The sequence below is a fragment of the Zingiber officinale genome, chromosome 1A (assembly GCF_018446385.1).
Source record: "Zingiber officinale cultivar Zhangliang chromosome 1A, Zo_v1.1, whole genome shotgun sequence".
In the NCBI taxonomy this organism is placed as follows: Eukaryota; Viridiplantae; Streptophyta; class Magnoliopsida; order Zingiberales; family Zingiberaceae; genus Zingiber; species Zingiber officinale.
This window is the reverse complement of record NC_055987.1, coordinates 166899971-166972059: the sequence shown is the minus strand read 5'-3', so window position 1 is coordinate 166972059 and position 72089 is coordinate 166899971. Positions and strand designations below refer to the sequence as shown.

The following is a 72089-nucleotide window of genomic DNA, read 5'->3' as shown; positions in this document are numbered from 1 at the left end:
AATCAGTGATGGAAACACTAACTTAGTTTCAGTTTCAGCTATTTATCTCAGTGAAGTTTCATGATTTGAGTTCATGACCAGTTAGATGTTTATGCATTACCAGATCAGTATTCATGCTTAGTTTCAGATACAGTATGCTATGCTCAGCTTGTTTGTATGCCATGATCAGTTCAGTACATGTTTGTATGCCATGCCATGTTGCCATGCTCGATTCAGTTTTCAAACAACATGTTTTAAAAACATTATCGCATCGTTGCATGTTTTTGTGAGGTAGATGGTTTCTTACTAAGCTTATTAGCTTATAGGTACTACTTTTCTTATACTGCAGATACAGGTAAAAGAAAAGTGGACTAGCGGAGGTTGGAGGACAATGCTATGGAGGTGTGTGTGCAAGGGTTTGGAATAAAGATCCTAGGGTCTAAACAGCTTAATTCCAGCATTTACGTTGTTAGTTTACTTATGGTTTAGTCCTTAGCTTGTTAAATGTTTTAATCCAGTAGAACTATGCACTATTCAGTTTGTCCAGTTTGGGACGCATGTAGGTTAATGTTAGAATGTTTTTCATGTATCTAGAACCTATGTCTGTGAGTTGTGGCACGTTCCAGTGCCTGAAAGTTCTGAAATCAGGAACTCTGATTTCATATCAGAGTTGGATCGGTCTGCCGACCGATCCGTTGCAGTATCAGGGTCCTGGATCGGTCAGCCGACCGATCCAGAGGCATACAGTATGCTACTGTATGCTATCTGATCGGTCGTCCGACCGATCCAGCATCGAACAGAGGGCACCCAGCGTTTCCAGGTGCCTGGGTCGGTCTGCAGACCAATCCAGACACACCTGGATCGGTCTGCCGACCGATCCAGCCTCTGCTGGATCGATCCGCAGACCGATCCAGCGGGGTACAGAATCGCGGTAAGTTTGATCGATCCGTGGATCGAACAACAGCTAGTTGGGAAGTTAGATTCGAGTTCTAGCTCAGATGGGAGGTCAAGTATCCTCCTTAGCACATATACCCCAACCGGAAAGGTCTTGAACCCTTCCTTATAACAGCATGGGTGTACCAGTTGTCAGTTTAATAGAGTCAACTAGTGAAATTTTATTTTACCCAGTTTTCCGCACAGTACGGCACAGTAGCGTCAGTAGTTAATGTAGCGATCCGGCTCACAGCTTAGTACCCATGAGTCGGGTCGTTACAGCATCCACCCATCCATGTTAAGTTTTTGGTTTTTCTCCACTTCCTCCTAAGGCCGACGCCACCTTCTCTTTACCTAGGGCCGGCGCCACCTCCTCTCTTTTCCTAAGGGTCGGTGCTTCCTCCACCTTGCTAAGGGTCGGCGCCTCCTCCACCTTGCTAGGGGCCGGCGCCTCTTGCTTAGGTTCCTTGGTGGGCGGCGGCTTGGAGAAGAAGAAGAAGAAGAGAAGGAAGAAGAGAAGAAGGCGCCCCATCCTTGAGCCTCTCTTGGTGGCTGGCGGTTTGGGAGAAACGAAGGGAAGGGTATTTGTTGTCTTGGTAGATCGTCGCTCACACGACGTCCAAGAAGAGAAGAGGAATACAGCAGAAGATCAAGAGGTCTTTAGCTACAAAGAAAATGTACAACTAGTTCTTTAATTCCGCTACGTAATTAGTTTAGTTTTCTTTGTATCGATTTTGAATACCAACAAAGAGGCCAGCGATCTTATATTTCAATCAAGGTGTACTTTGATCCGTCAAGAACTTGCTTGATTGATCAAACACATGTCTGATTGAACATGCGGGTTGCTAGGAAAAGTTCTATTCTTGTACAATTTTTGTACAGGGAAATTTAAACAGAACGGAAGTCGAGATGTCATCAAGACCAGAGGAAGATACAGAGACCTGCGTTTGATGCAGTTTTCTTTAAACAAATTCGTCCCCCTCCTGTAGTGCTTTGAGGTTGCGATTAAAGTTTGTTTCCCAGTATATTAATGCTATCACGAATAGAGTTGTCAAGCAAGTGCACGATAGAGAAGAAAGATGGGGAACGAAGGTGGAATGACCTTTTCTTATAGGAGCTCCATACCTCAAGCCGCTCGGTGACCGTTTCAAATAAGCAATTACATATTCTCAATTAATCAATGATTAATTTACCTGCTATACATCAACAAACAATTATCCACGTGGCTAAATATTGGTTGTTTCACTCAGGTAAATTTGCACTGACTGGTCTAGCATTCGACGCATGCAGATTATGCTCGCACATGAATCAACTTGATTCAGTACAAATTCGGACCTTGGATTTGCACTCTCTTCGTATCTATGTATGAAAGAGAGTCTCTTCTTATGCATTTGTTCATAATTACAATGCTTGTGAAACAATATAAACCAACTAATATATCTTCAAATTCCCAATATGGGACTAAAGTCACATTCACAATAAAGCCTCTTTTCTCTCCACCTATTTTTCATTCACATATATCTAATAATCCCCCATATAAATGAAAACAGAGTATTTGACAACATTTAGCAGTTGAGTCTAAAATAGAATAGGTAGATTTTACCCTTTAAAATTTTCCTTATGAAATATGTTTACTTACTAATTGATACTAAACACAATATCCTTGAACTATTCTATCATTTGTATAAGTATTGACATATCTCACCAAGACTCTCCTTGATACAATTTAGTTCTTATGAGTGTGTTAGTTGTTGGCCATAAACATGTCTAATTCTGTGAGAAGTTATAAGAATTGTATCTTCAATTCTTCTCAAAGCAGTCCTACTTCTTTCTCACATAGGTGCTTTCTTAAGACTATTCCATATTACTCTACTGGATTAATAAGTTTTATGTTTAACCTCCATTCTTTACTGAACCATTCGATCGTTCCCCTATAGTAAGCAACTTTATCAGTGAAGTTAGGTTCTTTCTTTGAATCTAGTTCTTGGGATCTCTAGTTTGTATAGGCTAGGTTCCTTTTCATAAACATTTCTCATCAGCATCAAGCACATCTCTCGCGATAATCTTGCAACTAATTCTTGATTTAACCTTTTGGTTAGTAAATCTGCTAGGTTGTCCTTTGATTTTACATAGTCAATAGTGATAACTCCCATTAATATTGTAATTGTTTGATAGTATTGTGTCTATAATGTATATGTCTAAACTTATGATTTTATAGATAGCTCTATCCCCAACCAATTACTGACTATCGTAATGTATATAAATTGACAGTATAGGTTTCGACCATCTAGGAACATCTTTTAAAAATTTTTGCAACCATTCAATCTCTTTACCATATTTGTCAAAAGCTACAAACTCAAATTTCATTGTGGATCTGATTATTATGATTTGCTTAGAAGATTTCTATGAAATTACTACACCTCCCAAAGTGAATACATGGAAGATTTCGAGTCTTTCTTGTCAAATATTTATTTCGCATCGCTATATCCTTCGATCACAATAAGATGCCTCATATGATACAGTTCATATTCAGGAGTATATCTTAAGTACCTCAATACTCTTGTTATCCCTTTCTAATGCTCAACTCTAGGATTACTCATGTATCTACTTAGTTTACCTACTGCGTAAGCTAAGTCTAGTCGTGTACAACTCATTAGGTACATCAGACTTCTAATCATTCGAGAATACTTTATCTAAGAGACACTTTCTCCTCGATTTTATGTTGACTGATATCTATAGACATTAGTTTCAATATAGTATCACCCTTGGTAAATTTCTTAAGAATCTTGTCTACGTAATGAAACTGACTAAGAATAAATCCTTCTATTATTCTAAGATTTTTTTATTCTTAGAATCACATCAGCTAGGCTCATGTCCTTCATGTCAAATTTTGAGTTCAACATATTTTTAGTGGATTTGATTAACTTATTATTACTCCCAACGATAAGTATGTTATCTATATATACACACAAGATGACATAGTCATTCTCTGTGGCTTTCATTTAGATACATTATCACATTTATTGATTTTGAATCTTTATTCCTTCATGACATTATTAAATTTTATATATCACTATTTGGTGCTTATTTCAAGCCATATAACCACTTCACGAATCTACAATCTTTATTTTTCTGCCCTGGTATAGAAAACATTTTAGGTTGCTCCATATAGATTTTCTTTTTTAAAACTCAATTTAGAAATGTTGTATTTACATCCATCTAATGTATTTCCAAATTTCATAGAGCGACGATAGCCAACAATATTTAAATGGAAGTTATTCTTGATACTGAATAATATGTATCAAAATAATTAAGGTTTTCTCATTATCGATAACCTTTAATTACTGATTTAGTCTTGTACTTATCAATCGTGTCATTTAAAATTATTTTCTTCTTGAAGATTCACTTACAACCTAGTGGTTTACTTCTCAGGGAAGATTTATAAGTTTCTAAGTGTAATTTTGCAAGACAGAGTCTATCTTAGATGTAATTATTTCTTTCCAATGAGGTGCATCAGAGAGCTTACTATTTCTGAGTAAGTTTGGGGCTCACTTTATAACATGAAAGTGATAAAATTCGTTCTGTAGAATTTTTTCACCTGAGCTCTTTTACTTTATCTGAGCTCAACCTCAACCAGTTCATCATATTCTTCTTTCTCTTATGTTTTATATGCTCGTTTTAAGAAACTTGCTTCTTTTGGGTCTTATACAGAAACACATGCTTGAAAAATAAGGTATTTCTTGATTCTATTATTGAGTTCTTGTGTATAGCTGGTATTTATGACTCATACACAAAAAATTTATATACTAAAAAATATGTCAATAATTATAACTGTGTATAAATTCTATATATAACAGTGCATAAATTAAGCCCTAGGTTAATTTTATGAGTTATTAAATTGAGAACAACTTGTGTATCTATGCACTGTTGTTATGTACATATTTAATAAATATACAATCAACAGTTTTTGGTCCTATCTTAATCTTTTTCTGATCAAACATCAAGACTTTAGCAAAACACCCCTACATTCGTAAATATTTGTAGGATGGTTGTCTTCCATTTCACAACTCATAAGGGTTTTTATCCATTTTCTTCTTGGACACCTTATTTAAAAGGTAATTAGTTGTTAACACAACTTTCCCCATATGAACTCTGACAGTCCAGAGTTCAATAAAAAAGTATTCATCATCTTCTTTAGAGTGTAATTTTTTCATTCAACAACTCTATTTTGCTAAGAAGTATAAGGAATTATTGTTTCATATTTAATCTCATGTTCAATACACAACTCAGTGAATGATAATGCATATTCATCATCTCAGTCACTTCGAACCACCTTAATCTTTTTATTAAGTTGATTTTCAACCACATTCTTATAAAGAACAAATTTTTTATACATATAACAATATTTTGTGTTATCATCTATAAAAGTGATGAAGTAATTATTCCCACCATGTGTTGGTGTACCTTTTAGGTTGCACACGTCGATGTAAATTAGGTCGAATGGTTCGTTACTTCTTTCAATGTGTTGAAAGGATAACTTTGTCATTTTCTCTTCAACACAAATCTCACACTTATATTTCGGGTCAAGGTGGAATGTAGGTCATCTACATGGCACATCGTGATTAACATGTTCTAATCTACCATTCCATAAACATGAAAACTCAAGCATATAAATGGAAGAGTTTGTAATTTTATTAACCTTAGGCCTAATAACCTAATCTAAGCATGAATAGCCCATCAGTTACATAATCATTTCATAAAAATACTCCATTTTTAGATAAAACAATTCTGTTTGACTCGGAAATAATGCAGAAATCATGCTTGCTCAGAAGTGATCCGGATATTAGATTTTTCTAAATCTCTAAAATATACATCACATTATTGAGAGTTAACTCTTTGCCCGAGGTCATCTTCAGTGTCACTTTTCCTTAGTCCATAATGTCCGAGGTTGCCGAGTTTCCCATGAACAAAATTTTCCATCTTTGATTTCTTCAAAGTTGTGGAGTAGCTTCTTGTTACAGCATATATGTCTAATGACACTAGTATCAGCTCACTATTATCGCTAGTTTGAACCCATCAGATTCAGTTTAGAGACCACGACGTAGAGGTCATCCATTTATGGTCCCTTGTTCAGGTGGCATCTTGCTTCTTCTTCGACTTTCTACACTCAGAAGATTTGTGACCGATTCAGTCACAGTTGAAGCAATTTCCAGAGAACTTTTTTTTGCTTATGTCTCCTCTGGGTCCCATTGCTTGACCACGTTGCTTTTATAGTAGCCTGAGAGAATAATTTTCTCTCTAAACTCTTATTATTTTCTTCTATGCAAAGTCTAACAACAAATTCCTCCATATTCATCTCTTTTCGCTTGTGATTCAGATAGTTCATGAAGTCCTTGTCAAGAGGTAGCTTCTCAATGATTGCTGCCACCTGGAAGGTTTTACTCAGCATCATTCCTTCTGAGTTAATCTCGTGTAGAATCAAAGCTCCTAGACTTAGTTGATCGCAATCTTGTAATCAACCATCTTGTAGTCCATGAATTAACCCACAATGAATTTCTTGGCCCTCGCATCCTTCATCTTGTATTTCTTGTCCAAGAACTCCTACAGTTCCTTAGTCGTTCTCTTCGTACTATACACTGCGTATAATGAGCAGGTAAGACAATTGAGGATGTATTTTCGACAAAAGAACTCAAAATGAATCTATGTCTCCATTGCACTAATGGTCTAGACATTAGTACCATCCTCAGCATGCTTGGGAGGTCTTTGATCAAGAACCAAGCCAGGTTAAGGGTAGCTAAGTAGAAGAACATCTTCTGTTACCATTTCTTGAAGTTCAACCCAGTGAATTTTTCTGGCATTTCCCTATCAGAGTGAAAGGAGCTTTCACATGATGATATGTTGCACCTCAACATTTTATGTGATCATCTCAATAGAAACGAATCTATTTTAACACCATTGGACAAGCTTCCATAATGAAGATTGTTCGTTAGAGATTACAAAGATATATAGTTGTTGAATTGAAACATATTAAAAAAATCAATTTCGGACATGTTGAGATGACCTGAATTGATAATCTCAGATTGTCAAGTAGAAAGGAAGAGATGCTTCGAAAGTTGGGATGCCTCGAAGATTTGGTCGAGATGTTTGAGGTTGAGATCGAGATATCTGAGGCTGAGACCAAGATCTCCAAGGTCGAGACTGAGATGTCCACCGAGATCCGAGATCGAGATGTCGCCGACACATGAGATCGAGATGTTGAGACATGAGACCAAGATGTCGTCGAGACACGAGGGTGAGATGTCATCGAGACATGAGGGTGAGATGTTCAGACAATAGGAAGATACGATAAATGTTTGTTTTCTAAGATACAATAGAAAGATCACATTAATAACCAAGTATTAGTTATTTAGGATGAAGAAAGAGTACCCAAAAAAAAATAATTATTCATTGCTTCCGTCCACTTAGTCATTAATAGTGATGGTTTCAAATTGACAGTTAAAATAATTATTCATGTGATAAAATATTAATGGTTTGAAAGAGAATCAATAATCCCTAGCATACTTTGAAACTAAACTATGTTCACAATTAAATCTTTTTCCATGGGCATAATACATATATCCAACATTGCCCATGGTTGCGGCACCGCAAACCAGTACTCGCTGGTGGCTGCTGATCACCACCAGCCACGAAGCACAGGTTGCCGAAGGAGAAGGCAGTTAGCTTGCAGGCTTCGCCTCCAGATCGAAGTTGGAACAATTGAAGGAAGCAAGCGTCGGCAATCCATCACTCCCGTCGAATTCCATCCTTGCAGAATTCTTTCTTCGAGGAAGTGCCCTGCAATTAGTCCACGGAGAAATCGGAAAGCTCGAGCGCGGAAGGCACACGAGCTCTTCGATATCGAACCGCTCAATGAGCGGGTGGACCGGCTTGCTACACGAGGAATGGAGGATCAAATCCGAGTCGCGGGGCGGCAGACCCGGGCTCTGCGTGCCAATCTCGGCAGCGAGGGAAGCGGGCGACCGGCGATCCCACTTCTCTTCTTGCCCTCTTCAGACGCCGTGGCCATATAGTGTGTGAGAGTGAGATCCCACAAGCGAATCGACGATCGATCGATCGACCATTCCAGGCTACCCTGACTCGAACTCCATTTCAAATTAGGTGTTCATCTCGAAAACTTCATCGCGTTTCTCTGTCAGTCGTCCTAAATCGCTTCATCGTTTTCTGTTATTGAAGAATGATTTTAATTAATCTCAAGCTGGCTTTTTGTTTCCCGTCAGATATAGAAGATGGCAGAAGGTGAAGATATCCAGCCTCTTGTCTGTGACAATGGAACTGGAATGGTCAAGGTACAATTTCTTCGCTCGCCACATTTTATTTGCTCGATCATTGGCCTTTGATCCGTAAAGTACAAGCCTGAAACTTTCTGGCTGTATTTTCTTAGGCTGGATTTGCTGGAGATGATGCTCCGAGGGCTGTATTCCCCAGCATCGTAGGTCGGCCTCGTCACACTGGTGTGATGGTTGGGATGGGTCAGAAAGATGCATATGTAGGTGATGAAGCTCAATCAAAAAGAGGTATCTTGACATTGAAATATCCAATTGAACATGGAATCGTCAACAATTGGGATGACATGGAGAAGATTTGGCACCACACTTTCTACAATGAGCTCCGTGTGGCACCTGAAGAACATCCTATTCTTCTCACTGAAGCCCCACTGAATCCCAAGGCTAATCGCGAGAAGATGACTCAGATCATGTTTGAGACCTTCAATGCTCCGGCCATGTATGTGGCCATTCAGGCTGTTCTTTCTCTCTATGCCAGTGGTCGAACAACAGGTAAATTAAACATCTTAATTGTACTCCATGCGAATGCTTTAGCTAGTGTCTAATACTACAATATAATGTAATTGCAGGCATTGTGCTGGACTCGGGTGATGGTGTGAGCCACACCGTGCCCATCTATGAGGGCTATGCCCTTCCCCATGCCATCCTCCGCCTTGACCTTGCCGGCCGCGACCTCACCGACGCACTCATGAAGATCCTGACGGAGCGCGGCTACTCCTTCACCACCACTGCTGAGCGTGAAATTGTGCGTGACATCAAGGAGAAGCTCGCCTTTATTGCCCTTGACTTCCAGCAAGAGCTGGAGACTGCCAAGACCAGCTCCTCCATAGAGAAGAACTACGAGCTGCCCGATGGCCAGGTCATTACCATTGGCTCTGAGCGCTTCCGGTGCCCGGAGGTACTTTTCCAACCGTCAATGATAGGCATGGAAGCTGCCGGCATCCACGAGACCACCTACAATTCAATAATGAAGTGCGATGTGGACATAAGGAAGGATTTGTATGGAAATATTGTGCTCAGTGGCGGGACGACCATGTTCACTGGAATCGCTGATAGGATGAGCAAGGAGATCACGGCGTTGGCACCGAGCAGCATGAAGATTAAGGTGGTGGCGCCGCCGGAGAGGAAGTACAGTGTGTGGATTGGAGGCTCCATCTTAGCTTCCCTCAGTACCTTCCAACAGGTACGTACCTGCGTCATTCATTCAATACCTTCCAAAGTCACTATTTGCAATTGACTTCCATTGTGTTTATGAATATTTTGCAGATGTGGATCGCCAAGGCAGAGTATGATGAGTCTGGCCCATCCATTGTGCACAGGAAGTGTTTCTAGATCTTCTCAGAGCCAAATAATACGATCATCCACAGAAGAATTCATTGAAAACATTATTTCATTTTTCTTTTCTCTCATTGAGTTTTACTTCAAGATAATCAGGTGGTCCGTTCTGCCAACTGATCACCGTGCTGTTATTTTGCTTCAGTTATTTTTGTTTTTTATTCTTTTATTGAATCTGAATCCCAGTGGATGGATATTTAATAATTATGGCGAGATATGTTTAAACAAGATTTTGATGAACCGAGAACCTTGTTATTTGATACATGAATCTTGTAAATTTTTTAGTTTTGCTTTTGTGATCCTCCTGCAGGTAATTTTTTTTTCAACGATATATTTGTTTGCTTTCACGCAACTAATAGGAATGATCGATTATTGCATTACTAAATTGACCAACAGAGTTGAAGCTAGCGATTGCCACGCTGCCAAAATAGTTTGGCATCATTATCAATATTCCTGGACCATCTTAATTACGTTGGCCAGTTACCACAAAGATTGCTTCAAGAGTAATTAGCTCAGAATTATTTTCTACAGCCGCATGTTATTAAACCACGCACTCTAATATATCGTACCTTCATATTTACGTCTCATTCCTAAAATATTCCCTTTCATATTTATGTTCCTAGAATATTCCTCTGCCTATACACCACTTGTTACCTATCTTAAATCATCAAAGCACGTTTAAAATTTTAAATAACAAATGCGTTCTATAAGGGTTTAAAATTACAGTATCTCCTAAAAAATAATTTTTTAAAACTCAAATTAAATAGGGTGTGAGATTAAATTAAATTTGAGGCATAATTGCAATTAAGAAAATCTCAAAAATACATTGATTCTAATTTGGATTAAAGTTGACAAGTTAAACTCATGAGTTTTGATTAAAAGTCATTGAGTACTGTAACCAGGTTTGGATTTATAAACTCAACAAATTATATAGGGTCAAAAATTAAAGTTAGAAGGCATAGTATAGTTATTTAGTCTTAGTTTAGATTGAATACAATACCCTTATTCATTAGTAAGTTTTAGCTAGAAGTCACTAATAGTCGTACAATATTCAAAATTTTTAACATAGTCAAAGGAATGCATTGATATTATTGTTGAGTGAATATATATGATAGGCCTAAGGCATTAGTAAGTTTGTGCGAAATTACTAAAAGTTGTATAAATTTTAAAACTCACTTTAGCTTATCTAGAGTGTAAAATAAAGATTGGAGAGCATTTTTACACTCATAAGTCTCTTAGAAATGTGTTGGTAATCATTGATTGAATTTGATAAGTTTAAATTCATCAGTCAATTTTACTTAAAAATCAATAATGGTTATGTCACGTTCCAGAGGAGTCTCTGCCAAATCAAAATCTGACAGTATCTCTCCTATACCGGTGACAATCTGAATCCTCAAATACATAGCCTTCAGAGTCTCTCAATCCTTGACCAACACGACCAGAACATATATGATAAAATAAGTAAACATCCCACGTAGTTTAATATAAAACCTACTCCACTAATAAAGAGGTAAGCACAACCCACAACGAAAAATCATCGCAACGGAAAAACATGGGCAGCGTACCAAAAACTTTATATAAAATGCACGAGTGCAAGAACTACACATCACAAGTTTGTAGATCACATAACAAGGAACCAAAGTCAGAAAATAGAAAATCATCTCGACACGGAGTGGGGACTAGCAACTGGAACCTCCTGACGGCTTCAACTTGAAATAGGAATAAATCAACGGAGTGAGTTCAAGAACTCAGCAGGTATCGATCAGACATGCATAGTAAGATATAACTAACTATCAGTAAAAATCATGCAGTATAATCTTCTGAACAATAACAGATAATGCAAAACTGAACAACAGAAGAAATTGTACTCACCATGACCTCCTATCCGAACATAAGGGCGTGAACCATACCAACAGGTGCAGGGGCATCTGACCAAATACATAATGTCTCATGCATACATGTCAATCATATGCAACCACTAAAATGCAGCATCCAAAATGCAGCAATCACAAACAATAAATGTAATTCATGCATATGATACAAATGACATGGTTACCCCTGGCGCCAGTAAGCCACGTCACACGCGATGGTGAGGTCGAGTGGGTAGGGCTATGACAACTGTGCACTCTGCCATCACTACTCCTGAGTGACCGAGTGGACAGGATGCTGTCGGAATACACTTATCCTCCTACCCCAAACATAGTGGGGGAGCCTAAGCTTTTATCTCCCTGTGTCATAGTCAAGAGGAGGGATCATTGTCCGTTACCACGCTGCAGTTGTCACTACCCATGAGCGGACTAGCGGAGCCTTGACAGAGCAAACTGCACACACCCTGCCTGATATACCACAAACTCATGAGTGGTTGTGTGTGCAGACCACGTAACTGGCGATGTGCTCAACTATAAAGGAGTCGACAATCGCTCAACATGCAATCATGCAAAATGATGCATGACACTAAAATATGTAACTCCTGAAAATATCAGCCTCCATATAATATGTACCAAAAGAAAAACTGAGTCCATAACAATTACCTTGATATCATAAATCTATGTACACATGTCAGGTAATAAATCTAGGTACACATGCCAAGTAATAAAATCTAGATATACATGCCAGATAATAAATCTAGGTACACATGCCAAGTATATCTAGTAGTTAGACCTGTACCCGGTAATGCATTGTCTGTCACTATTTTTATGAACATAAGTAGACATGGCAAAAATCAAGAGACATAAACATAAATGCATAACAGATAACAATATGATCATACTACGGATATCAAGTAGTGACATATCAAGGCAGATATAAACATAACATTACTACTAGCTATAACCTATTACGCATATTAGAATGACAATATCAAAAGAGATAAGTCAAAGGTATCCGCCTCAAAACGAAGATCGTATCAGATAGATCCCACGTCGTGATGTCATCTCAACAGAGTCCTGTATTAAAGTATTTTATTTAGCTGAGTTCTTATGAATTAAATAACTAAACAAAATCCCCAAAACTAGTTAGGAAAAATCCTAATCGATATGATCATTAACCCTAACTATTGATTACCCCTCACTAATCTAATCTATCAATCAACTACCAAATAACCATCAAGAATCAACACTAAAACTTATCCATTTCCATTGCCCTCCATTGTTGATTCACTATCGGAGGAGATGGCTGTCGGAAATTGATTGCCAGAGCTAGGTGAAGTCGTCGATCCCTAAACTAAATCCTAAAACACAATCAACACATCCATATCTAAGCATCAACCCAAATCTTAATCCACACCTCTAATCCAAACAACTTACCAGCAATCGATGATTCACAGCTAGAGGGACTCACTGTCGAAATTGATAGTCAGGGCTAGATGAAGTTACTAACCCCCAAATCAAATCCCCTAGGAAACACTAAGTATCAATCAATTTTTTAAATTTATCGACTAAGTTAATCAATTACCTCAGGTGCCGAGCAATCCATAGTGTCAGCAAGGTGGATTGTGGTGTTCTACGACAAAGAAAGGAAGAAGAAGCGATGACTGACCAACTTGGTTAGGGCACCGTCAGAGCAAGAAGAAGGGCATACGGTGTCAGCCATAGGCTCGTCGTAATCGGCGGTGGTGCAGTGTCCGTGGTGCTCGCGTGAGGAACAAGGCGGCGATGGAGGATCGGGAGGACTCTCACTCGAAGAGAACACCTACACGATCGAGATTTGTGGCGTCAGGGTGCGCCTGTGCGGAGATGGCAGAGGAAGAAAGGGGAAACCAGCGGATCGAGAGTCAGCGTCATGATGGAAGCTAGGGCACGACTCGGAGGGGTAAACGACGACACCTATGCTTCGACGTCGGCCCATAGCAACCGATGGTGGTTCATAGCAGTGGATGGTGATGGATTCGCGCCAGTGATGAAGAGAGATCGAGTGAAGTGGGGGAAGTCAGGTGTCGGCGTAGAGAGGGGAGGAGATGGATCGGGAGAAGAATCATATGAGATTAGGTCTTTACAACTTGAAGTTAGGTTTAGGCATATCAAACCCTAAGTTTATTCTTCAATAAACTCTTATTTTTTAAGTATTTCAAATAGGTTTTTTCCTAAGCCTATAAATTCATCCCCTCAAAATATACCATACGAACTCCGAAAAATTCTCAAAATTTTTTAAAAATTTCTAAAAATTTCATTACAATTATTCGTCTATTAAATTTTATTATATTATTATTATTTTATTACGATATTATACAAGTTATTTATCATATAATGTTTAAAATTTAAAATTTTTAATATGGTTAAGTTAAGCAAGTTTAGTCAGGGGTCAACGTTGGTGAAAAGGAGATTTACATGAGGACAAAGGGGAAAAAAGTGAAGAAAAGATTAGCCAAAATGACTGTGTTGACATCCGCACTCTCGTGGCCTACAGCTCGGGTAGATTATCCGAATTGACTCCACCATCAACCATTGAGTTCCTCTTATCACATCATCAACTCTATTTGCCTGCTCGTCGGCATCTTCCACCTCCTATCCCATCTCCCCTGATCGCACGACCTTTTAATAGGACGTGTATTTATCTCCCTTCATATATATGGAACCGGCTCTAGGGGGTCGCTGATGTGACAATTCCACATTTTAATAGGACGTGTAATAATTATTTTACTTACAGCGGATCCCTCAAATTTAAAATTCTAAATCCGTCTTTGGCTGCGGCGAAGACGACGAAGGCCTGTATGCAAGTTGATTCGAGCGACAGAATCCCTCCCCCTCCGCATGCGAACTTTGACGACGACTTTGGGTGCGGAGGCGGCTCAGCTGGATCGGCTCGACAGCCGTGGCGGAGTGACGTGTTCCAACGGTCCAAACAGAGCAAGAGCACCATTTATTGATAATTTGACTCATTCTATTCCACGTCAACAAGTTTGGGTCCAAGTCAAAAAAATAATAAAAAAAAAATTAGCTGAGCGTACCTAAAATCTTATAATTTGACTGATTTTTTAAAATGAACTTGATAAATAGATTTTTTACAAAGATTTCATTTTATCACCCTCTAAAATTCAGCGGAGCCTTTATTTTCATTTACTTTTTATGAAAACAAGTATAATTATTATTCATTTTTAGATAAAAATTAAAAGAGAATTGTTATTATTATTTTTATAAAAAATTATTATTTTAAATTAAAATCAATTCAAATAATTAAGAGTGCCCTAGCAATTAAAATTGTTATAACAACTATAGGATGTTATATATTATATTAATTATATCCTAGTAGTTGTGCATAAGATATGCGCGAACTAAAAGAGGACTGTCTAATTTTAGAATTACTTGTGCAAAATTTAGATATATAAATTATTTAAAAAATTATATCATAGCTACTATAATAATATCGAAATAATAATATTTTTAACCTAAGAAATATGTTTTGTGTTGGCTTATTGTTTTTTTAAGGGGTTGCACTTTTTATCCTTTATTGTTTTTCTATTTTAATATTCTTAAAGCGGTTGAAATAAACTTTATAACCATTAAAATTAATCGCTGAACAGTAGGTGATAACGAGTACACCAAGATAAATGACTCCAAGTCGTCCTTGTCACAATTACTAGCGATGCTTATTATAATAAATTATAGTAAATTTTAAAATCAATCCTCAATGGATGCGAAAATATCATCGAGGGTTCTCCCTACAAAATTTTACCGTGGTTGTAAATTTTACCATGGTTGTCGCCTTGTCGGGCGTGACGGCTTTATTTGTTTGTTTATTATTATTATTATTATTATTATTATTTGTTTTTTTGCAATGACTCCAAGTCAGCCTTCAATTTCTTTTGGTCAAGAAGCTTCGTTATGAAGTTCCTACTCAACGCCTTTGTCTACCCGCCCACGGTGAGCTGATCGCGCCTACCGATCCTCAGCACGCCTTCCCTTGTCTATCGCATTGAACCCGAACTGGTCGGGGGACGGAGTTCCCGCTTCCTTCTTTGCTGCTCGCGGCCGAAGGTTGGTTTATAGGAAACGGCGGATTTAGCCTCTTCGTTTTTTTGGGGGTGTGTGTGTGTGTTTTCTTGCGTTTTCTGTTACTTGTTGGGTTCGAGAAGATGACTTTTGGTAGAAAGAATGGATTTTTAGGGCTGCTAGCGTGTTTAAGATGTGTTATGGGTGAATCGGACGAGGGCCCTTTCTGTGGATTTTAATTGGTTCAGCGAGCAAGGTGATTTGGGGATTCCGAACAAAAATTTAAAAAATATTTTATATTTTTTTATTTTGTCATGTTTATTGTGCTTTAGTTGATAGAATCATCACTAAATTTCGGTGGTGCTCATTCATATTGGAAACAACGGTTGATATTCTAAATGCATGAATAAAACGAATTAAAATGGTAAATGCTTACCACGATCTCCCGCAGATCTGCAATCGGCAACGGCAAAACTCGTTGTCAGAAGAACGATCACAAGATCGGAAAGCTCTTCGCAATTTCATGAACCAAATCCCACTGTCTCAAATGTTCTTCCCTCTCTCCTTTTGACCGTCGTGTGAAAAACTCTTCCTCTCTCCCCTTTTCACGAATGATCCTTGGACGCACCCCTTATAAAGGGAAATAACCCAGGAGTATAATGGACTTTTCCATTAAGAGTAGTGGGGAACATGTGCATGTTCCCACGTTCCCATTTCTTACATCTCCCACTCGTCTAAGGTAAGTCACTAAGACTAGTTCATTCAGGTAAGTCACAAAGACTAGTTAGTTACAAAGACCTAATAAGTCACATAGACTATTTGAGAGTTTGACCACAAAGACCTAATAAGTCACATAGACTATTTGAGAGTTTGGTCACAAAGACTATATTAGAGCATCCAATTCATACTTAGAGAAAATGATTCGTGCGACAGTAAGCACACTGAGCGATAGTTAATAAGAAGATTGTTACACCTTATATAGTCGCTCTCTGAGCGATCAATGCTAACAAAGTTGTTACACTTCACTTAGTCGCTCAAATAAATTAGAGACACTCTCTGTATAACACATAGCTTCTTTCCTGGTGGCACATAGCCTTTATCCAGGATTCATCCAATCTCCAAGTGGCACACAACCATTATCTTGGAGATATTCATGTCTTGCTATTTACCCAGATTAAATAATTTTCATTTACGTCAATATGAACATCTCTAATCCCTTATAATGACCATTATGTCAAGAGCATGTTCCATATCCAATATTCATTTTTATACATAACAGAAATGGATCGACCAGTGAATAACATCTAATGATATAAATATATTTAATCTTCATTTTTAGTTAGAATCTATTCATACTAATTAGTCGCTTTTCTAATTATGTTCCATAGACCGAATCATACATAGCTATAGGATACATGCTAAAGTAGCAGACACTGATTAAAACTTCAAGTAAATAGCTAAATAGTCACTAAGGTAAAATAACTGAGATTAACATATAGGGATGTAAATGAACCAAACGGTTCGCGAGCTATTCGGAGCTCGATTCGGTAAAAGGTTCGTTCGAGTTCGTTCGTTTATCTTATCGAGCCGAGCTCGAGCTCGATTTCAAGCTCGATAGTTTTATCGAGCCGAGCTCGAGCTTAAGGATATTCGGTTCGTGAGCTCGCGAACATATTCGTTTATAGGCTCACGAGGCAAAAAAACGAGCCTTAAAACGAGTCTTAAACCGAGCCAAAAAAATGAACTCTAAAACGAACCAAAAAAACGAGCTCTAAAACGAGCCTTAAAATGAGCTTTGAAATGAGCCAAAAAAAGGAGTTCTAAAACGAGCCAAAAACGAGCTCTAAAACGAGCCCGAGCTCGCTGAACGAGTTAGGCTCGTTAACTTTGATAATCGAGCTAATAACGAGCCGAGCTCGAACTGTTCGCGAGCTTGATAATTACAAAACGAGTCGAGCTCAAGTCTTGTGATAAAAGTTCGATTCGAGCTCGAGCCCGAATATAACTTAAACGAGCCGAGCTCGAGCCTAATACTGTTCGGCTCGCTTCGGCTCGTTTACATCCCTATTAACATATAATCTCAAAGATTTCACATAGTAGAGAAATAGGGATCCATTCTCCTACTACCTTTATTGTCGCAATAGCACATGTGGTATGAATAACATGTTACAATGTTATTCTTCTTACTAAAAAGAGCGCATGTTGTCTTCAAATTTAACATCATATAGATTTTACTCTAGACATACCTAATGTTAAACCCTGAATTCAACATATGAATTCTAATCTGACTTTCAACAGGTTCAGTAAATGGTGGGTTCATTTACTTCGATCATTATTAACATCTAAATGATCTCATCTTGACACAATTATTAAGGCGACCTCAACTTATGGATTTGTCTCTAATTTCAGCTACATAAGTTATTCCATAAGTAACAGTCTTACTTTTATTTGTACTTAACAAACAGAGATGATTGTCCATGTGAGTGGACCAATCTCAACCTGCCAACATGTTCACCGAGATCTTATATGAATGTAACAAATACAACATATACACTGAATAAATTATGATTGTTATTTCTATGTTGTTACATTCTACGAAGTCCCAAAGACTTTACATGTTCTTTAAATGACTCTTTAGTTACTTAGTAAAAGGATCTGCAAGCATAATATGTGTATGGACATACTCAAGAATTACTTTTATTTTAGTCACAATATCCCTCACAAAATTATATTTAATTTCTATATTCTTGTCTTTGCTGTGATATTTGGGATCCTTGGAACAAGCTATTGCAGCTTGACTATCACATTATGCAGTTACTGGACTCCCACTATCCTCAACAATTTTCAAATGCTTCAGGAACCTTCTCAACCAGACTACTTCTTGCACAGCCACTGAACATGCCACATATTCAGCTTCCATAGTTGACAAAGCTACACAAGCTTGTTTCTTACTGTTCCAAGAGATGACGCCACCATTCAACAAGAATGCATAGCCTGATGAGGATTTTCTATCATCTAGGTCTCTAGCCCAATCTACATCTGAATAACCTTTCAGACTCATATCTGATTCTTGAAAACAGAGACAATAATCTGTTGTTGCCTTCAGATATCTGAATATCTTTTTCACCGCCTTCCAGTGTATCGGTCCTGGGTTTGACTGGAAGTGACTGACCAAGCCCATAACATAGCTAATGTCGGGACGTGTACACAACATAACGTACATCAAACTACCAATAGCACTGGCATATGGTTTTTATTCATCTCAGCTATTTCCTCTGGAGTTTTAGGACACATACTCCTGCTCAAAACAGTACCTTTTACAATAGGTGTATGTTCTATGTTGCAATTGGATATGTTGAAATGATGTAACATCTTATTTATATAAGACTCTTGTGACAGACCCAAAAGTCTTTTAGGACGATTTCTTATGATCTTCACTCCTAAGATGTATTCAGTTTCTCCCATATCCGTTGTATCAAATTGTGATGACAGTCACTTCTTGACTTCATTCACATATCCTATGTCATTTCTAGCTATCAACATATCATCAATATATAATGATAAAATGACATACTTTCCTTTTTTCCTTTTTTCCTTTTCAGGAAAACACAATGATCCTCATTGATCATCTCGAAACCATAAGATAAAATGACTTCGTTAAATCTTATGTTCCATTGTCTTGACGCTTCATATATATATTTTCTAAGTCTACATACTTTCTGCTCTTGGCCTTCAGCAATGAAACCTTCTGGCTGAACCATATATATTCCTTCGTCAAGATCACAGGAAAGCGGTTTTTACATCTATTTGATGTAATTCCAAGTCATAATGTGCCACAAAGGCTAAAATAACTCGTATTGACACAAATTTCACTACGGGAGAAAATGTCTCTTCAAAGTTAATACCCTCCATTTGGGTATATCCTTTTGTAACTAAGCGAGCTTTGTATCTGTTAATCGATCCATCAGCTTTCCTCTTTATTTTGAAAATCCACTTATTTCCCAATAGCCCTTTGACTCGGAGAAAGATCGACTAAGTCCGAAACATGATTCTGAATCATGGACTCCATCTCTTCAACCATTGCAGCTTTACATTTTTTTCCAACTCTACATCCCAATGCTTCCTCAATGGATTGAGGTTCGTCGTCGTCAATTGAAAGTGTAATCAATGCCTCATTCTCAATATCAAACCTCCTCTTAGGTTTGATCTTACGAACATTTCTTCGTAAGTTGGGCTGTTGAAAAGTCAACTCATGACTCGGCATATCACTCCCACTCGGTTGACTAGACTCAAGTATCCTTTTGACACCTCTCTTGTTGATAATATCTCATCCTCCTCAAATAGAGGAACATTTTTATCAACATCACCTCTGATTGGGAATTCTGTTTCGAGAAAAATTGCATCTCTCGAGTATATTTCGGAGATGGTCCCATCTAGTTGCTCACCTATGAAAACATAACTTTTAGATGTCTCATGATATCTTATAAAGATACATTTCTTATCCCTACGTCCCAATTTTCCATACTTATGAGAACTATCATGAACATAAGCAGCTGACCCCAGTGTCTCAGATTACTCAATCTGGTTTTTTGCCAATCTAACGTTCATATGGGGTAGATGGAACTGAGTTTGAAGACACTTTGTTAAGTATATAGGCTGTAGTTAGTAATGTATTTCCCCAATAGGAGATTGACAAATTAGCCTGCGCTATCATAGACCTAACTATTTCAAGAAGAGTCCTATTTCTTCTTTCAGCTACTCCATTTTGTTATGGAGTTCCAGTAATTGTTAGCTATCTTATAAACCCTCTATCATTACATATTGTCTTGAACATATTAGACAAATATTCCCCTCCACAGTCAGTGCGTAAAGTCTTAACTTTACGTTCCGTTTGATTCTCAACTTCGTTCATATAACGAATGAAGCATTCCAATGCTTCAGATTTGTGAGAAATCAAATACACATGACCGAACCGAGAGAAATCATCAATAAATGTAATGAAATAGGAAGCTCCATGTCTAGCCGTCACCTTTATTTGACCACAAATATCCGAATGAATTAACTGCAATGTTGATTCAGATCTAATAGCCTTACCAAAATGGTTTCCTAGTTGCTTTTTCAGCAAGACAATGCTCACATATAGACAATTGAATCTTAGCCCGAGTGCCCAATAGACCCACTCTAGCCAACCAATTTATACGTTCTTGTCCTATATGTCCTAATCTAGCATGCCAAACCTTATCAGTTATATCTGCATCACTAGTTGGAGCAATATTTGAAAAACAACCATCAATAGCATAATTGACATATGGTTCTACATCAAGAATCATAAAACCATTTGTTAAAAAACCATGTCCGATTGACACTGAGTCAATCTTAAATTCAACACACTGACTGTAAAAATTAATACAATACCCTAAATCAAGAAGACATGTAACGGAAACAAGACTCCGTCGAATTTCAGGAGCATACAGGACATCATGTAGAAATAAAACTCTACCACCACGGAGGTTGAGTTTGCAGGTGCTGACTCCTTTGACTTTAACTCTTGCATTATTTCCCACATAGATCCACTTGTTGCCAGCTGGTACCTGATGGTACTCAACAAATGTAACTCGTTCTCGAGCTACATGATTGGTTGCTCCCGAATCTATAATCCACAAAGGATAAGAATTAGCTAACAACACTGAAATAACAACAAAATACTCAGGAAAAGAAGACACACTTGGATTTACCTTTTTCGGCTCAGTGCACTCTCGAGCGAAGTGACCCTTCTTGCCACAGTTAAAACAAGTCAACTTGTTTTTAGGTTTCTTTTCAATGTTCTTTACTATCTTCTTGATTGGGCCCTGTCTCACAGCAACTTCTCTCTTCTTTCCCTTTCCTTTCTTGAACCACTTCTTTTTCATGGATCCAGATGATCCAGCAGAACCTATAGCCATATAGGCTTGTCCACAAATCCTTGCGGATTTAACTCTCTCCGCCTTCAATTCTACATGGCATGAGACGTCAGTGAAAGTCTTGATGCTCTCACTGTGAATTAGGGTCTGCTTTATGGTCTCCCAAGAATTTGGAATCATGTTCAACATCTCCATGAGATGTTGAACCATTGATACATTCGAACGCTTCTTGTAGCTGTCAAAGCTTGCTCAGACTTACTCCATTGTATTTTCTTTAAGGGCTACCCAAACTGCATGAGCCAAAAGATACGACTCATACTCAAAAGCTAGGTCGTCTACCATTGAACTAATCAATATGTCTTTTGCAGTGGAGTTCTTTTTTTCCATGCCTTATAGGTATCAAGATCTCGTCTGTGTTGTGCAGTGGGACCATCTACAGGTTCTATCATAACCTGATTTACAGTCTCTAGAACTTTTTGTTCCTCAAGTACATATTGTATCATGAGGTGCCAGATCTTATAGTTATCCCCATTATGATTTTCACCCTTATTGAGTTCATCTATAATATTTTTGGTTGCCATAATCTATCATAAATAAACACATTATTTAGTATTCAGTTGAATTCATATGCATGCAATTTATGATTGACTCAATATTAATTTGAGTTGGTTTACAAAATCAAGTGACAACAATGTTTTCACTCATCATTTGTATGACCAATCAAATCAATATTGATCAATTCTATTACACACATCCCAACAAATGAACTAATCATTTATAATATCATGATTTCTTTAATTAAATGAATTGATCATTTAATAAATCATGATTACTTTAATTAAATGAACTGATCATTTAATAAAAATGGACTAATCATGCATCATGTCGAGTAAACAACATAAATAAATGAATGTATCATTAACATAAAATTATGCTGCATATTGTTAACATATAACTAACTGACATAAACGAAATGGACTAATATGATTTATACATAATAAAAATAACAATAACAGAACTCTAGTAAACTAGATAGGCTACTACCACTCCCACTAGGGCAGACACTAGTGCAGTGGCCAACATTATCCCTTTAAGCCTGGACTCATTTGGGGTAATCTCAGGCAGGACAGCTTCAGGATTCTCTATAGGATCCTCAATTGGATCATCTTCGATCATTTCCGGGTCCTCTTCGAACTCTTCAGGATCCTCTTCAGTCATATGGTGAAGCAGTTCCTCACATAATATTGAATATGTGATGCGTCCTTGATGACACCCCCAAATATAGTCTGCTATCATCCTAGGATTTTCGGGCAATGAACGCATCAAAGCCCATATTCTATAACTATCCAGGATTAGGAACTCTTCTCGCTCAAGTTTCCAAAATAGATCATCAAGCCGTCTAATGTATCCGTCGACTCCATAAGTAGAGTTATACTCTATCTCCTGAATTTTCTCCCTGAGCTGATTTCGTCGCACTTTGCGACGAGTCAATGTGGTAATCGTCCGTACCATCTGAAAAATTGAAATTAAATAAGTCAGTACAAAACCGGCTTAATTCAATTTATATAGACATAGTACCAACATAATAAATCAAGAAAAATAAATCTTCTCGATTTTCAGGAGTTTAAGTCGACTGACCCATTGGATCGGTTGATTAGGAATACAGATCCTAAGCTTGGTCCATTATCCACGATTAGAACTGATCTAATTGGATAGGGATCTTTGTACCTATGTTTTGTTACTGTTTGATCTAAGTCCATATCAGCCAATTTCAGATTTATCGATCAAACTCAGGTTCATTTGATCAAACTAATGCTCATTGGTTTAACTCTGACCAATTAGAACAAATCTAATCATTTGATCAAATCCGACCCAATAGAACAAATCTGATCATTTGATCATATTTGGTCCCAATTAATCAACCCAAATTGATTCCGGTTTGAATCAACCTAGTTTAATTAAACCAACTAATAGTTTAATTGGACTAAACTAATTTGGTTAAACCAACATAATTAATTTAAATTGGACCAATAATCCTAATTTTAATTAATTCCAACATGCATAATTTATATATATATATATATATATATATATATATATATATATATATATATATATATATATATATAATTATATGTATAATTTTTTTTTAAACACGTAAGCAAAAAAAAAAATATATGCATGAAAAACAATTATGGTTTGATTAAATAAATCAATGTAACTTAATGCTTAAAAAAAACTTCTGTAAAAGCCTAACCACGTTTTCCATTTTTTTTTATTCCACGTTTTCCGCCACCGTCCCTTTTCTTGCCACGATCTTCACGTCGCACACCGCCTCACTCGTTGCACCCAGCCTCACAGCGACGAACGTTGTGCAGAAATTGCAAGAGGTAACCTCGAGCACGCCGCCGCCCATGGATCATTGCCACTAGCATCCTCTAATGACGCAAGGCCTCGGCGAGAGGCTGCCATGAGCACAACCACCGACCAAAATTGGAGACAAACTCCGTGAGTGTCCCTCGAGGCCTACGGCGTAGGTGACTGTGGCAGATTGCAACATGGACACAATCTTGCTCGGCTACGACAAAACTAGGCGGAGACAAACTCCGTTCAGGGCCTGGTAATAGTCGCTGATCACGACTCAGTCGTGATTTCGCCCAGCAAACAGAACGAACAGAACCAAGCCATAAAATGGATTCAACGCAGAGGTAAAGATTTAGGGATTTATCATACATTTAAAACTAACACCGCTCTGATACCATTATTGATATTCTAAATGCATGAATAAAACGAATTAAAACAGTAAATGCTTACAGCGATCTCCCGCAGATCTGCAATCGGCAACGGCAAGAGTCGCTATCGGAAGAACGATCACAGGATTGGAAAGCTCTTCGCAATTCCACGAACCAAATCCCACCGCCTCAGATGTTCTTCCCTCTCTCCTTTTCACCGTCGTGTGAAAAACTCTTCCTCTCTCCCCTTTTCACGAATGATCCTGGACGCACTCCTTATAAAGGGAAATAACCCAAGGGTATAATGGACTTTTCCATTAAGAGTAGTGGGGAACGTGAGCATGTTCCCACGTTCCCATGGCATGTTCCCACGCTCCCATTTCCTACAACAACTTGGTATAAACTTGCTAAATACTGATCAACAATCTCAAGCTGAGTTAACTGGCTCATTGTATTCGTTTTTTCTTCATTTATTTATTCAGGACGTGTAGCTAAGCCTTCAAACTGTATGTTTTCAACATGAATCATTCTGCCTATTTTTCCATTTTCCTTTTAAGTTTGTCTTCAAATAGTATAGGAGTGGCAGTACAACAAAAACCCTATGGATCAGTGGTAAGATAAATGATTTGCAGGAAAATTTAGATTTAATTTTCATGTACTTTTATAGTATTATAACTACTTAAATATCTATGATTAGTTTGCATTGCACGCCTACATACTTGGATGTTGAATCTGGGTCTCCTACTTGGAGATAATGTCTATATTAGTATATCACTAGACAACTGAGAAGACATTACACAGCCAATAGTTTTAGGTTGAATGGGATCCAACAACTTATAGTTTTAGGTAACTCTTACAATGAAATTGGAAGTGCCAATACCTGTAAATCTGATTTCACTTTGCTTGATATTGTCTTTTCATATCAGTTAGGTTATAATTGGTGTTTCTCTGGCATTTGTAAATGTTTAAACTTCACTTAAATAAATAGCATAATCATCCCTTAACATGGTTTCAAGTTTATTCGTAATTGACTAATTATTCTTCCTAACTGCTGTAAGTAATTGAACATTTGTTTTCTTTGTGGAAAGCTGCGTGATAGGACCTAGGGGTAGAGACATTCCTGCAACATGTTAGAGCATAAATCTCCACAGCTCCTCAAAAAACTGTATCAAATGAATGAGATGAAGCATTTGAATCATCTGGATAATCATCTTCATATCATCTGTCATATTTGGGCAGTATTCCTTGAAATGTTATTGGAGTATAGAATGATTATATATTTCAGAAGCTAACAAGTAACTTAGAATTTTCGTTTGATCCTACTATATAGATTATTTTAATTCCATGAAAAAAATGAAATAATTAGTAGATAATATATATATTTTGTTAAATTTTGTGAATGTTCCTTCTTTTCATTGATTAGGCAGGCATGAAATAGGTTTTTTTATAATGAATTTAAACAACTGCATAGGCTGATTCAAATGATATTGAAGACCTAACATTGGTATTAAGTCAAGAGTTCTCTTGGACACTAAAATCTTGGACAAACTCTAAATCTGGATGCTAAATTTATACTCTTTGTACTCTTCTTTAGTTTCTTGGTGATGGTGCTTGCTATAATTTTAAATGAGAACCATGACTTTCTTTACCAGTAGTTTCTTGTCAACATAGTTAACCATTATGATAAAATCTGGTCAAAGTGGGTTGGAGAATGCTACGATGTAAGAAGATTAATAATCTTGAAAGGAGGGGAAATTCCTCTTATTAACATTTAAAGAAAATTTTCACTAAATGATTTCACTCAAAACAATCTTTTTTCAGGCTTGGATCTTGAGAAATGACTAATCGTGAAGATGATCATGTCCCCATGCTGTTGGGAAGCATTGAATTGCCAAGATTTACAGCCAGGAGTGCATCGATGTCTATGCCACCCTCCTTTGCCATTGAAAATACCTTTATATCTCACACTGGTCCTCTTCGTATCCAGAGGGCTCCTGAGATTAGTACTGTAAGTGGCCCTTTGAGTAGGAATAGGAGGCATGGAGTTACCAGAATGCAAAGTAGATCAAATGCTGTTACACCTGAAGAATTTGGCGTCGATGATTCGTCTTATGGTGGTGATGTCATGAGAAATGAACATTTGCTGATGTCTGGGCCTTTGGGACTGTGCAATAATCCTGATTGTACTGAGTGCCCTGCAGCTTATAAAACCAAAAAGGCATTTCCAAGAAGCTCTATATCTACGGATAAAAAGGTTCACTCCACCCTTTGTTCAATTGCTGTTTTTCTCTTGTGGTTATTTATGGTTGCTGAGTTTAATATAGTCACTATGATCTTTAAAATCAGCTACTTGTCTACTCTTTGACTTAGTATTTAAGTGAGCTAATGAACATTATTGTAGACGAGATGCATTTGGAAATTGATGCATGACAAGGTATCATCAAGATCAAAACTATAAGCTTGATCTCACATGTTTCTTCTCTAAATTGACCAATAAATACTTTTTGATGTGTAACCTTCATTTAATCTAGAATTAAAGTTTTTACGTAGCAATAACTTGTGGCTTATGATAAGGACTCGCCATTTATTTGTTTGGTATCCAAATAACATCAGCAGTAGTGTAGCACCTTCAACTTGTTCAAATAAAAACTACTTCAGATGAGTCTACTCTAGATTGTTGGATGTAAATGAATGTGAGCACACAACAGAGTGGATTTACTTAAATCATTCCTACAACTTGAACTTCTGTATTATCACTACTTTGGTCAAGAATGAATTCTACTGATCCTGTCCGAAAGTCGAGGAGGTGGATCTTGGGGACGTGGCGCTCCTGCTGACCTCCGAGGGACTTTGCTCATGCATGCAACGCAAGCAGCATCAGTGTCGAGCCAGGGAATGGGTCCCCGACGATGGCCCTCTGATGCTCAAGTCAGTCTCCGACGAAGCAAGAAGCAAAGGTAACTGTAGCGCAACTGTAGAGATCGCAAAAAAAAGCATACCTCCGTCGATACCTGGACCCCCCTTTATATAGGGCTCCTGTAGCGTGTGTGTGCTTTTTAAAGAGAGCACGCAATCCCAAACTTTCCCTGAAGAGACATGTCAGTAAAGTGTTTCTGACACAATACAGTGGAAGCTTCCGCCGTACGATCTTCTGTCTGACCATGTCGCCCGTCGGCGGCACTAACTCCCAAAAGAATGTCAAAGGATATCCTATTGTGTCTGTTGCTCAGCCGAACGAAATGGCCGCTCGGTTGAAAGTCTTTGTCCCAGACTTGAGCGTCGGAGGGCCATCGCCGGGGACCCATTCCCTGGCTCGGCACTGACGCTGCTTGTGTTGCAGGCAGGAGCAAAGTCACTCGGAGGTCAGCAGGAGCACAACGTCCCCAGCATCCACCTCCTCGACTTTCGGACATGATCATCTACTATCCCCAAACCGCATAAATGCCAACATCACCACTTTTCTCCTTTTCAATTTGATATGCTAGTTTATAATTGCTTTCTTTGTTTCTATAATAAAAATAAAAACTTATAAGAAACAGTTAGAATTACATTTTCTGGGTGGGATGAGACAATTGTGTAGCAGTGTGGTTTTGGATTGAGGCCCTTGAGGATTAATGCATTATCCTTGGTCTTTGCCAATCTAACTTTTGAACTTATTCATCAACTAGCCCTGTGCCTAGTCAAAGTTTGTCAACCTGACCCAAGCAGTTTGGATCAGTCTAGTGCAGTACCTGTTTGGATGATGATTATCCCGGCTAGCATATAATAAAAGGAAACACTTGACTTGACGCCCAGGTGTCCAAGCTTCAATCTCTTGCATGTAAAAGTAAGATATTGTTATAGATAAAATGTCATAATAAGGTGACCTCAAATAGTTGAGAGTTGAGACTAACTAAGACCTGATGACATCAATTACGGCTGATGAGGGAATAATTAAAGCTTAACTAGTCAAGGAGCAAAATTAGACTCTAACCATTTTCTTTATGATGTGATGATTTGAGATGTAAGCTGAGTGATAACCAATGTTAATGTAGATCTTGCATTCCAACTAAATAAAATATAATGGTGTGCATTCCATATAAGAGTTTCTGACTAGAGTTAGCCTAGATTTGAGATTGGATTGAAATTGAATCTGAACCACAAGACCATATGATGGTACGGGACGCCCTTCTGATATTTGATGCGCAAAAATAGGAATTTTTGTAAGACAATTTGGATGCTTAAAGCCAGGAGACATTCATCTAATGGATGCCACTATACATAGTGATTGGTAGCCATAGCGGAGCAGGTGGGCTTGTGGCGGGGCGGACCGACTAGCTTGGCGGGTTGGGAAATCCCCAACCAACCCAATCCAAGCTTCATCATTTTAGTTCGGAAAGATTTCATCAATCAAATGTATCCAGAAATAGATATTTTAAATATAAATGGACACAAATAAGTACATATATTTGATGAAAAATACTATTTTTATTTCACAATTATAATAAAGAAAGATAATAAATTGATATAAAACTTAGTTACATGTGTTTTTCAACCGCGGGCCAACCCAAGCCCGTCGTGGGCTGACCCGCGCTGGTGCAGGTTGGCCCATGGTGGGCTTGGGTTGATAAAATTTCAATCTAATCTTCTTAAATTGTTTGGCAAGGCGGGCCAACCTGATGAGCCCAACCCAAATTGACGGCTCTAGTGATTGGTGTATGGTGGTTTCTAAAATTGGAATTCCTTCAGTTGCAATGATACCATATTCCTGTATATGTGCAACCTGTTAAACTTATTTCCTTCTCAGTTTCAAAAGAGAAAATTATCTATAATACAAACATCTTTTGTGCTTTTGCCCCAAAAGACAGGAGGTATTACATCTTATTACAAAACCGCTTTTCAACTTGACCATAATAAGATTAAAAAGAGGTTGTTTCAATCAGAACACTGTAGAAAATCATGGCTGCGGTTTCAACGACCTTAGCCTTCCCTACACATTTGTGCTTCAAGTGTTGCTTGTCTTTTGAAGATTGTCTTGAAGTCAATCTCTCTAGTCACTAAAATCTCTTTATCAGCAGATAAGTATTTTCCATATTTGGAGGATATTCACATAAGGAGAAAGACATAATAGACAAGTTATACATATATGAAGCTTGATGCATTGTAGCATCTCATTTTGTCTTAATGAAAAGAAGGCGATCCAACACACTAAACTCCCGCCAATTCGGGGCCCCGGGGAAGGGTTAGACCACATTGAGTCTATTGTACGCAGTCTTATCTTGCATTGCAAGAGGTTGTTATGCGACTCAAACCTGTGACCACAACGTTATACGGCAACAACTTTAAGCACCATATGAGACTTATTTTTTCTTAATAAAATTTTCAATATATGCATCAGAACTTTTTTGTTTCCATGGTGAGTGGCTTTTGTAGCAAAATTTGTTGTTTGTCAATTCTCGGTGATTTTACTAATTTTGTTTCATAAATATGAATGTATTAGACATATGTGAAATCACTTAACAAAATGTTTAAATGTTCCAGATATAATTCACCTGCAATGATCAGTAATGTTTATTCATTTTCAAGGACCTTTTTTACACCCCCCCCTCTCTTTTGTGATGCAGCTTCATGACATTCTATATGGGGATAATCATAGCTGGGCTGAAAAATGGGTTTCGCGGCTGAATTCATATTTCCCGATTATGAATCCTCATACTAAAGTTGTTCAACAGTGGAACCAGTTCTTTGTAATATCTTGCTTGGTTGCAATCTTCATTGACCCACTGTTTTTTTTCTTGTTATCTGTAAATGAGGTATGCTTTACTTATTTTACCAATGGGTATTATTTATTTTCTGTATTATAATTTGCCATGGATCGAGTAGAAAAAATTGTTTATGTATCATATCCTTGTATCAAACACTACCAAGTCAGTCCCAAGTCCAGATGAAAAAAGTCAACACGGAATTAAGTTAACAAACTCATGAATATGACCTTAACTATAGTATTCAATGTTGTCATAAAATTCATATACTGACTCTAATTAATTGAGACTCAAAAGTTGTTTGTTGCATGAAAATATTGCATCAATTATTTCAAGCAAACACCATCAAGCACAAGTGACATTTAGCCACAGGATGGAATTTTCTTTTGCAACTATGAACTACCATTATCCTTTGATTTACACAACTAAATTACATCAACTTTCATGGTGCGTTTGGTTCACGGAATTAAATTGATAAGGAATGGAATGGAATAAGTTGATAAAGAATAGAATAGGAATATTTATTTCTTAGTTTGGTTCATATAATTGAGTAGATGCTTTATTTAATTTTTGATGTTTGTTTCGCATGTTGGAATGTTTTTTAAGAAATAATTTTTGCAATAAGAGAATATTCCTGCATAAAGTAAATGGGTTCATCCTACTATCTGCTCAATCTGGCCTAGCTTGACTTGACCCGATTTGCTTGACCTGACCCAATCAGTTTGGTTCAATTGATCCAGCTAAACCTGTCTGGACAACCCAATTGGTCTGATGATCCGATTTCGACAACCCATTTGGCATGACTTGTTTGACTGGCCTACTCAACCTAATCGACCAAACTAGTTTGACCCGCCTACTCGCCTAGTTGATCCAATTAGTTTGGCTTGCCCAACTAGCCAAACAGTTAAACTTGATTGGCATGAACTATGAGGATGCCCACTTCATCATATTAAACTCTTGGCTAGGTTGATATCAGTTTGAGAAATGAGTTGGATGAAATAATGTAATATTGTCATTAAAGAGAATTATAGCATCATAAATATAGGACTCAACATAAGTCCTTATAACTAAAACATCCAACATGGGAATAAATCCATAATACATATAACTAACAACTCTAGTAACCAACAACTCCAACAATGTGATGTGGACGCCAAGGTGGACGCCTTTGTTGAACATCGCTATAGTTGGAAGCAAATTAATTACTACCTAATTAGCTATTAGAAATAAATTAGCTATTGCCTAATTAGTAGAAAATAAATAATGACCTAATTTAACTACTGCTATAGTAGAAAACAAATAATGGTCTAATTAGTTTTTCTATTTTTGATTCCTTGTTTTCCTTTATGGTTGGTCTTTCCTAATCTTGTCATGTTTGACTCCTTATATAAGGAGTGTCATTATTAATAAGGAGAAAAAAAAATTGAGCAATTAGGACTCTGTCTAGGACGAGTCTTTCCCCTTGAGTGATTTGGACTTTGTCTAGGACGAGTCTTTTTCCTCCTCCCTTCCCTCCTTACGTGTTGCATGACCAAGTACGGATCCGGATCTCGACCTGTGACTCGATCCTATACTCGGGAATATATCAACTTGGTATCAGAGCCGGTCATGGGTGACACGGATCCTATCACATCCAAACTCAAGGCCTTCATGAAAAGATTGATGTCACAACAACAAGTTTTCATGGAGCAGATCACTTTCCGCCAACAAGGACTAGAGGAGCAGATTGCCGAGATTTCTCGTACTGTTCAAGATGCTAGACGAGACGACCTTTGCACACTGCAGACAACCCTACCAGCGCAGAGTATGGCCCTTCTAGAGGCTCAGAGGTCAGACCTGAACTGCCAAACAGCGGCACCATGGCTCCGCGATACTCAAAGATGGAGTTCCCCACCTATTCTGAAGAAGGGGATCCGTTGAGCTGGGTTAAAAGGTGCGAAAAATTCTTTACCAACCAAAGGACCACAGAGGCTAACAAGGTTGGCCTTGCTGCCTTCCACTTGGTAGGGGAAGCCCAACTTTGGTTTGATCAAGTAGAGCAAGAAGAGCCAGAGATGACTTGGAAGCAATTTAGAGACCACTGTCATATCCGCTTTGGCCTGTCCCTAAGCAACAACCCTTTGGGAGAGCTAGCAAATCTGAAGCAGACAGGCTAGAAGACTACCAGCGCCAATTTCAATCTCACCTCGCTCGGACCTCCGACCACAACAACAAGTTGACTTATTCATGCAGGACTAGTCGAAGATCTCCGTATCGACATCGAATTGCAGAAGCCTGAAAACCTAGGCATTGCAATGAATATGGCCAGGGCACTAGAACGGAAGCAGTGGTTCCATCAAGGTGGGGGGCTGTTGCGCACGAATTGGGGTGGGACCATAACCAAGCTTAACACCAACAGTGGAGGCCCTCCTTTGGCGAAGACCAGGACCCAGACATCAGCAAGGAGACTCCGCCTGTTTCATTTTTCAAGCGTCCAACTCGCGTTGAGATGGCAGAACGGAGAGCCAAGGGCCTTTGTTTTAACTGTGATGAATCCTACTCCACGGGTCACAAGTGTAAACACCTGTTTTGGATTGAAGTGCCTGATGATGACAGAGAAGGTGAGGAAGAGGGGGAAGTGAATTCAGAAATTTCCCTTCATGCTATTAGTGGTGTTATGCCCCGCTTCTGAGCTTGAGGACAAGCTCAGTATCGAGGAGGGGAGTGATGATGTGATGATGTGGACGTCGAGGTGGACGCCTTTGTTGAACATCGCTATAGTTGGAAGCAAATTAATTACTACCTAATTAGCTATTAGAAATAAATTAGCTATTGCCTAATTAGTAGAAAACAAATAATGACTTAATTTAACTACTGCTATAGTAGAAAACAAATAATGGCCTAATTAGCTTTTCTATTTTTGATTCCTTGTTTTCTTTTTATGGTTGATCTTTCTTAATCTTGTCATGTTTGACTCTTTATATAAGGAGTGTCATTATTAATAAAGGAGAAAAAGAAAAAATTGAGCAATTAGGACTTTGTCTAGGACGAGTCTTCCCCCTTGAGTGATTTGGACTCTGTCTAGGACGAGTCTTTTTCCTCTCCCCTTCCCACCTTACGTGTTGCATGACCAAGTACGGATCCGGATCTCGACCTGTGACTCGATCCTATACTCGGGACCATATCACAATGATAAAGGAATGCATTAGCTCTTTACCTAATGAGGAAGCCTAGTAGATTTGAACTTTGGACTGACCCTTCTTAGATTGAAGTTGAGTCAAACCTGCAATCCAGTACGTGAAAGACTTCCTCTACCACACACCCACTTTTCTTTTTAATTATGTAAAATAAAAAATTGGATTTTTCTTTATCATTAGCGGGAAACCCAATCTCTAAAGCTCATATCATGTGTTTACCGTTTCTTAGGAAATTGTGAATCCACTATTTCTTTTTCTCTACTTTCTTTTGAATTTCAGTGTGTAGGTCATATATCAATTTCTTCTGACGCAGGAAAAAAAATGTATAGTTTTCAACTGGTCTTTGGCAACTGGAATTGCCGTTGTACGGAGCGTGACTGATTTCATTTACTTGTTACACATGATTCTTCAGGTATGTATCTGGGTTTGTCGACATGTGATATGAACTAAAAGAGTTTTCATGAAAAACATTTAATTTCTTGTCATCTGTAAATGTTCAGTAGGATCTATTAGCTTCATTACTAGTGTATTGGCTGAGCAACTTGTTTAAGATCCCATCTGAATCAACTATTGAAGACAGTTATTGGCAGTGCTTGGTTGTTAGATTGCTTTATGTTAAGATGCATATATACTTTTTTTAAGTTCATTGACTTTGCCTTTTAACTGCTGCAAAAATTACAAAAAATTGTAGTTTGATGGTGTTAAGTTTTAGAAGTTTTAAATTTCTTATATTTCAAACAAGATTATTATGCAACTTATATTTTTTAGTGTCTGAAATATAGTCTCGGTCACGTGTGTGAAGTATGAACATTTTGTTACTTATTTTTATTTAAACCGTAGTTGTAATTTGTATATATGTTGATATGTTATCTGGTCTGTACAGTTTAGACTTGCATATGTTGCTCCTGAATCTAGAGTGGTGGGTGCTGGGGATCTAGTTGATCAACCTAAGAAAATTGCTCTTAATTATCTTCGTGGATACTTTTTCTTGGATTTGTTTGTTGTATTACCACTTCCTCAGGTAAGGATTGATTTCTTTCTAGTCTTCTTCTTCTTTTTTTTTTGTCCAATTGTCATTGTTGTTTATGGAAGCAGCTTGGATTCAGTAGTTTTCTTCCTTCTTTTTGTTTTGATTTGACAAAACTTTTTTCTGAATGTGAGCATATGAAAATGCAAATATAGGAGAAGATTACCTGTTTGATACTTGACTAAGAATTAAGACCATATGGACAGTAATAGAGATATCAGAGCAGAAGAGTAAAGGCCATAGCTCATACAACATAGGTCTGAAACAGATAAGCCATCAATTATCTAGTTGGAGACAAATCCAGATGCAGAGACCAGGCATTCTAAAATCATTTCTTAGTTTCTTTTTTTCTTGGGAAGTTAGTCATTTGGATCTCTTCATATGTGTATGATCACCTAACAGATAAATGGAGATTGGTTTACGGGGTATACTACATATTTGCGAGCAATTTCTTAGCTGAATATCTCTTCCAGATTAACTTGTTAGTCCATCTAAAAATTTGACAAAGCACTTTGAATTTTACCTTTTTTTCCTAATGTTGGAAGAGAAATTCAAAATCTTTTGACTTATTCAAGTTATCATGTATACTTATTTCTTCTCTTTCACAAATGAAGGTAATGATATTGGCAGTGATACCAGCTTATGTGGGGCCATCGGCAGCAAATTTTGCCAAAAATCTTTTACGTGTAACTGTTCTCCTCCAATATATCCCTCGGATAATTCGATTTGTTCCATTGCTTGGTGGGCAATCTGCAAGTGGTTTCATATTTGAGTCCGCATGGGCAAACTTTGTCATTAATCTTCTTATGTTTGTATTGGCTGGACATGTGGTTGGTTCATGTTGGTACCTTTTTGGTTTACAGGTGAGGTTTCGATTTATTGCAAGGATATATTATTCTATTATTTTTCTGAAGCTTCTTAAATTTCTTTTTATGCAAGAACCATTCTCTTCCCGTCAGCTTCAGCTTCGTTTTAACATGAGGATGCTATATTTTGCATATTAATTGGATGCTGGCCTTGTCAAATCCAGATGCAGAGACCAGGCATTCTAAAATCATTTCTTAGTTTCTTTTTTTCTTGGGAAAGTCATTTGGATCTCTTCATATGTGTATGATCACCTAACAGATAAATGGAGATTGGTTTACGGGGTATACTACATATTTGCGAGCAATTTCTTAGCTGAATATCTCTTCCAGATTAACTTGTTAGTCCATCTAAAAATTTGACAAAGCACTTTGAATTTTACCTTTTTTCCTAATGTTGGAAGAGAAATTCAAAATCTTTTGACTTATTCAAGTTATCATGTATACTTATTTCTTCTCTTTCACAAATGAAGGTAATGATATTGGCAGTGATACCAGCTTATGTGGGGCCATCGGCAGCAAATTTTGCCAAAAATCTTTTACGTGTAACTGTTCTCCTCCAATATATCCCTCGGATAATCAGATTTGTTCCATTGCTTGGTGGGCAATCTGCAAGTGGTTTCATATTTGAGTCCGCATGGGCAAACTTTGTCATTAATCTTCTTATGTTTGTATTGGCTGGACATGTGGTTGGTTCATGTTGGTACCTTTTTGGTTTACAGGTGAGGTTTCGATTTATTGCAAGGATATATTATTCTATTATTTTTCTGAAGCTTTTCAATTGTCATTGTTGTTTATGGAAGCAGCTTGGATTCAGTAGTTTTCTTCCTTCTTTTTGTTCTGATTTGACAAAACTTTTTCTGAATGTGAGCATATGAAAATGCAAATATAGGAGAAGATTACCTGTTTGATACTTGACTAAGAATTAAGACCATATGGACAGTAATAGAGATATCAGAGCAGAAGAGTAAAGGCCATAGGTCTGAAACAGATAAGCCATCAATTATCTAGTTGGAGACAAATCCAGATGCAGAGACCAGGCATTCTAAAATCATTTCTTAGTTTCTTTTTTTCTTGGGAAAGTCATTTGGATCTCTTCATATGTGTATGATCACCTAACAGATAAATGGAGATTGGTTTACGGGGTATACTACATATTTGCGAGCAATTTCTTAGCTGAATATCTCTTCCAGATTAACTTGTTAGTCCATCTAAAAATTTGACAAAGCACTTTGAATTTTACCTTTTTTCCTAATGTTGGAAGAGAAATTCAAAATCTTTTGACTTATTCAAGTTATCATGTATACTTATTTCTTCTCTTTCACAAATGAAGGTAATGATATTGGCAGTGATACCAGCTTATGTGGGGCCATCGGCAGCAAATTTTGCCAAAAATCTTTTACGTGTAACTGTTCTCCTCCAATATATCCCTCGGATAATTCGATTTGTTCCATTGCTTGGTGGGCAATCTGCAAGTGGTTTCATATTTGAGTCCGCATGGGCAAACTTTGTCATTAATCTTCTTATGTTTGTATTGGCTGGACATGTGGTTGGTTCATGTTGGTACCTTTTTGGTTTACAGGTGAGGTTTCGATTTATTGCAAGGATATATTATTCTATTATTTTTCTGAAGCTTCTTAAATTTCTTTTTATGCAAGAACCATTCTCTTCCAGTCAGCTTCAGCTTCATTTTAACATGAGGATGCTATATTTTGCATATTAATTGGATGCTGGCCTTGTCCTTTTTTTTTCTTAATTGTGTCATGGAAATGACACAAACATAGTCTCATAATTTATAGTATATGCAAAAGCTACCTTGTTCCTAGAAAACTACAACAAATAAGGTCTATGTAGGATCGTAGACGTGCTGGGGGGGGGAGTGAATAACATGCGTTGCTTTTTCGTTCGTTTCGTAAAACTCAAAGTAAGTACGCAGCGGAAATAAAGAAAGAACCAAAGGCAATTGCTAACACAATTTCTTTTACTCGGTTCGGAGCATGTGACGACTCCTACTCCAAGGCCCGCGATCGTTGATCGCTTTCGTTTGGCAATCAATATAAGTTCGGAAAGCTTTTACAAAGAAACAATACAAGTACAAATATGAATTACAACTTGTTACCGACGACTTGGTGAAATCAATCTTCTGGCTTTGATCGTCGTCGGAGCAGCGTTTAGATGTTTCGGAGTGCGCGCAGTTGTTTGTTCTTGATCTCAGAATTGTTGTTTGAAGTAGCTGGCCAAGAACCCTTTTTATAGCAGCTTCAAGCCCGATCCAGATCCCCTGATCTTCGGGATCAAGCCTTGACTCGACTCGGATCAGTCGATCGATCCCCTGGTTCGGTCGACCGAACCTGCTGAACTTGCCCGACCTTTTGTCCAGATGCAGCCTCTCTTGATAGCACCTACGTTCGGTTGACCGATCCCTCTGTTCGGTCGACCGATCAGCCGATGGTCTCTGCCTCATTTGATCCGATCAACTTGCTCGACCAGGTCTCTGTCTATCTTTGGTTTGGTCAATCAATCCCGAGGTTCGATCGACCGATCCCTCTGGTCAACCCTTCACCGAGAGCTGGATTCTGATCCTTTGTGTACTGGGGTTCGGTCGACTGATCAGGTCGTTCGGTCGATCGATCAAGGATGAGTCAGACCCTACTGTTAGTTTCCTGCAACAGAGTTAGGCAAATAGAGCAAATAATATTAAACAATTAAGTTGACAGCCTTCGAACTGTTCGGTTTTGACTTTGGATTTCCTCCGGAAACCCTAGGTCGAACTGACGCCTACTGTTCCCTCTTCGGGGAACGCGTCCTCACTTACTCTTTTCAGAAGAGTTTACCTATTGCCAGATCGGTCCTTTAGACCGACTGGATTTTCTGCCTAGGGTTACCACCCCCTAGGACCTAGGGTTACCACCCCTAGGGTTTTCCTCAATCTAGGGTTACCACCCCTAGGACCTAGGGTTACCACCCCTAGAATTTTCTTCAGCCTAGGGTTACCACCCCTAGGACCTAGGGTTACCACCTCCTAGGGTTTTCACCCACCTAGGGTTACTACCACCTAGGACCTAGGGTTACTACCCCCTAGGGTTTTCCACCTGTCTAGAATCCATTAGGACTTTTGCCTAAGACAACTTAGGACTTTCCTGCAAGCTCAATGAACCTTGTTAGATAACAAGACAACTTAACTTTGGATCCTTTGACATAATCAAAACACAGGTTCGATCGTCAGATGCTTCCCGCACCAACAGTCTCTCCATTAGCATTGGCGGCATTTTTTTTTTCAAAAATCACAAAATAATGTTAGTTTTCTAAATTATTAACATAACTAAGTGGCAGAAAATTTTTCTATGGAATTTATAAAATAAATTACTCTTTCTCTGACATTATGAATGCTTACACTTACAAATTTTTTGGTTTCTTTGTTGTTTCTATCATCCTTTGACTAGTCAAAAAGTTGGTCATGGTATGTGCTTGTTTTACTAAGTTCTTTTTGAATAATTGATGAGTGATAGTCTATGAATGGAAGAATATTATGTAAATCATCGTGCTTTCCAAGGATGTTATGAATTTATCGGCATCTTCTATCAAGCAATCATGCCAATTGTTTTGTCAGTAGTGATTTTCACAACCTAAGGGATCAATTAAAGTATTATTTATCTTTTGCATTTAAATTTTTTATGAAATAATTGTTAAATTGTTTTCTTTAATTCTTATTTTCCTCGAGTTAACTTATAACTAGTAGTTTATAAATCTTGGCCTTAAGTTGTCATTCTAACTGCAATCTAATATTTAACTCTTCTTTATACCCTACTGTTTTTTTATTTTCATCTAGAGTCTTTGACATTCTTTTTTATTATTCCCCGCCCAGGATCAATCTAACTAAACAACTGAACATAGATAACTCTATTAACAATAATATATTCTGTAGTGGTGTAGTGGTGAAGAGTATAAAATTAAATAATAAATAAAACACAACTCTATCTGTGTCAGATAAATAATGTGTGAACACAACGATAGCATCCATGTGTTCATTTATCGAAAAACACTCATGTTAAATATAAATGCAAAAGTCTACTTGTATATTATTGGTTACAACTATATATCATCATAGTTGACACATTATAATTATAGTCATTGAAGGGTGGTTCAATGCATTTGGAAATTCACCTATCCCAAGTATAACAATTTCTAACATTTTCACCAATTAAATTGAATAATGACACTACTTGATGTCACTAGTGACATCTTCAATTTATGTTGTTTCTTTTGTACCATTGGATACTTCACTTACATCTCATATTGTTTCGTGTTGCGACGATGAACCTCAAGACATGACTTAAAATTTCAAATTGTATTGGAGTTTCATTTTATGATCAGAATAATATGATTTTAGTATCGTAAGTTAGTACTTTTTTATATAAAATATATTAATTAAAAAATATTATTATAATATTTGATTATTATAGATACTTATTATTAGATTAAATTAATATTTTAAAAATTAAGATGGAGTAAAAGTCAATTTAGGATTAACTAATCTAGAATTAGAATTTTTTTTCCATATGTGTTAAGATGATAAGAATAAAAATAAAATAAAATATGGGAAGAAAGAGAGAGGGGAAATAATTACCTATTAAAAAAATTAAAAAAGAAAATAACTGTTAAAAATTAAAGGAAAATTTTTAAAATTGAAAAAAAAACAGCCTGCGGTCTTGTGTGGTTGTGGGGCTCACGCGAGGTCTCTTAGTGGTCGCGGGGCCTCTGTGGTCTCCATGGGGCCTTAGGGCCTTGCGAAAGGCTTCTGCATGACGGCGGGGTCTCACTCGGGAGTGTGTTGTGTAGTGTCGGTCCATAGACAGTACGATAAATTCTACCCGTGCCCTTCGGTGTGGCACGAGATTTTAAACCATGGGACTCAAGGAATCATTTTCTCCTCTTATGCTCCTTTTCTATTATATTTTTGTTCCAGATCATGTGTAACTCTCTTGATTTCTTCCACTGAGAATTGTGATAATGTAGACTTTACAAACGAGTCGAAGTTTGGAATCTTGTTTCAAGCTGGGTTTTTTATCCGTGGCTGAAATGAGACTATATTGTGTCATGTCAGACATGCCGACACACTATGTTGGAGGCACCGAAGAGAAGGAAGAGAGGAGAAGATAAAGAAGATTCGGGAGAAGAGGAAGACGCCTAGCTTCAAAGCCTAGTCGGGTACCTCTATGATTATGAAGTCGAAGTCCAAAACTGGAGCCATCAGTTGTAGAAGAACAAATCCAGACAAATGGATGAGTGAATCATAGTGGTTATTGTTGTCGTAGCTCACAGATGGAGCAAGAAATAATTGTAGTCGCCAAATGCATTTATTGCTTGCTGCACCATCAGTTGTGAAAGAACAATTTAGGAGGACAGGAGGAAAGAACCGTGGAGTTTGTTGTTGTTGTGGCTCATAAAGGGTGGAAAAAATTGTTGAGTTCATTGGCCACCTTCATCGTTTGCGGAGGAAGAAACCAGATTGGGAGTCACTGGGGAGTGACTGCATTGAACATGCATAGTATAAATGTTCCAATGGCATTTTGGTTGTTAGACTTTTCAATGGCTTTTTCGCTTGTCCGTCAACTGACACACTAGTAAGCTTCGCTATGTTGATTGACACAAAATGATTTTTTAAACTATGGTTTAGGTACCTATGATGTGCTCTTAACCAGGGGTTGAAGTGTCGAGCCGTGCCGCCTGAAATCGTCGGAATTTACTGTTCCAGTGCAGAAACGAAACCAACACAGCACGCGAATAAATTTCGCATGGGTCATCTACGCGCGATCAATGATCGCAGACGCCACGGCGCCACCGGAAGCGTCGTAGGACGCACTACGACGCTTCCAGTGTCGGCCGAGGTGTCACTTCTGATGCCGCGAGAAGCGTCCCACGATGCTTCCGATGGCACTAGAAGCATTGCGCGACACCCCGCCGCCGTCGGAAGTGTCGTGTGAGCGTTGTTTGCTAAGTACTGTAACAAAAGAAAAAAAAAAGATTTAATTAATTTAAACATTACCCAACGAGATGTGATATTTTAGATTTTTATAAACCCTAATTAAATTATCCCTATAAAATATATAAAAAATATATTTAAAATAAAAATATATTAATTAATATTATAAAAATTCTTTTTTATTGTTTTAAATTTATTTAAAAATTCTTAAAAACTTCTAAAAAATTCTAATGAATTATATTTATATTATGATAATTTTATATTATTATTTTATATTTTTTTTCCTGTCTAATTGATATTTTGATTTTTTAAACTATTTTAAATATATAAGATTTGAACTAATAATTAATTAATTGATTAAATACTTAATTTATATATTTATGATGTATCAATTTTAATTCGAGTAATTAATACATCTTTCAAGAAAACTATATTTAATTATTTTTTCTAGCCATATTAAGTTGTTCAAAGAACTTATATAAAATCAATATACAATTTATTTTTAAATTATACGCGATAAACATATTTATCTAATAATTACTATATATATAAATAAAAAAATACTGAAACTGTATCAACACAACACGATACGATACCGAAACTGTATCGTTTTGGTCTAGGACCGAAACCTCGGCATGGGTCGAGATTTTAAACCTTGCTCTTAACTACTAGTAGTATTTATAAGCATGAGCAACAACCATTTTCCTCTATCATCTTTATTGTATTTGATGGCAATTTATGTTTTGCAATGTTAATGTCTTCTCTTTCAACTTCTTCATTTGACTTCTTAATTTTGGTGGGGTCTAGTTGCACCTCTTATTTTCCTAGATAACAACACCGATTTTGTATGGTCCATTTGAAGAAATTGAAAATGAAGATATTATTAACATTGAAAAAAAAACATTGCTGGTACCAAATAATGGTAAAAGTGACAATGCTAAAGAGCTAGTGCTTGCTAGTGAGGTAAACGAGCCAAGTCGAATCATGTTTTTTGTTGTTTAGGCTTGTTTGATAAGACAACCGAGTTAGGCCAACTTGAGCTCAAAATAAACCAAGTTGTTGAAAAGTTCAAGACAAGCTTGCCTTGGTTTCTTTTTTTCAAACATGAGCTTAGTTCGAGCTTGGTTCATTTAGATGTATCAATTTCTTAATTCAACCTTGTTTGGTTGTTTGAAATTTTTATATTTTTAAGATTGTTTGGTTGGTTAATGAACTTTTATTCAAAACTTATTTATTGTTTTGTGAGATTCTTGGTTTATTTACATTTTTAATAAGAGATTTGTTAATGAACATGGTTCACAACCTTTGTTCATGGACATTATTCATGAATTCATAAACAGTTTACTATCTTTATTCATAATATTAACAAGTTGAGCACATGAGTTCAAACTTTTTCATTTAGTTTAATAAGTTGTTCAAGCATAGATCTATTAAGTGGCTCATTTGTCAAGTCAATACTATCAAAATAATCAACAAACACATCTAAAGTATCAAAGCTAGGGTTGTAAACGAACCAAATATTTATGAGCATGCTTGTTGGTAAGGGTTTGTTTATGTCCGTTGAACATGCACAAGGTTAATTAGAGGTACAAACTTGAATAACTTATTAAAGTAAATGAACAATTTTGAATACATATGAGTTCAACTCATTAAAGTTGGTGAAAGAGATTGTAAACTATTTGTGAACACTGCCCCCGCTAACAAAACTTATAAACTATGTCCATCGACAAAGCTCTTATCAAACTTGTAAATAAACAAAAGTCTCAAAATGAACAAACAAGCTTGTAATAACAAGCTTATTAATCAGCTAAATAAATTTAAAAAAATATAAAAACTTCATAAAATCAAACAAACTCAAATTAAGAGCTCGATAACATCTAAACAAACCAATCTCAATTCAAAATTAAACCAAACTCGAGCTTTAAAAAGAAAAAGCCAAGCTTGCACAATCATTATAGCAGCTTGGTTAATTTAGGTTGGCTTCGATTAGCTAGGTTACCTTACCAAACAATCTCAAGACTTGGCTCGTTTGCAACTCTCAACAGAGTTGCTCAAACTAAAAGTCAATGACTCAAGTAGGCTCATCACTACTTTGTCAAGTTAACAGTAAAGTTCTTAGTTGGTCAAATTAGTGTAGTAGGAGCATCAAGACAACTATTCATCAACTAGGGCGAGGAGGTTGTAGAAAAGGTTAGAGAAAAAAAATAGCGATGGTAATTTTGTATTTGGCTTTGTACCAACTTTTGTGGGGATGCATGATGTAAAATGAACCATCCAATTTCATGGTTGGATCATCCAAAATTAAAAATGTGGTGACATCAAAGAAACATCATTTAGTGTGAGAGTTGTCAAAACACTAAAAATAGTTAAGCTTGATGATGCAACTTCTTCCTTGAAACAGGACCATGGAAAACAATGGATTGAAAACAAAATAAGTAAACTTGATCATGTGTCTCATTCGAACTAAACATCAGTTTAAACTTTAAAATAACACCAAATAAATCAGTTGCCTAGACTACCACTAAAGTTAGTTTTTAGGCATTTTACAAAAGGGCACTAAGTTTGATAAATTACCAAATCATGCTCATAATTTCAGATTTAATAGAGGGTGCACCTTCCCATTTTGACATTCTGAAACTATCCCTGTAGTTTTCTAAATGCCTTCAAAACTTTTAAAAATGTTTTGATGATTTTCTAGTGGTCAAATTCAATAAAAGCACCAATTGATTCTTGAGAGCACGATGAATCCAATAGTTGTTAAATTTTGTCATTTCAACCCCTCAAGTTGGTTGATCTTTCTGTTAGGAGATGAATGGATTCATGAGAGCAGCATGAATGAAATTGTAGTTTCATATTGTTATTTTGAACACTGGAAAAACTTTTGGACAAAACACTTTGATTGGATTTAAATCAAAAGGTAAGGATATGAATAAACTTCTAGGAGAATTATGAGCACAATGGTAGTGTCATATTGCTATTTTGACCACTAGATGAACTCCTAAATGGCCATGAATGCAATGGGTCTCATATTGTCATTTTGACTGTTGAATATGTAATTATGATGATTTGGCCAAAACACTCTGATTAGTTTTCACTACAAGAATATATTAATGGTGTGTAAAATAATAACATGAGACCACCATTGCATTCATTGTGCTTCCAAGAGTCCATTCATACTTTACTTTTTTATTCTAACCACTTGAAAGATATGTAAGTGTGTTGCCCAGATCACTTTTTAATGGTACAAAACAGACAACATGAGACCACCATTGTATCTATAATGCTTCTAGGAGTTCATTCACAACTCAAAATCACTTTTTGATTTTGACCATTGGAAAAAGTCCATTGACATGATTTGGCCAAAAAAATTACTTTGATAACTTTTTAGTTGGTCAAAATAACAATATGGGATCATTATGGCATTCATAGTGCTCCTATGAGTATATTTGTGCCCGTATTTTTTTTTAAATTGATCATTGGAAATGACAATATGTGACTATTGACCTAGAAAAACTTAAAGGTTTTAATGGCGAGAGTGAAGACTCCAAGCAGATTACATTAGAAGAAAAATTAGGTTGCGTCTATTGATGGAAAACTTTGAGAAACACGTTTAGTATATATATTTACTTAGGTGACCAGTAAATGACTCACGATATGAAACTATGACAAATATGTATATTAATCGTGGAAGAGAGACTAAAGAAGACTTGGATTGCAACACTAAAATAAGATAAAATTTATTTAAATACAGATGAGGATATAGTAGGGTATTAAGCTCAATGATGTAGGAGGATCCATATAGCCGACTCTAGTTAATGATATAAAAACTTGGTTGTTGTCGTTATTCATTGGAAATGTTAGTCAAAATGATAAATGAGATAAAAATTGAAATCACCACGCTCTCAGGAATCGATTTGTGGCCTTGCTGATTTTGAGCACTAGAAAAATATCAGAATATTTTTAAAAGTTTTAAAAAGTGTTTGGACAATTGTAAGATATTTTGGGATGTAAAAAATGGAAAGCTGCGCCCTTTAGTAAATTTGATCCTATGGTGCATGGTTTGCTAATTACCAAACTTTAAGTGCATGCTTTTGTAAAATACCATTTTTTTTCTCTCTCACAGCATCTGAAGGATTCCATTATGCATAAAGGTGCAAAGAAAATACTGGTGTTCTCCAACTAAGCAGACTAAAAGAACCAACTGGCTAGTGACAATGAAAATACATGCACAAAAGCTAACAAGAAGAGGGAAAATTAGACAATACCACTGCAGTAAACAAATTTATTAGGCACTGAAGAAATCAACCAGACTTTAAAAAATGATACATCTAGAATTCAAAAGGAATATATGCTGAATTTTACAAAAATTTATAGGGTTTGAACTACTTGGAAAACTAGACTAATTTATTTGTTAAACTGTGTACTTTTTCTAGTTATTAGTACTTTGGGGTTTGGATTGCTAATTTTTATCAATATAGTTTTGGTGCTTCATTAGAGTTGATGTTTTCCATGGATGCATCAACTCTTTGAGGCCTACCCAGTTTTATGTATATACCAAATGGCAAGAGGTTATTGAATCATCGAAAATCCTTTTTTGTCACGAGAACTCACTCAAAATTCCCTTTTTTTTTTTGCACTAACAAGAATTGCTATGCATATTCTTTTAGATCTTGAAAGTCCGTGTTTTTGTGTAATCTGTGGATTAAATATGATGTTTGGTGTGCCTTTTTGTCATGGCTCCGCTGTATTTGGTTAAAAGATTTTGATGCAAGAAATTTTGGGTTGATGATCACATTTACCCATTAAGATTTTGATATGTATTTACCCTTAGATAAATTGGAATTAAAACAACTTCTCAATGTTGATTTGAGTAAGATATGATGGTTTCCTGGTAGCATTGCTCAATGACTATCTTGTACCCTTTGAGAACCTGCCGAATGACTATCCATCAATACTTGAGAACTTGCCACCTATCATATAGCGAGATTCTCTTTTCCCTCACCTGTGATCTTTCCCTTCTACTATTTTCTATGTAAATTTTGTGTTAGAATTGTCTTCATTTTCATTTGTGTTGGTTGTTTGCAGGTATTTTGCTCTAACATTCATTCCTTTACAACTATTAACCCATTTAAATTTTCTAGAGATGTAATTAAAGCCTTATGAATTAACAAAGCCTTGTGCAAGATCTCTCTAGAAAGCATTTTCTATTTTGTAGGTGAAAATCAAATTGAGTACATTGGACACTTATTTTTAGGTACATTTTATCATGGAACTTAGAGGCATATTAGCAAATCAATTGTTAGAGAAACTTGTTACTTGTTTTAAAAAAAAAACTTTTTCCCTTTTTCATAATTTCATAGTATAATCCATTTTTTTACGCTAGCAATTTTTTCAGCATCAAAATCACTAGATGTCTATCATATAATGTTAAAAGAAACCAGTTAATACTTTATTGCGTCTTTTATATCTATAAGGTTCTTTACATTTAAATATACTAACTAATTTGATCTCTATGAAGTCCTACATATTATTAGGTAAAAAATAAATCATGTGGCATTTGTCTTTTTTCACAATTTTATTAAGCATTATAAAAAAAAAGATTCTGGAATAGGAATTTGCTAGTTGAACCAAAATGATAATATTCCTATCTTTGCCCTCCTGATCTCTCCACAGCTACACTGTGTCATTGAGCTGCTTAATTAGCCTATAATTTTTGCATAATTTAACACTTTTTTTAAAAAAAATCTGCATAAACTTCTGCTCTATAGCGGCATTTAGACCCCTCCTATAGACTATCACCAATTGGTAACCATTATCAGAATGAAATGTTGACATTTTTTCCTCATTGTTTTTTTCAGAGAGTAAATCAGTGTCTACAGGATGCCTGTACTTTGTCTCAGCTTCAAAATTGTAGAACTTTGATAGATTGTGGTGAATTTGATGAAGGACGTGTTGATGGAATGTGGGTTAATGATTCCAATTCTATTTCTTGCTTTGACACTGATAAGGGAAACTTTAGTTATGGGATCTACCAGCAAGCTGTTTTGCTAACCACTCAACATAGTGCTGTACAAAGATATATTTATGCTCTATTTTGGGGTTTTCAGGTAATATTACATATGTTGTACTTAAATTGAAATTCTCTAGCCAGTTTCTAGTAGTTATACGGTTGTGATACTACATATCTTGTTAAACCCTAGATTGACTATTAACTTGTGAGCTTGAATTTCTAATAATCTTGTTAAACCCAGGAGTCTAACTGTTCTGTTGTCTACTTGTTTTATCACCCTTCATGGACTTTTTGTGCAGTCATCAAGGACTATGAAGAAATGCAATTGGAAATTCTAATTTTGGGATAGATAGAATTCGGAGCATGGAATAAATCCTTTATTAAGGAAGAAGTCTTAAACTACAATATTTCCTATAGAGTTTATATATGTATGTGTGTGTGTAGACATACAAAACATCAAACTATATATGAGAAGCCAAAGCTTGGTTGCTTGTGGGTGCTTAGCTCAACTTGGTGCTTTTTAGGTCAAATAGTTTTTTTTTTCCTACAATAGTTGAGAATCTTATTTTTGTTGTCTTTTCATATGTTGGATATGGATAACTTCAAGGCACTTTGTGTTTGGGCATTGGTCCTCAATAGAAATGAGATGTGCCAACTGTGCCAAGCTTGGTGTTCATCCCATGCCAAGGCCATGCAGCTGCAGAGGACCTGGTAAGCCTACTTGAGGCAATATAAGTGTTGTTGAGAAGTAGCCAATGGTCTTGTGCTGAAGAGCTCATCTCAGTGGTCTCCTCTGGTCTCAACATAGTCGAGGAAGGTGTCAGTCTTGACACGGAGGAAGACACACTAGTCTTGATCTGAACAAGTAGCGAGGATGTGACATGGGGAAGATGAGGGTGGTAGTATCAGAGGCTTTTTTAGTGTCGGTGGACTATGAAATGATAGGTTTTGCTTATGCTAGCTAACATGAATGGTTTTCAAAATCATGTATAACTAATTAATTTAAATAGTATGTACTCCTTTTATGAAGTCAAAATCTCCTTTGCCTGGGTAATAAGTAAATGTAAGCCTTGGGAAGCAGAGAGGCCAAACAAGATTATCAAACTAATTCTGCATTTGAGGTTGTAAATAAAATTTGTTATGTGCTCTTGTTTCTTTTCTCTTCGTGGAAAAATATTATATCAATTCATTTTTTTCATCACCCATATAATATGTTGGGTTAACTTGTTGCCACATTAAATAAGTTGGTCAAAACCCCTAGAGAACTAAGAATCATAATTGTTTGTATCCATTCTAAAGGCTGTAATGCAAGGCATGCGGTCCTATATACTTGGAGAGAATTTGGGGATGATGAAAAAAATTACGGAAGATTTTAGGAAGAGAGGTGATGAAAATGTTGCCTGCAGAGAAAAGAGATGGAAGAATATGAGAAGTTAAATACATTTTTTTCCTTCAAATCAATCTTTTGCCATAGTACTAAGAAACTGATAGAGAGATTCAAATGTTTGACAAGTCCTCATCTCTTTCTTTTCTTCTCCATGGGTGCCAAATTACTTGACATGAAGGTAAGTCATTGATGCCATCTGTTTCTGCAAAAGGTCATCGGGAACGACCCTTGCCCATTTCTGCAAATCTACCATGTGGTGACCAACTCGGCTATGCTTGGGGCAAGCTGCATGTTCCAACAAAAGTGCTAGTTGCGAGTGCCCACATGGTGCCAACAGCATTGCTAATGGTAGCGCATGTTGTTGCTGGTGTTACCCAAAAGTAGAGCTCCATGGTGCACCAAGTGAAGAGAAAAGAGGTGGGAAGAATAGGTAAAATCATACTTGCATAGTTTAGGATTATAGTCTCCCTATTTTCTATTGTGCAAGCTAATATCTTTAGGATGGTTTCCATCCTCGCTTTCTTTCTGATCTTTTTGATTTCTTTCTTCCCTCTTAAGTAAACATAGCTGAAGTCCTAGATGCAAAATATGAAACACCTGCATCTTAATAATATAGAAGTTCTCCCAAATGTAAAACCTGAGAAAAAAAATGGAATATTCGGCTTCTATGCAAAATTTAACATGCTAATTAATTTTATTCCTAATCCAAATTTATATTACCAAGTTGTTCATAGATTCTTTCCCAATGTAATAAGTTCTGGTTAAGAGGAAATTGTCCTTTTTCATTGTTAAAATTTATAAGTTCACTATCTTGTTTCATTGTTCCTCATTACACTAATTATTAGTTTTTATTTGCTTAATTAACTGCTGGCATCTTTATCTTTATATATGATTCATCTGAAAATTTGAAGTTTTATGCAATAAGCAGAAAATTTCCCTTTGTTATCCAACATTTTTAATTTTTTCTTTGTTTTCCTAGCAAATAAGTACCTTAGCGGGTAATCTAGTTCCAAGTTATTTTGTGTGGGAAGTTTTGTTCACTATGGCGATCATTGGAGCGGGGCTGCTTCTTTTTGCCTTGCTTATTGGGAATATGCAAAATTTTCTCCAGTCTCTTGGTAGAAGGTAAAAAGCCACCCATACTCCTGCTATTTTAATCATTTCCAGAGTCTCTTGTGGTTATTATTTTTAAGAGGAAAGTGTTTCCTAATTAACCTATTAATCTGCTTCTGTCTAGGGATATTTTTGTAGTAGATGATCATAATGTTTTTTGATCTTGTCCAATCATTGCAACAGTAGATGTTTCTATATATATATATATATAATAAAATGTCTTTTACATCTTCCCTATGATCTGTTGCAATATTTTCATTGATATTTTGCACCAAGATGTCTAAGTTTATGCATCCCATTTATTCAATTACAAGGCCAGACTATTCATGGTATTAGTTGCCAATGTCAAGATGTTCCTCTTTTAGTATAATAACTTTTTCAGTCTTCATGTATGTATTGGATGATAACGCACAAGATTTATTAGAAGGGAAAATTAAATTGTTCTAGTGGAAAATTTTGAGATTGGATTGCCACTCAGTGAATGTGCAAACGTCATGTAGAAATCTTGCCTGTTAGCTGAGGATTGTCACCTACCCTTGACAACAGCTACCCCATTTATTATTAGCTTCTTTATGTCTTTTTTGAGTTTTGGAAGGGAACTTCAATTATGTCTAGTCGTTGTGGATGAAGTTGTCTTGCAACTTTCACATTTCAGAGACAGTGATGAAATGATCTAGTTATTACCAGACGGATAAATGTTTGAATGGCCAGTGAGATCAGTTCCAAGAGACTAGATTAGCTCTCTTTTATTTTGGGGGAATATTGCTTGTGATTAAGCAACCTGGCATTTTCATTTCCTTCAATCCTGTTTAAATTGTGCAGATCGCATAATCTTGTAAAAGTTTTTGTCTGATAGTAAAATTTTTAATATTAGAGAAGCCAAAGTAATTGGTTTACTGAATCATAGATGTTAAACTATAAAAACCAAGCAATATCTGTACTTTTTATACAAAAGCTTACATCTTTCTCTTTTGCTAATCAAGGAGACTAGAAATGCAACTTCGACGACGTGATGTTGAACGATGGATGAGCCATCGGCGATTACCTGAAGCATTAAGAAGGTTTGGGACTTAAATTTCTATGTTGTTATGAACTCTCAAATTTTGTACTTCTGTTTTTACCACTATGTATGCACTTAGTTGTAATCTTTTACTTAATTTCTGTAATAAAGTAGATTCCTGTCCTTGTCTTTATGGTTGCATGGAGTTTATCTCCTTTCACTCATACTCGTCCGCTTTTTTGGAAAGAATTGACATGGAAAATTCTATCTCATTCATAATGGGAATACCCATTATTATATACAAAATTACAATAAAAGAGAGAATATGAAATTAATTATTACTAAAGATATCTTTCTAACTAAATCTCTTGATTTCCTACTTTTGTGCTTAGCTGTTTATTTTTGTACAAGCTGGGAAAAGTGTTCTCAGCTCTTTGACACGACTATTTATTTTTGTACAAGCTGCGAAAGCTGTGAACATGAAAGCTGTTCATAGTTGTTCGACATTTCCTCTCAAGCCAAGGAATAGTTATTTTCCATTCCAAGCTTGACTGTAAGATCATGAAATCTAGAATTGTTCGGTCCCTTTGTTAACACATCAACCAATTATAATTCTGAAGGGGCATATGACATACACACTAATTCTTCCTCCAAATTTTCCTTGATGAAATACCTATCAATTTCAATATGCTTAGTCCTATCATGTTGAATAGGATTATGAGCAATATTGATAGCTTCTTTATTGTCACAATAGAGTTTTATGTGACATTCCCATTTGATTTTCAAATTATCCAGAATAATCTTCAACCAGAGTAGTTCACATAATCTTTTAACAATGATTCTGAATTCTGATTTTGCAGATGATCTTGCCACCACATTTTACTTCTTGCTCCTCCATGTCACCAGATTACCATCAAGGAAAGTACAATATTTTGTTGTTGATATTCTATCTACTCTAAGTAGAACTATTAGACGGGCCAACCCGTGGCGGGGTGGCCCGGTCCATGGCGGGCAAGGCATTGGGGGTCAACCCATCATCTTGGCAGGTTGGGAAATTCCCAACCCAACCAAATCCAAGGAGGGTTGCGGGTTAGGCGGGACAACCCACGGGCCCATTAAAAATTTTAAATTTTTTTAAAAGTTTTATATTTTTCAATGTTTTACTTCAGAAAGGTTTCATCAATCAAATGTATCTAAAAACAGATATTTTAAATGTAAATGGGGACAAACGAGGACTTATGATTGATGAAAAGTACTATTTTTATTCTAAAATTATAGCAAAGAAATATAATAAATTTATATAAAACTTTGCTTACATGTATTTCTTAACCTGCGGGCCAACCCAAGCCTGTTGCGGGCCTAGGTGGGTCGACCCGCAACAGACTTGAGTTGATAAAATTCCAATCTTACCTGCTTAAATTGTATGGCGAGATGGGCCAACCTGACGGATCCAACCTAAATTGACGACTTTATGTGTAAGCTTCTAAAGCTAGTGTCTCATTTCTCTTAAACAAAATTCCCTTTCTCGGAGTGCCTTTCAAGTAATGTAATACTCTATAAACAGCTTGAAGATGAAATTCTCTTGGATCATGCATGAATTGGCAGAATACACTCACAGCATATGCTCTGTCCGGACAAGTGTGAGCAAGGTATTAGTCTACCAGCCAACCTCTGATACATTCTTTTGTCAACGGTTGGTTCTTCCTTAGCTTCTCCTATCTTGTGACTTGGATTCATTGGACTATAATCGACTTACACCCAATCTTTCCCGTTTAAGCTAATAGATCAGTCACATACTTCTGCTAAGAAATAAAAATTTCTTTAGTAGAGTATGCTATCTCAATACTAAGTACCTTTTGTCGGTTCCTTTATTTCAAACTCCTCTATCAATTGCTGCTTTAGATCATGTTTTTCCTTTTCATCATTTTCCGTTACAATGATATGATCCATATAGACTAGAAGAGTCGTCACCTTCCTTAATGTTGAGTGCTTAACAAAGAGAGTATGGCCCCCTTGGCTTGTTATACCCAGACTTCTTCATGACTTTTGTAAATCTTCCAAACCATGCCCTAGGAGATTGTTTTAGATCATAAAGAACCTTCCTCAGTTTACATACTCTGTTACCAGTATCCTTGCAAATCCTGGTAGGAGGTTCATATAAATTTATTCATCTAAATCTCCATGGAGAAATGCATTCTTCACATCATACTATAGGAGTTGCCTGTTGAAGTGTGCAACCAAAGATAGTAGAACTCTAACTGTATTCATTTTTGCAACTGAAGCAAAGGTCTCTTGATAATCTGCCCATAAGTCTAAGTATAACCTTTTGCCACCAACCTAGCTTTATATCTCTCAAGAGAGCCCTCTGCTTTGTATTTTAGTGTGAAAATCTACTTACAATCAACAATATTCTTCCCCTTTGGTTTCTTAACAACCTCCTATGTCTTATTCTTTTCTAATGCATCTATTTCCTCCCTCATGGTATCCTTCCATTCCCTTTTTGACAATGCCTCAGAAACAATATTTAGAATGGTCGTGGTATTTAGACTCACAATGAATCTTTTGTGGGCCCGTGATAGATGTTTAAGAGAAACATAGTGAGAGAGGGTAGAGAGGGTGTTTGGTGCATTCTCTAGTACCTTTTCTAACTGCAATGGGAAGTCAAGGCTTAGGTCAGTGGATGATTCAATAGGTTGTAAAGGTGGGTCAAATCTTACCATGATCCCCGCATCAGGGTCGGAGCTTTGTGGTTGAGGTGCTTGGACTTGTATCGCTTTTGGAGTGACCTTTCTCCTTGAATACACTTGAGGGATACTTGGAGTATCACAAGAAACACTTGGAGGAGACTCACTAGATGGAATAGGAATAGAAGGTGATTCGGCACATACTTGAGTAGGAGGAAGATCAAGAGCGTTAATGGGTTCAAATGACTCACAAATACTATCTTTTATCACTGAAATCTCCCCTTGAGGATAGGACTTGGAGAAGAACAGGGTATGTTCAAAGAAGGTAATGTCAGTCGAAATGTAAAACTTTTGAGATGAAGGGTGGTAACACTTGCACCTTTTTTTAGTGGATGAGTATCTAAGGACACATTTGATGACACGAGGGTCCAGTATACCTCGAAGTAGACTATGGATATGGACAAAAGCAGTGCAACCAAAATCCTAAGCGTAAGCCAATTTATGGTTCGGAAATGAGGATAAAAATCATTGAGTAGTTGCATGGGACTCTTGTTATCTAGGGCACGTGAGGGAAGTATGTTTATCATGTATGTGACATTAAGGTTAGCCTCTCCCAAATAGGATTTAGGGACATTATTGTGGAAAAGAATAGCGCGAGTAGTGTTGAGTAAATGTCTATTTTTCCTTTCTACTATTCCATTCTGTTGGGGTGAATAAACACCAGATGAATCATGAATAATCCCCTAAGATTGGAAATAGGAGGACAAGGTTTGGTTAAAGTAATCTCTAGCGTTATCGGTTCTAATACTTTTGATTTTCATTGATTTTGAATCATTGAATGGAAATTAAGAATAACAATGTTAACATCAAATTTTTGTTTGAGGAGAAACACCAATGTAACTCGAGTACAATCATCAATTAAGGAGACAAACCATTGAGTCCCATAAACATTGAGAATATTAGAAGGAGCCCATATGTCACTATGAATTAAATGAAAGAAAGTAGAACTTCTTTTATTGCTAATAGGAAAGGGTACACAAGAATGTTTTGCCAATTCGCAAACATATTCAAAAACATCCCATCCTTGAAAAAGATGAAGAAACATAACCTTTAAAACTCTAAAAGAGGGATGACCAAGACGTTTGTGATACAACCAAATGTTGTTTTTATTAGAAGAACTGTGAAAGGACAAAAACAAATTATTCTTCTTAATGGATTTAAGATAGTAAAGACCACTATGTTCCTTAGCAAGTCCAATCCTCTTCCCCAAGTCCTAATCCTGGGAAACACAATAAGAAGGGGAAAAAATAGCATAACAGTGAAGTTTAGTAGTTAATTATTGAACAGAAACAAGGTTGACAAACAATTTTGGTACATGAAGGGTGTTTTTAAGGATAAGGCTAGGGGTAAGGTGAACATTTTCAAAACTAGCAACAGTAGCTAAAGATCCATTGGCTACTATAATTTGTTTTTTGTTACTTGGGTTGGGGTTATAAGTGTGGGAAATTTAAGAATTGGGAGTCATGTGGTTTGTGGTACTAGAGTCTATTATCCATGAGTTATCAAAAAAATTATTTGAGATATTCATATAAAAAGGGAGTGAGGGGATACTTGAGAGAGTCAAAGAGCACGCGCCAGACGGTTTATCAAAAGAACCCAACAATCCTCGTAGTTTTTCAATTTCTACACTGTTGAATCCGCATAGGATTGAACTATCTTCAGTATGGATTGCTTGATTAGGTGTACCTAAGGTTTGTGTTGGCCCTCACGACTTCCCCATTTTCGACTTGGTGGTTTACCAAGTAGTTTCCAATATGTCTCTTTGGTGTGGCGCAGTTTCTTACCGTAGTTGCACTAAAGATAAGCTTTATTGTTTTTAATTGGAGTCACACCATACTTATCTTTCTCTACGAATCAGTTTTGGCAGCAAGGGCTGATCCAGCCATGGGTTGGGGTTCAAGCATCACACTTCGTCGACTTTCCTTAGCCCGGAGTAGAGAGATCGCTTCTGCTAGGGACGGTATGCAGTCTGCCAATGATTTGGATGCGGACCTGATCAAATTCAGGATTTAATCCGGCCAAAAAATCATATATGCCCTCCTTTTGAATAAAATTCTTCCAAACAATGGCATTTGCAGCACATTGCGTCTCAATTACTTAGTAGTAATTGAGTTCTTGCTGCATATTTTGCAAAACCGTGGCATATTATCTACCTGCTTAGTAGCACCCGCTTTAACTTTGAGTTTATAAACTTGGGCAGCATTATGGGTTTTTGAGTAAGTGCGGGTAATGCAATCCCAAATTTCATTAGCAGTAGAGAGAAACATACATGTATCACTAATATATGGTTCCATGGAATCCTATAACCAAGACATAATCATAGAGTCTTCTTCATCCCATGCCTCAAAAACTGGATCAGTCGTGGCAGGTCCTATCCTAATAATATGGCTAAGTTTCCCTTTACCTTTAAGGTACGTATGAACAACCTGAGACTATGTCAAGTAGTTCTTCCGGTTGAGTCGATTGGAAGCCCAAATATTCTGCAGATCGCCAATTTCCTGGACTGAACTACATCATTAGACACAAAAAATTGACTAGGATTGTTGAAAATAGTTGTTTGAGAATCAGCCATGATGAAGAAATGCAGAAGCAGAAAAAAAAAAAAAGAGAATTAGCAATGAAGGCTAAAGCTCTAATACCATGTGGAAAGAATTGATGTGGAAAATTCTCTCTCATTTAGAATTGGAATACCTAAAAGAGAGAATAGGAAACTAATTGAGAATAGAAAATTAATTATTCCTAAAGATATCTTTCTAACTAAATCTCTTGATTTCCTACTCATGGCTGTGTATTTCTGTATAAGCTGGGAAAACTGTGAAGCTATTTATTTTTGTACAAGATGCGAAAGCTATTCACAGCTGCAAAAGCTGTTCTGACACTTTTAAGAATACTACTAAGGATTCCTGATAAGTTTTTTCCAAATAAAATTATGGTTTATAGGAGTGACTGATCCATGCTAGGAGTGACCAAGTCTGATCCTTAAATGCCCCGATTGTCAGGGACTAATGGTTTTATGGCTGATTTCTATCTGGTTCTTATTGCTTTCTTAATACAACCAATTCCAGCCAATCACACAAGCTGGTATTCTAAAAATGGTGCTAAACAAATATAAATTAAATGGAATCAGACCCTGTGATTTGATTTGTTGATGAAGCTTTATCTGAACTGATCCCCACCAAAAGTTCATGTGCCCACTTGTGAACTTGATCTTCACCAAAATAATTTATCCGTCTAACAATGTTGTAGTATCCTCATAACATATGGTGTTTCTTGGATACAGTTGTTGGTTCAATTAAAGCAGATGTTCAGAAAGACTGAGTTATTCTTATCATCCTGTGTGACTCATTTGAAGGAGACATGTCTGAGGCTGCTTTAAAATTACTATACTAATAAGAATATTGTACAATCTGGAAAGTGGAAACAACAGATACAAGATTCAAGAATGTTGGCATAGGTCTTTGAAGCCAATATATGGAGTGTAAAAATTATTTGCATTATTCCTCACCAGCTGGAGGTAATTCTACATTTCATTGAAATGTGTAAACAGGAGAGCACGATGCATTATCACTAGCTTCAGTGCACTTGACAATTATGACTTTTTGTGGAAGAAGAGATAGGAGAAAGACCTAATGATGTGTGTGTGTGAAAGAGAGATTCCTCAAGTTACAATTGCTTCCACAATCCATTGAATTGATTAAACAGGGAAACACTGATGCATCATCACTAGTTAGAGCACTTGAAAATTACTTCTCGTGGAAGGTGAGATAAGGGAAAGGCCTAAAGATGTGTGTGTATGTGATCTTGTTCACAAAACTAGGCTACCGTGAAACTAGGATTGGTTTCTATCGTGATGCTTTCCACTTCCAGACTTGTATCTCTTTCCAACTCCGGTGGAATAGCATGACCAAAAGCTAATGTAGCATGTACTTGAAGAACTTCCTAGATGGCTTCTTGATAAAGATTATAACTTGAATCATGAATTTATAGGTGGATCTCTTTCCTAACAACTCACACTTTAGGAACAAGTAATTAGCCATTCGTTTAATAAGTAGCACTATACTCAACCATTTGAGATAACTTTGAGAACCGAGAATTGATCTTTGCTATTTTTTGCCTTGAATATTCTTTGGTCAATTAATTGCTTCTTTATTCCACCTGTATTGCATCTTTGGCTTGACAATTCCATTTCTCTTAATATTGCAGGAAAGTAAGACAAGCTGAACGATTTACATGGGCAGCTACTCGGGGCATTAACGAAGAACAGTTACTAGAAAATCTGCCAGAGGACATACAAAGAGAGATACATCGCCATTTTTTTGGGTTCCTCAACAAAGTTAGTTAATAAAATGTTGCATATCTAGTAGTTTGTCTCTCGAAGTATTGTTTTTCTACCTCAAAAGTTTGTCGAAATTAAAGAAAAAGGGTGCTATTAGAAGTAGCCTAAATGTTAGTAAAACTAAAGTTGGTTAGCTTGCAATTAAAGAAAGTAGATGTAACTTTAACATTTATCTTTATGTTGATGGCTAAAAAAATTCTTTTAAATGATATTCTACATTTAAATCTATAAGCTGTCTTATTTTCACTTTATATTTTCATCGTGAATCAAATTGCCAAAACTTATAGCTCCACATACACAAGCAGGAGAATGAAGAACATGATTTGATTTCAGGTTCGCATTTTCACCCTAATGGATGAACCAATGTTAGACGCCATGTACGAGAAGTTAAAGCACAAGGTGTTCATTAGAGGAAGTAACATCTTTTATAAGGGAGGGCCATTTGAAAAGATGGTTTTCATAGTCCGTGGTAAATTGGAAAGTATTGGAGCAGATGAAAACATAGCTCCCTTAGCAGAGGGTGATGTATGTGGCGAGGAGCTCCTTACATGGTATCTTGAGCACAGTTCAGTAAATCGAGGTATGACCACTTCAAATATTTATGTTTTTGCAATCAGGTATTATAGTTTCAATATGATGTGGTTTAATGGGTAGCATAGAAGGGTCTTATAATGTTCTAAATGTTAACATTTTTAGTAATAAACTTTATATATTGTTAGGGGAAAGTTAGTTATTTTTTCCTCAAGGAACCCTAGGTAGCCCCTTCTACCTAAATGGGACTTACGTGAAAGATCTAGAACAGAGGAACATGAGTGAGGAGGCAGCTCTAATTCTATGTTGAGGGGAAAACATTAGGTTTCATCCTCAAAGAATCTTAAGTAGCCCTCTCCACTAATGGATATTGTTGATAAATAGGAATATTATAAATAACCCCATACCTGTTATATTTGGATAATACTCCAGAAGTTCATAATAGATGCATCTTGTGTTTAGTCGAGCTCCAAATCTCAAGAAATCTTTCCTTGGTAAATAGTTCCCGAGAATGAAAAGGCATACATGGAGACATTGGTTTCCACAACTGTAATGATCTTATGCAGTTACTTTAGCACCCTTATTAGAAGGGAAGTCTTGGCGTAACGGTAAAGTTGTTGCTATGTGACCTAAAAGGTCACCAGTTCGAGTCTCGAAAATAACCTTTTGCAAAGCAAGGTAAAGCTGCATCTATTAGACCCCGCATTGGCGGGAGCTTTATGTACGAGGCTGCCCTTTACTTTAGCACCCTTATTCGTTTCTAGAATTTTATTGTCTAATAATTGTACCATGGGTAAGTTGCTAATCTCATTCATATATAGGAAATATAATGCTGTTCCATGTGGAAATTGCGAAGTTCTTTCCCCCCTAGAACTGTGTATAAGTTCACTGAAATTATGCAAGCATCATGTTCTTGGATTGTGCTTCGTTGCAGAGGGAGGGAAAATTCGATTCCCAGGATCGCGATTGTTGTCAACTAGAACTGTTAGATGTCTAACTAATGTTGAAGCTTTTGCACTCCATGCTGGCGATCTAGAAGAAGTCACTACATTGTTCTCCCGGTTCTTGAGGAACCCACGCGTACAAGGAGCTATCAGGTAATGTGCAATATTTCTAGATACAATGCATTTGATTTTGTAACATCATTCTGCATATTTGAGTTTACAAGACATCATGGTTCAAAAATGTTTCTTTTTCCTCTTGCTTCTTGGTGCTTTGAGGGTCATAGAAACTGATTTACCAGATAAAAGTGCTAGGATGAACCACATTCGGTAATCTCTGACAAGTGATAGTGAATATAAGAATGTGTGATTCCATTCGATTCCAGTTTCAATAACCTCCATTTGTTTTTGAGATGAGGCTTGGTAGATTGGCATACACCATGTTATATTAGAGTTTGTGCAAGTATAGCATCTAAGATTGCCTAATGCCTAATCCCTTACTATTTCAATTTCAGGTATGAATCACCATATTGGAGAAACATGGCTGCGACGCGGATTCAAGTGGCTTGGAGATACCGGCAGAAGCGTTTGAAGCGTGCTAGCATCACAAACAATTTGTCTGCTAATCATACAGCTCGACGCTGAACATGGATCACCTTAATCTGCAAATGCTATACCTGTCATTTATGCCCATAATTATACAAGGCTTTTTGAAGCATGGTCTTCTACATCCACAATTTCCCTCAGGATTTCGATTGATAGGGATTCAAGGTAGCATGAAAATTTTGATGAATCTCTCTCATATGATGTCTGCCATTGTTTATGTGAATACGGTTGATGTTGGACTAGTATTTTGTTGTATTATCTGCCTCATGGTCGATGTATTCATGTGCATCGCATGTGCCTCAATTAGGTTTAAACTTGAAGACTGTTATTGGGCTATAATTGTCAAGAAACCGAGATCTTTCAGTGGAGAAAATCAATTATATCTATTCTTGTTTTAATAAAAAAATATGGAACCGTCACATCAACAGTCCTCCTAGAGCCGGTCCCACGGATATGGAGAGAAGTAAATACAAGTACACAACTGAAAGTGCATAGTCGGGACGCTAATCTCATGTAATAACACTCCGAGGATCGAACTTTGGATCTTTCGACCATGAAATCATACGTCTCTAGCTGTGCTAGGGCATCTATTCTTGTTTTAATGGAAACATTCAGAATGCACCCAATTTCTTTGACCAAGAAAAAAAACTATTAACTCTATCTAGATCTGATAAAAAAAGAGAGGAAAAACTAGAGATAAATGCAAGTCGACCACCAAAGAAATCACTAATTTGGAAGATGACAATAGCAAAAACATAACAGGCTTAAACAAGGATAAATAGCCCTTAGTGGTTACCACATCAACATATGTTTTGCGAAAGTCATAACAAGGCAGCTCTTCTAGTAAAATTCATGCGAAGCAAATACTCGTCATCATGCAATGGGTATCTCCGCAAGCACCAAAACGGCTGGTCTCATGTATTCCTCTTCATCCTTTGGTGGATGGATAGGGACAAGATCTGGAAGTGGAGTGGTTGGCCCTTGCTTCCCCTTTGGATCCAAGTCCAACATAATTTTAACCTAGATTCCAATAACACCCTAAACATTTGGGGGAAACAAGATTTGATTAGGTGGAGATTCAATGTTGAAACTAGAAATCCTAGTGGTTTTTGTGGCGTGTAGAATAGATTAGTAGTGTATTTCAGAACTAACCTGTCTAAGGAGAACATGCCTCACTGCAGAGTCAATATACTCCTTTACTGGCTGACCAGAAGAAATCATGTATCCATCCTTGAACATCATGGATTACCTGAAAGAAAATCAGGGATCAAAATATCACCACATTCATTGAAAGGTCGATGGATCTCTAGAATAAATTTGTGTACCTCACATTCCTTTGCGCCACTCTCCATGACAAACCTCAAGACACCATAACTGTCCTTGCATTAAAGCACAAGTGAATAACACATTACTTTTATTCTAAAAGACTATCAATGAGACGCACCAATTGTTGATAGAGCAGTGAAAAATATTGACTAAAAATTATTTAGCAACTAGATAAAGAGATGGATTCAACTGCCTCTGAAACCAGCATAAGCAAGGCGAAAGAACTAAATGAAGTCTCAACAGGATTCATAAAAGATTGTCAAAATCTTGGATAACAGCCGTGTTGATAATTCTAAATGTATGAATTAAAATGAATTAAATGATAAATATTTACAGTGATCTCTTGTAGATTTACAATCGGCGATGACAAGATTCGTTGTCAGAAGAACGATCACAGGATTAGAAAACTCTCCGCAATTCCACGAGCTAAATCTCACTGCCTCATATACTCTCCTTTCTCTCTCTATGTCTCTTTCCATCGTCATGTGTGTAACCCCCCTAATGATCATTAGACACACCCCTTATAAAGGGAAATAACCCAGAGGTATAATGGTCTTTTCCATTAAGAGTAGTGGGGAATGTAGACACATTCCCACTTTCCCATTTCCCACATCTCCCACTCGTCCAAGGTAAGTCACTAAGACTAGTTCATTGAGATAAGTTACAAAAACTAGTTAGTCACAAAGACCTAATAAGTCACATAGACTATTTGAGAGTTTGGTCACAAAGACCATATTAGAACATCCAATCCATACTTAGAGAAAATGGTTCGTGCGACAGTAAGCACACTGAGCGATAGTTGCTAAGAAGATTGTTACACCTTACATAACCGCTCTCTAAGCAATCAATGCTAAAAAAGTTGTTACACTTTACTTAGTCACTCAAATAAATTAGAGACACACTCTTCATGGCACATAGCCACTTTCCTGGTGGCACATAACCTTTATCCAGGATTCATCCAATCTTCAAGTGACACACGACCATTATCTTGGAGATATCCATGTCTTGCTATTTACCCCGATTAAATAATCTTCATTTACATCAATATGAACATCTCTAATCCCTTATAATGACCATTATATCAAGAACATGTTCCATATCTAATATTCACATTTATTTTTATACATAACAGAAATAGGTCGACTAGTGAATAATATCAAAAGATGTAAATATATTTAATCTTTCTTTTTTGCTAGAATCTATTCATTTTAATCAGTCGCTTTCCTAATTATGCTCCATAGACCGAATCATCCATAGTCATAGGATACACGCTAAAGTAGCAGACACTGATTAAAACTTCAAGTAAACAATTAAATAGTCACTAAAACAAACAACTGAGATTAACTTATAATCTCAAAGGTCTCACATAGTAGAGAAATAGAGATTTATTCTCCTACTACCTTTATTGTTGCAATAGCATATGCAATATGAATCTCATATTACGATATTATTCTCTTTACTAAAAAGAGCACATGTTTTTCTCAAATTTAACATCGTACAAATTTTGATCTAGACATACCTAATGTCTAATCCTAAATTCAACATATAAATTCTAATCTGGCCTTCAACAGGTTCAGTAAATGGTGGGTTCATTTACTTCGATCATTATTAACATATAAATGATCTCATCTTGACACAATTATCAAGGCAACCTTAACTTATGGGCCTGTCTCTAATTTCAACTATATAGGCTATTCCATAAGTAACGATCTTACCTCTATTTGTACTTAACAAATAGAGATGATTGTCTATGTGAGTGAACCAATCTCAACTGGCCAACATGCTCACCGAGATCTTATATGAATGTAACAAATACAACATATACACTGAATAGATTATGACAAATGACATAATCAAATCACAAAATCTTATTGTTATTTCAATATTGTTACATTCTACGAAGTCCCAAAGACTTTACATGTTCTTTAAATGACTCTTTAGTCATTGGCTTAGTAAAAGGATCTGCAAGCATAGCACGTGTAGGGACATATTCAAGAATTACTTTTCTTTTAGCCACAATATCCCTCATAAAATTATAATTAATTTCTATATGCTTGCCTTTGCTATGATATTTGGGATCCTTGGAAAAAGCTATTGTAGCTTGACTATCACAGTAGACAGTTACTGGACTCCCACTATCCTAAGCAATTTTCAGATGTTTTAGGAACCTTCTCAACCGAACTGTTTTTTGCACTGAATATGCCACATATTCAGCTTCCATAGTCAATAAAGCTACACAAGCTTGTTTCTTGCTGTTCCAAGAGATGACGCTGTCATTCAGCAAGAATGCATAGCCTAATGAGGATTTTCTATCATCTAGGTCTCCAGCTCAATCTGCATCTGAATAACCTTTCAGATTCATATCTGATCCTTGAAAACAGAAACAATAATTTGTTGTCGCCTTCAGATATCTAAATATCTTTTTCACCGCCTTCCAATGTCTCTGTCCTGGGTTTGATTGGAAACGATTGACCAAGCCCATAACATAGCTAATATCGAGACGTGTACATAACATAGTGTACATCAAACTACCAATAACACTGGCATATGGTTTTTTTATTCATCTCAGCTATTTCCTCTAGAGTTTTAGGACACATACTCCTGCTCAAAACAGTACCTTTCACAATAGGTGTATGTTCTACGTTGTAATTTGACATGCTGAAATGATATAACATCTTATTTATATAAGATTCTTGTGGCAGACCCAAAAGTCTTTTAGGACGATCTCTTATGATCTTCACTCCTAAGATGTATTCAGCTTCTCCCATATCCGTTGTATAAAATTGTGATGACAGCCACTTCTTGACTTCATTCACATATCCTATGTCATTTCCAGCTATTAGCATATCATCAACATATAATGATAAAATGGCATACTTTCCTTTTTCCCTTTTCAGGAAAACACAATAATCCTCATTGATCATCTCGATACCATAAGATAAAATGACTTCCTTAAATCTTATGTTCTATTGTCTTGACACTTGCTTTAGCCCATAATAGAGTTTCTAAGTCTACATACTTTCTGCTCTTGACCTTCAGCAATGAAACCTTTTGGCTGAACCATATAGATTTCTTCATCAAGATCACTGTTAAGGAAAGTGGTTTTTACATCCATTTGATGTAATTCTAAGTCATAATTGTTGGTGCAGGAAGCATCACACGATCGAACCTGTGTTTTGATAATGGCAAAGAGTTTAAAGTTAAGGTTACTTGTTATCTAACAAGTTTGAATGAGCTTGCAGGAAAAGTCCTAAGTGTACTTAGGCAAAAGACCTAGCTGCGGTTAGACAGGTAGAAAATCCTAGGGGGTGGTAACCTTAGGCAGAAAGACTTAGCGGGTTGGGTGCTTTGAGTAAAACCCTAAAGTCGGGGACTCTAGGTGAATGTCCTGGTGGTTGCGGACCAGGTGAAAGTCTGGGCGGGTTGTGGAGCAGACGTCCAGCAGAAAGTCCTAGAGTCTCGGGCGCTAAGCAAAAGTCTAGTCAGTCTGGAGGACCGGTCTGGAAACAGGTAACTTCTCCTAAGTGAAGTAGGTGAGGACGCATTCCCCATTGAGGGGACAGCAGACATCGATTTGACCTAAGATTTTCGGAGGAAATCCGAAGTCAAAACCGAACAGTCTGAAAGTTGTCAACTTATTTGTTTAATACTATTTGCTATTTGTCTAACTCTGTTTTGCAGGAAACAAACAGTTCTACAGGGTCGGACTTAGCTTTGATCGGTCGACTGAATGACCTGACCAGTCGATCGAACCGTAATACACAAAGGATCAGAATCCAACTCTCGGTGAAGGGTTGACCAGAGAGATCGGTCGACCGAATCGATAATAGGCAGAGACCTGGTGGAGCGAATTGATCGGATCAGATGAGGCAGAGACCATCGACTGATCGGTCAACCGAACGCAGGCGCTATCAAGAGAGGCTGCATTTGGACGGAAGGCCGGGCAAGTTCAGTAGGTTCGGTCGACCGAACCAGGGGATCGGTCGACCGATCCGCGTCGAGTCAAGTCTTGATCTCGAAGATGAGGGGATCTGGATCAGGCTTGAAGCTGCTATAAAAAGGGGTCTCGGCCAACTACTTCGAACAACAATTCTATAAACAATCTTCGAAGCTGCGCTCTACGCCAAAATGACTCAACGACGCTCAGCGGCTATTCCGACAATCAACGACTACTTTCATAATCTTTTATTGTCGGTATAATCTTTTTAAGTTCAGTACTTGTAATTAATCTTGTATAGATTCTCGAGCTTACAATGATTGCACACCAAAAGCGATCAACGATCACGGGCCTTGGAGTAGGAGTCGACACAGGCTCCGAACCAATTAACCAAAAGTGTTAGCGATTGCTTTTAGTTTACTTCTATATATTCTGCTGCATATTTACAAAACGAACGAATTAGCCACATGCGGTATTCACCCCCTAGTGCTTTTTGATCCTACAATTGGTATCAAAGTGGGGTCGCTCTGAATCGGTACAACTACCGTTCGAACATTCTTAATTGTCATTTTTTCGTCCATTTTTGTTAAAAATAAAACCTTACGCCTTTCATTTTTTCCCTCCAAAACTATTTTTGAAAAATTCATTTTCATCTTTTCACCATTGGTCGATATTAGCAAAATATCGTATTTAAAAATTTGTAATAATATTTTTTTAATATTTTAATTAATATTTTATTATTATTATTATTTCCTCGAAATTAGTGAATTGCTATTTTTCTCTCACACTACTAATCCAAGACCAAGTCTTAGAACATTTGTTATTGTATTTTTTGTGTGCGAGGTTCTTAATCAATGGCCTACTAAAAAGGTTACAACACAGCACGCTCACCCCTCTTCTCCGACGAGGATTTTGGCTACTTGAAGGGCTGAATGAAGTACCACCTCAAGACGCAAGTCGAGATGTAGATAATCATCCAAACAAGCCTCGAACTCCCACTTGACAGCGCTGGGAAACTAGCATCATGTGAGAACTGGGACACAACCTTAATGAAGAAAGTAGAAGCTAATGCCAAGGCGACCTGCACTCTCTAATGTGGCCTAATCAAAGAAGAGCTGAATCGGGTTGATCCCTTCAACAGTGCAAAAGAACTCTGGGAAAAACTGATAGAGTTGCACAAAGGCACTTCCGATACAAAGGTAAGCAAACAAGACCTAATTTTGAATAAATTATATAACATAAAAATGCAGGATGGTGAATCGGTGAGTCAACTACACGCACGCATCCAAGACCTTCTCAACGGTCTCCATGCAATTGGGCAGAAGGTGGAGAATCGCGACATCATCAGGTATGCATTAAATGCATTTCCTAGAAACACCTTGTGGGCATCAATGGTAGATGCTTACAAGGTCTCTAAGGACCTCTCCTCAATTAGACTAGACGAGTTATTTTTAGAATTTGAATTGCACGAACAGACTAATGCACTTCTGAACAAGAAAGGTATTGCCTTGATTGCAGGTACAAGCAAAACACGGGAACTAAAGCTCAAGCGCCATATTGAACCCGAGTCGGAATCAAAAGAAGACAATGAACTTCCTGTTGAACTCGTGAACCTAGTCCGAAGACTATACAAGAAGAAGAAAAGATTCACCAAAAAGGAAATCAAAAAGGTAATCCAGTCAAAAACAGCGCAACCAAGCCCAAAAATAAGTCAGAAGTAATCTGCTATGGTTGCAATAAGAAAGGACATTTCAAAGAAAACTGTCCAAACCAGAAGAAAACAAAGAAGCAATGGAACAAGAAGGTGCTTCAAGCAACGTGGGACAAAGCTTCATCAGAAGACTCCGACGAAGACCTCGAGCAGATAAGTTTCCTCACATTTCCGGCCTGAGAACAACTTGACGAGTCAGAAACTGAAAGTGAATCTGAAGCCGAGTCCGAAACAAGCCGCGGATCCGTATCCGTTTCCGAAGGGCCAAATAGCGCTGTAAGATCTTCTCAAGTAGACAAACTGTACAATTTAATTAATTATTTAATGTGCAAACTAGCTAAGTCTAATATCCAAGTCAAGTCACTCCAAAAGGAGGTAACAACCCTTAAGGAAGTGACTACCCCAAGCTCTTTGACCGAACCTATCAAACTGGAACTTCAATTCAAGTTCAACAAGTTGAGAAAGAAAATTTCAGTCTAAAAGTTCAAGTCAAGGTACTAAAGAGAACATTGGAACGGTTCACCTTGGGTTCCAAGAATCTTAATCTAATCCCTGGAAAGCAAAAGGTCGTATACAATCAATCTGGACTTGGATACAAGACTAAATACAAATTCAAATCGTATTTATCTCTTATTAACAGAACAAATAGAAACTTAGTCCAAGCATGAGTTCCTAAGTCTAATCTGATTAGTCAAGTTAGACTTAATCAATATTGGATCCCCAAGGATCAAATCCACTACTTTGATAGACCCTATCAAGGCTACAATCCAGGGGGAGCCAATAAAAATACCATTTTTTATTATAAAATAGAATTGTCTGATGCTTGATTTATTGCATTTTGTTATTCATGCTTAGATTAGGATAGATAAGGACTTAGGCTTGATCTACTTTTAACTAATTAGACCTAGGAGTTTCAGAAAGAAAATTAAATATTCAATTTACTTGAGAGGCTTTGTCTAGAAGTGGTGGATGATCCCATACCCAAGAAGGTCAAGTACCTCGCCACAGCCTGGAAGTCAATCATTGAAATAATATTTAATTGACTAACTGTTAAACCTTAGTCAAATTCAAAATGTATATCAATCCTTAGATTTGAATTTAACTTGAAGATTAAATTAAATACCTCAAAAACTGTTAAGGTTTCGTGATTGAAAATTTAGAAAAGGGTGAGATGGACTTAGGTTTAAAAAATAGTTAACTAAATCCAAATTAATTAAACTCAATTCAATTAAGTTAACTCAATTAAAATTCATAATTTTAAAATCATAATTAATTTCAAAATCTTAATTAAATTCAAAATCTAATTAATCTCAAGTTTTTAATTAATTTCAAAAGATTGATTAATTATAAAATCATAATTAATTACAAAATATTAATTATAAAATCATAATTAATTACAAAATATTAATTTTAAAATCATAATTAATTTTAAAATCATAATTAATTATAAAATTATAATTAATTACAAAATATTAATTTTAAAATCATAATTAATTTTAAAATCATAATTAATTATAAAATTATAATTAATTACAAAATCATAATTAATTTCAAAATCATAATTTCAAAGCTTAATTAATTTCAAAGTTTAATTAATTTCAAAATTGTAATTAACTTTCATATCTAATTAAGTTTCAAATAGTAATTAACTTTCAAATCTAATTAATTTCAAATATTAATTAACATCCAAATCTAAGTGATTTATAAATTATAATTAACCTTCAAAATTCTATTTTAAATTCAAACTTATGTTCCAAAATTTGGAATTCAAACTCATTCAAAATTCACACATATATTTTAAAATTCTCAAATTCAATATTTTTTAAAATCCAAATTAAACTTAAATTATGTTTGAAATATCATAAATATTATTCAAAATTATAGGTAAAATCATCTTCAAGATTAACTTAACTCCATCTCATACAAAGTCATAAACTAAACATGTTTGATAACCTAGAAGGGATGAGATGAAAAATTAGGAAAATAAATTACAATTTTTTTTTCATGCTTGGACTCTAGGATACCCTAAAGAGCATTCATTTATTTTTGACATTAATTAAGGGAGAGTGAAAGGAAAGCTAAGACATTAATTTTGTTAAAGCATCATTTTTCAAAGATAAACTTTTCAAAATATTTCTGGAAGATGAAGATCATTTTCTTTTACTAATTTTGAAAAGAAAAATAAATTATTTTTGAAAAGACAATTTTTTTAAAAAATAAGGGGTTCAAATTTGAAAATCTTTTCAAAAATTTAAATATATGTTTACTTAATTAAGTTTTGATAAAGCTAAGTATTTGATAAAGTATTTTAAATATAGTTTCAAGAAAATCTTTTTAAAGCTAAGTTTTCATTAAGCTAACTTTTTTTAAAAAATTTATATTCAAAAAGCTATGTACTTAAGCTAAGCTTCTATCTATTTTTTTTTTTAAATCTAAAGTACTTAACTAAGTTTTGATAAAGCTAAGTATTTAATAAAATATTTTTAAGTAATTTTCAAAGAAATCATTTTCTTAGCTAAATATTTTTTTTACAAGGGATTATTTTTAAAACCAAGTGTTTATCAAAATTTTTTTAAAAGCTAAGTGTTTATCAAAGTCCTTTTAAAGCTAAGTGTTTTGAAAACCAAGTTTTTATCAAAATTTATTTTTAAAAGCTAAGTGTTTATCAAAATCTTTTAAAAGCTATTTTTTTTTTTAAAGCGAAGTGTTTTGGAAACTAAGTTTTTATCAAAATCTTTAAAAAGCTAAGTGTTTATCAATTTTTTTAAAAAAAATTAAGTATTTTCAGAGCATTTCTCATTTAGCTCCATGTTTGGAAAAGCTAAGCCAGATTTACAACTTATAATAAACTAAGTCTTTTTGAAAAGCTAAGTCCCTTTCCACGCTTAAAAATTAGCAAAATTTTTGTTCAAGTGCTACTTTTCAAGGGGAGCTAAAAGTTAAAAAGGATAAATTTCCTATCTTTACATCGTTCTCTCTATTTAGTATTATTTTTTGATTTATGGCAAAGGGGGAGAGAAGATTAATGTTAAGAAAACGAGAAGTTAAGTGGTTAAGGGGGAGCTATAACAAGTTGTAATAAATGCAATTTACATTTCTGCTGCATTTCTTGATTGCATTTCTCTTCCTGATTATCACTTTATTGCTTTATGTTTTACTTAATTTTGAATTGTGTTACCATAATAAAAAAGAGGGAGATTGTTGATACGGGAAGTATCACATGATCGAACCTGTGTTTTGATAATGACAAAAGGTTCAAAGTTAAGGTTATTTGTGTTGGACCCCGTGGTTGTTTTGATGTGATTAACCAAATTAGGTTGAGTCCTATTTGGTTTTGATCCCTGTGTCTAAGTGTGTAGGAGCTTAAGAGCACAGGAAGTCGAGCGGAAGACACAGCTAGCGAGAAGGATGGCATGGGAAGGGACCAGACGGGCTCGGTGCATCCAAGGGCCGAAAGGGCTGCAAAAGAGTACACCGATGGATGAGAAGAATGTATGCGACATTTAAGGGAAAAGAAGCCGAAGTGGAAGCCTGCTTGAGGAGAAGGTCGGAAATTGGGTTCCGATGAGCCCTATTTCGGTTGGCCACAATCACCCAAGTGATCGGAGCTTCAGAAGATCAAAAGGAGCTGGAAAACTTGCTGAAGGCGCTCTTAACAAGGTGTTGAGGGCGCCTCCGAGGCGCCTCCAAGGTGCCCCAAGCGTGTCCGCCTCCTTCAAGCGGAGGGCGCCTTCTATGCCTTGGAGGCGCCCTCCATAAACTATCTGAGGCACCCTCAATACCATTGGAGGCGCCCTCGGTTAGTCAAAAGTGATCGTTTGTCATTTGGATAAAGTCTTATCCATGTGTCGGGCTGGAGGCGCCCTCCATGCCTATGGGAGGCGCCCTCAAGCCGAAGATAGAATTTTCAGGAGCTATAAAAAGGGCCCTGGAGCTATGGACTTAAACATCAACTCTTGTACTAACTTCCTAGCAACTACTTAAGCTTTCATTGTGTAAAAGGCTTCTCTGCCTTCAGAGAAGGAGATTCTGACTGAGCTTTGCAACCGCCTTAGATTAACAACCACCTAGGTTATAATGAAGTCAATCCTTAAGTCTCTTCCTTAGTTCTATTGTTTTATTTTCTTTTTATTGTTTCACTTTAAGAGTTGAAAGAACGAGGAGGGCATTTTATTTTTTTTAGGCAATTCACCCCTCCCCTCTTGCCGGCATGCTGTGGCAACAACTTGGTATCTAACAGGTTTGAATGAGCTTGCAGGAAAAGTCCTAAGTGTACTTAGGTAAAAGACCTAGTTGCGGTTAGGCAGGTAGAAAACCCTAAGGGGTAGTAACCCTAGGTCCTAAAGGGTGGTAACCTTGAGAAGAAAGACTTGGCGGGATGGATGCTTTGGGAAAAACCCTAGAGTCGAGGACTCTAGGTGAAAGTCCTGGTGGTTGCGGACCAGGTGGAAGTCTGGGCAGGTCTTGGAGCGGACGTCCAGCAGAAAGTCCTAGAGCCTCGGGCGCTGAGCAAAAGTCAAGTTGGTCTGGAGAACCGGTCTGACAACAGGTTGTTGGTGCAATATTCCCTAGGTCAATATTGACCTGGTTGACTGAGCTTGAATTGGTTCGAGCTCGAGTCTTGATGTTTGGGTTTCGATGTTTGACAATACATGGAGATTGTAGGTGCAATTGTTCATGTGGGGGAGATTGTGAAGGACAGATACTTGACTGAAAAATCCTGGTGAGTGAAGCTAGGTGAAAGTCCTAACTGGGAGGTTAGGTAGTATGGAAAATCATGGTGAGTGAAGCCAAGTGAAAGTCCTAGTGAGTGAAGCTAGGCAGAAGAAAATCTTGGTGAGTGAAGCCATGTGAAAGACACAGAGAGTGAAGCTAGGCAGTATGGAAAATCCTGGTAAGTGAAGCCAGGTGAAAGACCTAGTGAGTGAAGCTAGGCTGTTGGAAGTCCTGGTGAGTGAAGCTAGGCAAGTGGAAGTCCTGGTGAGTGAAACTAGGTAGGGGAAAGTCCCGGTGAGTGAAGCCAGACAATGGAAAGACCTGGTGAGTGAAGTCAGGCACGAGGAAATCCAGATGGGTCAAGGTTGACAAAACATCTAGTGAAAGTCCAAGTAGGTCAAAGGGATTGACCAGATACTTGACACGAGAAAATCCAGATGGGTCAAGGTTGACCAGACATCTGGTGGAAGTCCAAGTGGGTCATGGAGGACCGGACACTTGACACGAGGAGAAAAGTCCAAGTGGGTCAAAGGGATTGACCAGACACTTAGTGAGGGAGTCCTAGCAGGTCAAGGGTGACCGGATGCTAGGCACGATGTCCCAACAGGTCATGGGTAACCGGATGTTGATTCTTGAGTGACTTGGGACCTAATTAGGGCAAGTCAAGGTGATTCAATCGATCAACCGATCGATTGAATCACATTCAATCGATCGGTTGATCGATTAAATGGATGCTGTGATAAAAGGGTTTCCCAATTGATCAGTGGGTCAATTGGGGAAGTATTGTTGTTG

At 36.8% G+C, this 72089-nt stretch overlaps 2 protein-coding genes across 3 annotated transcripts; both read left to right on the top strand.

Moving 5' to 3' along the window:
• The first annotated feature begins 7853 nt into the window (after positions 1-7853).
• LOC122038333 (actin-like) lies at positions 7854-9587 on the top strand. Of its 2 annotated transcripts, XM_042598030.1 has the most exons (5): positions 7854-7871; positions 8223-8258; positions 8354-8747; positions 8825-9438; positions 9522-9587. In XM_042598030.1, exons 1-5 carry the CDS (start codon positions 7854-7856, stop codon positions 9585-9587), a joined length of 1128 nt encoding a protein of 375 aa, XP_042453964.1. The 2 variants fall into 2 exon arrangements, with proteins under 2 accessions (XP_042453964.1, XP_042453963.1); XM_042598029.1 differs by lacking the exon at positions 7854-7871 and having other exon boundaries at positions 8199-8258.
• Positions 9588-15383: 5796 nt separating this feature from the next.
• LOC122006357 (probable cyclic nucleotide-gated ion channel 20, chloroplastic) lies at positions 15384-59990 on the top strand. The gene is made up of 15 exons (XM_042561832.1): positions 15384-15562; positions 25971-26403; positions 29753-29941; positions 33380-33478; positions 33950-34087; positions 34708-34956; positions 35430-35678; positions 36221-36538; positions 46798-47046; positions 49316-49461; positions 50433-50510; positions 57397-57526; positions 57863-58109; positions 58995-59157; positions 59517-59990. The coding sequence occupies exons 2-15, from the start codon at positions 25987-25989 to the stop codon at positions 59644-59646; spliced, it is 2802 nt and encodes a 933-aa protein (XP_042417766.1). The 5' UTR covers positions 15384-15562; positions 25971-25986; the 3' UTR covers positions 59647-59990.
• Positions 59991-72089: the final 12099 nt, after the last annotated feature.

Coding starts and splice junctions, on each gene's coding strand:
- LOC122038333 (XM_042598029.1), top strand. CDS start 8,199: ATGGCAGAAGGTGAAGATATCCAGCCTCTTGTCTGTGACAATGGAACT. Junction 8,259..8,353: donor ATGGAACTGGAATGGTCAAG/GTACAATTTCTT, acceptor GTATTTTCTTAG/GCTGGATTTGCTGGAGATGA. Junction 8,748..8,824: donor TGCCAGTGGTCGAACAACAG/GTAAATTAAACA, acceptor ATGTAATTGCAG/GCATTGTGCTGGACTCGGGT.
- LOC122006357 (XM_042561832.1), top strand. CDS start 25,987: ATGACTAATCGTGAAGATGATCATGTCCCCATGCTGTTGGGAAGCATT. Junction 26,404..29,752: donor CTATATCTACGGATAAAAAG/GTTCACTCCACC, acceptor TTTGTGATGCAG/CTTCATGACATTCTATATGG. Junction 57,527..57,862: donor TTTTTGGGTTCCTCAACAAA/GTTAGTTAATAA, acceptor ATTTGATTTCAG/GTTCGCATTTTCACCCTAAT.